Source organism: Sapajus apella, unplaced genomic scaffold (genome assembly GCF_009761245.1).
Source record: "Sapajus apella isolate SASKATOON/1434 unplaced genomic scaffold, GSC_monkey_1.0 scaffold20, whole genome shotgun sequence".
In the NCBI taxonomy this organism is placed as follows: Eukaryota; Metazoa; Chordata; class Mammalia; order Primates; family Cebidae; genus Sapajus; species Sapajus apella.
In genome coordinates, this window is record NW_022436960.1 from 7,351,656 (window position 1) to 7,421,619 (window position 69,964).

The following is a 69,964-nucleotide window of genomic DNA, read 5'->3' on the forward strand; positions in this document are numbered from 1 at the left end:
TTTACAGGCCCCACATTTCAGATGGACATTCTGCTCCAGGAAGTCTGTACCATACCCTTGCAATACCAGGGCTGACTGGGAACAGGCACACTGCATGAGAATGTATGTGTTTAGTATTTACAATCCTGATTGGTATAACCAAAAATTCAATTAAATGCTACAGGGAGGGTGGGGCAGGAAACGAGGGACATGCTGTGGCCTGGGCTGGATGGGCCGTGGCTTCCTGAGACATAAATTCAGCAGCATTGGACCAGAGATGCCTCCTTTTCTTGAAAAACCTTGCTGCTAGCCATTTTTGCTGTTTCAGAATGATGCGTATCAGTCTTAAGGACGCAGTCCATTGGGCCACGTGAAAGCCTCTGCCATCTTTGCAAGGCACACAACTGGGAGGGAAACCCCGGGTTATCAGCCATGCTGGTGCAGAGTGGAGGTGCCATCCAGTGAGCTAGGGAAGATGCCAGAGGGGCAGGTTCAAGGGGCAAAATCAAGAGCCTCTTGCCAGTTTTCTTGCTGCCTCCCCACTCCAGAAACTGCAGCTCTCTCTACTTGAGAACCAGCCCTGCTTCCCTGTGGCCAATGGAGGCCCATGGCCCACAATGGTGCCCACCCTGACATTCAAGGCCCGTTCCAGCTGCTGTATCCCCTCATCAGCCTCAGCTCCATTGCTGCCTTGACCTTCATCCAGCCTGTCCCTCTAGCCTGACCCCCACACCCCCTCTCCTGTGCACCTGCTTCTGCAGATTCCATACCAAGTTAAGCCTTGCCTTCTCCAGGCAGTCCTCAGTGTTCTCTTTAATTGCTGCCTGCAAAGTCCATGTAGCACTTGACGTTACGAAACACCTTCATTTTCTCGCTCCATTCCCTCCCTTGGCTCACTTATCGGTTGGGCTGTTGGCTGGCTGGGAACGGCCAGGCCCTGGTTTCTCCTCACCCAGCAGGCCAGCCTTGCTTGCATCCTCAGGGTTCCAAAGTCAGAACAAAAAAAGGCGTCTTGAGGCCTAAGCCCAGAACTGACCCAGAATCAGGTTTCCAGTCCTGGTTCACTCGTTACATGGCCTTGGGCAAGAAACCTCTGCGGGCGCCAAATCCTCATTTGTAAAATGAGGATTAAGTGAGTTAACATGTGTGTAAAGAGCTCAGACCTGCTTCAAACACCTAATAAGGGCTATGTGAATGTTTGTTATTATCCGTGAACTAATAAAGAAAATGGTACGGTCCATGTTCCCTATAGTGTTGAAATGCACTGGGCTGATCATTCAGGTGTCATTCACTCATTCACAGAATATTGGGGGTTTGCTATGAGCCAGACACTGTGCTGGGTGGTGGGCATAACGTGTGGAATAAGATACACTTTGCTCTTAGATGGCTCAGAGAGTTGGGCAAACTGAATATAGCTTCTGCAATTTGATTTGCTACAGGTGTGATGGAATGGGATCGGGAGGGGATAGGGAGGAGGGGTCCCGCTCTGCCTCGGTCGGGCAGGAAAAGCATCAGAATGGAGGTAATGCTGGGGCTGAGCCTTTTAAAGTTGAGTAGAACATCTGGTTTATATAAAGCACAGATGAGAACCACAGACAGAGGAGTTTATGTTTTCTTCTTTTCTCTTTTCAATTATCATAATAGAAAATGACAACAGCAACAGCGCTAACAAAGTGAGAAGATTTCACAGCTACATTTTTACATAAGGTTAGATATTTTTAATCAAAAGAGCGCATTGAAATCCTACATTAAGAAAGAGTCTTCGCTGTAGAAAAGTCAGTGATCACATGGTGAAACCAGGCGTTGGTAGCAAAGGACTCAAAGAATAGTTAAAATACCTTTTTTTGAAGTCAACTGCTTACATTTACAAGGTTGATCATGAAAACATCAGTAAGACACAGAAACATTTCTGATGCTCTCAGCATGAAGAACTGGTATCTGGAGAGTAGCAAGTTACAAGAATAAGGTTTCTTCAAAAGTTTAAATAGTATAAATAATGTTAGTATGCCTTCAACTGGTGGGAATAGGACCCGGCACATGGAAAAGGGTCGGGAATAAGAGAAGGAGCAGATTTGCTCAAAAGTCGCTACCCAGCATGCCCATGCCCACCCCAATCCTAAGCTTTTCCCTAAACGTGATCCTCAGATGCATTGGTGAGGGGCCAGGTCCCTGGAGGTCCCAGAGACACAAAGTTGAGGGTGGAGAAGTTTAGTCCCACACTCCCGTCTGCTTTGTTGGGTTTTCTCCCTCCAGTCTGGGGGTCCCCACAAATGCCTAAGATGGTGGAAACAGAGTCACATGGATTTCCAAAAGACTCATATGACATGCTGGGAGTTCCAGATCACTGCCCTCAGCTGGCATAATTTGAACTCAGGGCAGTGACCAGGATCTCTGATGTTGCTCAGAAGAGCTTTGATTTACTCGATGGCTCACAAAAGTGAAAAGCACGCATAGTTTTGAAATCAGAGATAGGATGGCTCAGCGCAAGGTCCCCCAACCTTGGCACTATTTGCATTGGGGGCTGGATGATTCTTATTTGTGGGGGGCTGCCTTGTGCATTGTAGGATGTTTGGTGGCATCCCTGGCCTCCACCCATGAGATGCTGGTAGCCATCCCCACCAAGCTGTGAGAATAAAAAATGTCTCCAGATGTTGCCGATGGCCCCCAGCCCTTCCTTGAGAACCACTGGCCTCATGGAAGCCACCACTAAGTCTCCCAGTGAAAACTCCATAGTTAGGTATCCTGAAAAGCTCTCTCTCCTGAAAGGCTCCACCTGGCAACACTCCCAAGCCTCTCACAGACTCAGTTTCTTCAAGGTAAAGGGTTGGAAGCTCCTTTCCTGCCAGCATTACTGAGCCCTTATCAGAACCATCTGCCTTGTTGGGACAATGTGTTGAACAGCAAACACGGTATGCTCTGGTTCTTAAAGAAACTGGCAGAAAGACACCAAGTGAGACAGATAGACACAGGGGATACAGGGGAGCTGCTTAGCCACGTGGACAGGGGCTCAGTGTGGAACGGGCTCTGGTTCCCCCAATAACCGGGGCCTGCAAATTCCCTGCAAATATGCTGTGCATATGTGTCAGGATTTATTTCCAAGGCAGAATGGAACTCAAACCTCCTCTTGGAGAGGCAGGAAACCAGCTTGAAAAAGGACCTAAAAGCAGTTGACTACCTTGCCAAACGTCTGCATGGAACCGTCTGAGCTGGCACAACGCTGCCGCCACGGTCAAAAGACCAGTGTCCAGACCCCCCGGGGACAGCACCGCCCGTGCAGCTTCTCCAAGGACCAGTGTCCATGTCATTCTCTGCTTTTATTTTCTATGTTGATAATAAATGTATGACTTCTACAGTGATTCAGGACACGCTATATATATTTCAGAATTTATGTAGTCAATTTTGTGTACATTTTGGCTCTTCCATTCTGCTTCTGGCAGCAACTGTTTTCTCGCTCCGGGGGAGTCTTTCCTCTCTTCAATCATGATGGTTTGCATTGCTTTGTCCTTTGTTACTTTCCCTCCTCCTCAAAAAGAAAAGCAGCAAATGCTCAAGGTTTGATCTCAGAAGGACGCACTGGGAGTATGTAGGCGCTGTGATAATTCCGGTTATCCAGATCTTTCAGACAGGCTGCTTTTCCTGCTTGGAAGCTGTGGACTCTGTTCCTCTGGGTTCTCAGTACTCAGTTCAACCACCTTCTCCTCCATCCTTCTCACTGAGCGACCAAGGTCAGGGGCCCATGGAGTGGGACAGGTTGGGAGGGGTTGGAGCAGGTGAACATAGAACATCCAGGCTCTGTCTGGTCCCTTCGGCCCCATGAGCGGAGCTCCCTGGACCTCCCTGTCACAGCAGCTCAGCTGAACCCTAGGACTTGCTCAGGGACAATCACTGGGCATCTGCCAGGAAGCAGCAAAGGGGGCTGGTGGCAGCTGCAGTGAGCACAACCCACCTCGGAACCGGGCAGGTAATCCCAGGAAAGCCCTTTGCTTCCCACCAAATGCACAACGCGCTGGACCACGGACTTCTGGGCCAGGCGCCCAGAAACGTGTCAGCTCTCCACTAATTTTCCACGTGGCCGCAGCTGCTCTCCCTGGAAAATTAAAGGTCCCGATTAGATGTTCTCTATAGCTTCTTATCAGTCTGAGGTTCTGAAACCGACAAATCCGTGTGCACTGCTGCCTGCCCCTTTCCTGGACTTACACTTGACTGTGGCAATCTGACTACAAGCTCTTGAGAACCAAACCAAACCTCAGCCCCAGCCTCTGAGGTCCCATATCCCGGGATGGTCCATCCCAGGGGGACCCTGGGGGGCATGGATGCAGGGTGCCTCTGGGGCTGAAGAACTGGGTCCAAATCACAGCTTCTTAGCTACAAGCAGTCAGCCCTGGCCTCAGTTTTTTCACAGAAAAATGCAACAATAATTAATGCGCATCTCTCTGCTTCCTCATTCCTGTCCCCAGGGGCAATTTGAAAAGTAAATGAGATAGAAACAGAGCAACAAAAAGAGGGGGCAGAACTGGTGGCAGGAAGAACAATAACTGGTAATAATACTACTGCCAGTAACGGGGGCGAGTCATGCTTCTGAAGAAGGAAAGTGACATTTGTCTTGCAGGGCTCGGGCAGCAGTGCTGACAACAGGCAGACTGACCGACATTCAGTCTCCAGGGACCCATCCGAGGATACGCCAGCGTGGTCTGGCAGGCCTCCAAGACTTCCAGCTCAGTCCGGGCTGGAAAAGCGTCTGCTGCCTTTCCAGCGAAGTGCTGCCGCCCCTCCTCCCATCCTTTCTGTCTCAGATCCTGGGGGATCGGAAAGAAGAGAGAATCATTTCTCTCGGGGGGGTTGAGTAGAGCTGGGAGTCTTATTTTCCTCTTGACCTTGGTTTCACGGGAAAGGGGAAGGACAGCGTTGGCTCGGAGTAGGAAGAGCTGCGCCATCATCATGCCTGGGTCCCTGGAGGCACAAGTCCTCTTAAGACAGGCCTGGCCACAGCGGCTTCTGGCCTCTTCTCAGAGACCTCCAGTGGCAGCCACTCACAACCTCACAAAGCAGCAAGTTGCTCTCTATTTTTTTTTTTTTTTTTGAGACAGAATCTCGTTCTATTGCCCAGGCTAGAGTGCAGTGGCGTGATCTAGGCTCACTGCAGCCCCTGCCTCCTGATTCAATCGATTCTCCTGCCTCAGCTTCCTGAGTAGCTGGGATTATAGGCACATGCCACCACGTCTGGCTAATTATTGTATTTATAGTAGAGACGGGGTTTCGTCATGTTGGCCAGGCTGGTCTCGAACTCCTGTTCCTGCTCACTTTGGCCTCCCATGAGCCGCTGCGTGCAGCCTAAGTTGTTCTTTTGAATCAAAAGTGTCCCACACACAAACACAGGTGAGGGACACCTAATTGCTTGCAGAAGAGCAATGGAGGGGCACACAGAGGGGTGATCACAGAGAACATTCCAGAAAATGTAGGACCCTTTCTCTGAGGCACAGCTATTTAACAGGCAAGCCTCTTCTCAGCACTGACTCATCAAATCTAGGTGGGTTCTAGGGTCAACCTCACCCAGGGAGAAGCCAGAACAGAGGTCCCAGCTAAAGTCTGAGTGAGGGGGACCCCTCTCCCCTGCCCTGGGGAGCCTGGGGTCACGTTGCAGAACGGGATGGTCCCAGGGCTCTGACTCTGCAGTTTCAGCTGCAGTGAGCCTCTTTCTATGTGTGAGTGCTTCTGTTGGGCTTCTGGGTGTTGGCCAGGTTGGGAGGGTCACCTTCTGTTTGCATCCCAAGAAAATTGGTCTCTGGGAACTTCACTGGGGCATTCCAAGGAGACTTGAGTTGAACCTTAAAGAAGGGGCAGGCCTTGGGGACCAGCACCCCTGAAGTCCAGGCAGAGAGAGCACTGGGCGGGACGTTGAGCGTGTTCTACTCTGCCGTTGGTCAGGAACCTGTGGAAGCCAGAGCTGGCCCAGGTCACACCATGATGTGGCATCCTGAGAAACAGACTCTGCAGATTCAAGGCCTGGTGTAAATGTGCCCTGGAGGTGCCACCCAGTCGCAGAAGGCAGTACAGTGTGGCAGAAGGAGCCTGGTTTTAGAGCCCAACTTCCCAGGTTCAAATCCTAGCTCGTCACTTTCATGCGTGTAAGCTCAGGAAGGTGACTTCACTCCTCTGAGCCTCTAGTTCCTTATCTGTGCACTGGGACAATGATGCTGTGTGGTGATGTTAATGTGCACGCAAGTCCAGTGGCACCTGGACACAATGCTTGAGCAGTGAGGACCGGCATCTTTTTCCCCTTTCCGAACTGCTAAGATGGACCCCCCTGAGGCAGGAGGGAGATCACAGCTCGCTCTGGCTGGAAATCCATCCTTTACTGCTTAATCAGACACTAATGGGCATATCTATCCCCACTGTTATTTGAGAGATGGTGGTAAGAAGTTGATAAAGAAACCATAGGAGACCAAGATGGAGTGACCCCGAGGAAGTCACTGTCATCTGTGCAACGCAGAGCGGACGAGTCTCCAAAACCCTGGATCATCTACTGCTCTGACACTGAAGAAGGAGAGAGGCTTGAATACTGAATGTAACTGACATTTAGGCCAGCGGGTGGAGGCTGAGGGGCCTCCACAGGGAAAACTCCTGCAGCCAGAAGCACCCAGTGCCTGGGATGCTGGAGTCATCTTCCGTGCTAGAAGACATTCTTTTCTCCTGCCTTCTCCTCCCTTCACTGGAGCAAACACAGAACCTTCTCTCCCAACTGCCATCTCCATGGGCCACTGGAGGCCAGAGAGCTGCCTCCTGCATCTTTACAAGGGCCAGGCCCTCCGAGGGATATGGGGTCAGAAGGGAAGATTTGAGATTTGAGCATGTGGGGAGGAGTGACTCCATGAAGCTGTCAAGCAACCCTGCCTTGGCTCTGGGCTTCTCTCCTTGGGCTTTTGCATGGAGACATCCATCTGTTAAAGACCTTGGTTAGGGGGCAGACCTGGGGTTTGATGGAGAGAGACTTGCTGGAAACACCCATGCACACCCTGGCTAGCTGCCCAGACCACCCTCTGCCCCGTCGGTGATTCCAGGAGTTCCAGGGAGATGGTCCATGTCCCTTCTCCCTCATTGCCAAGGTCAGTTTCTTTGCACTTGTGACCTCCTCTTAAGCTGAAGCTGGTGGATGATATACGGCGGCAGTGACGGATGTGACCAGTAAGAACTGGCGGCCATGAGCAGGCATTGTGTGGAGCCAGGTTTGTAATCCTATTATCATGGCGGCTTCCAGAGAAGAGTGCCACTTCTAGACAACTAAGATGTCCCTTTGCCTGTCATCAAGAACACTCAGTTCTCCTGAGGCCATAGTGGCAAGTCCAGCTTTTTTGCAATTGTCCCTAAATATACACAGGGCTTCCTAACCAGCTTTTTAAGTTTCTCTATCACAGAGGGGGTTACTGATGTGATTCTTCTGTTTTTGCAGTGTAGAAAGTGAGGAGAAAACCTCTCTGGGCCTAGGGGTGAGTAAGCCCCTTTCTGGGACCTTTCTGGATCCATCTGCGTGGGTGGGAAGGCTGCCTTGGGAAGGTGTTGGGGGTGGGAGTGAGTCCTGTGCAATGGGACTTCCTAAGGAAGAAGGAAAGTGGGCCCTTCTCTATGGTTTTTTACTTGGAAGCTTCCTTGTTTGCCAGGTCCCCCAGATGCTGATTTTTAAGAATTTAAGGAAGTGGCTTGGGCAGAAGCACTCATAGCTGGAGGAGAATGCACAGTATCCAAACTGAGCGTAAAAGATGGGTATCTGAGTGGCCTGCCAAGCCTGCACCCACTTTCTGGACATTCTCCTGAGGGCAGCTTCTCAGGAACCTCCTCAGGGAAGTGCTTAGTTGGGGCAGAGAGAGCAGTGAGCTGGGAGTGAAGACGCATCTTTCGGTTCTGACTCCTCCACAAACTACCACAGGTGAATTGCCCCCCTTTCTGACCCATCCATTGAATCATTCAGTGGACACAAACCTTGTTCATCTCTAAAATTCCATAATTCCTTGGAGAAGAAAGAGCATCTTCACATGGGTGGCCTGAAGAGTCCACGGCTTGGCAGATCTAGCTTTTAAAGACATCCTCTCCTCTTCTTAAAAAGAAGAAAAAGTCCGACCAGCAGGTAAAAACCACCACTGACACCCCTAGAAACCCCACCCTATTACCAGTAAACCCCCCATTCCTGGGTCTCCCGATGCACTTGGGTCTTGGAAAGGGCTGGGTGTCTCATGATAAAGGTGCCGTTTCAAAGTCAAATCAGGACCATCCAATGGCCCTATCAGATGGCCAGCTCTGAATGTGAAACCAGAATTGGATGGGGAATGCTGAAATTCTGAGGGCTGCTCTTGCCCCAGCACCCCATCAAGCCCTAGATTTGATAAGTTTGCATAAAAACAAGACACACAAGTGATTATTTACCACCAGCAAGCGACCATCAAACCATGTCTGTGTTTTAAACCTAACTAGCTGCTCCATCTGCTCTCCTGTTCTTGGAATGTAGTTTCAAGAATCCCCAATCTGCCTTCTGAAGGCCTTGCCCTGTCATGCCTCTAGGAACAGGAGGCCCATACTTCCATGTTTTCTGACTCAGTTTGACCGCAACGTTGGATATTTGAAATCAGGGCTGCCAAGGGGAAATTCCAGAAGGACGGCCGCTGCCCCTGGTCAGAACTCCTGGTTCTAGAACATGGGAGCAGCTAAAAGCCAACAGCAAGACAGAGCCATATGCCAAGCCTCACCCCATGGTGGTGCAGAGTGCGCCATCCTCAGAAGGTGAAGGCGTACACCACGCCTACCACCACGATGTTCCCCAGCGTGGCTATGATGGCAATCCATAGCAAGACGGCGTCGTTGGAGGATCGAGGAGGATCTTCCGGCTGGCCCTGGCCATTGGAGGCCGCGTGGACATTGGCAGAGGAATTAAACAGGGAGTACTCAGTGCTGAAGTCCTCATTGGGTGAGTCCATGAAAGCTCCTCCCATCATGGGCAGCTGTGAAGAAGGAGAGAGAGAATTATCCAGGGCCGCAGGGGCTTGGGCAGATGTACCTTCTGCAAGGAAAGTGGCCTGGTTAGACGGCCCCACATGAAGGGACCACTTCTACTGACCTGCAAAACAGGGCTTTGCTTTTGCGATTTTCTAATGGATGGTGCATATGGTAATCGATAAAAATTAGTGTGCACAGCATCCTTTTGAGGCAGACATTCTCATGCCCACGCTACTGTGAAGGCATCAAGGGACTCACCCAACAGCTAGCTGGTGACTCACCAGCACTCACCAGCCATTCCCCTCCCCCCATGCCAGGCTCCTCCAGCCATTCCCCTCCCCCCATGCCAGGCTCCTCCATGACAATATGAGTTGTAAAGTTGTAAAATGCCTTCATTCCTTGTGTGTGTGTGTGTATTTTATTTTTAGTAGAGAAGGGGCTTCACTATGTTGGCCAGGCTGGTCTCAAACTCCTGACCTCAGGTGATCCACCCTCCTCGGCCTCCCAAAGTGCTGGGAGTACAGGCATGAGCCACCACACCCAGCCCCTCTTCTAATTTTAAAAATAGTATATGCTTAGCATAGAACACTAAGAAAATATAAAATAGGATAAAACATGAGAATCATGATCCCACCACATAATCATTGCTAACATTTTGATGGTTTTTCTTTGCAACCTTTTTTCTTCTGTGTGTGTGTGTGTGTGTGTGTGTGAGAGAGAGAGAGAGAGAGAGAACACATTTAAATTTGTTTTTTAATCCCTCTATTAAAATGGCCATCAAAATTCCATTTTAACAGTTGTGTATTATTCTATCACGAACATAAACCAAAATTTAACCATTCTTCTTGAGTTGGAGATTTAGCAATTTCCACTTTTCCTATGAAAAATCATACACTGATGAACATCCTTGTACATCCATTAGCATGTACATGCGTCCTTGTACACACATTGTTATTTACAACAGAAGGGCTCCCAGACTAAGGTAAAGCCGCCAACATTTCTGAGTCAATGAGTATGAACAGTGTACACCTTCTGGTGGATAGGATCAAATATCCCAGAAGAGTGACCCTAATTCCCACTGCCCACACTGCACATCACTGCACACGGGATGCCAGAATGTTTGCATCCATGGATCAGAACTTCCTATTTCTGTTTCTAAAGGTTCTCTGCTGTGCAGACTTCAGGTGGGAGGTGGGGTGCTCCAAGGGAGGGGGTGATCCTGGACACAGCAGTGAAAAGGAGGCCCTTCCCTGCCCCAGCCCAGGAGGCCCATGTCCAGGCTTCCCAGCCTCCCCCAGGCCCTCTCCAGAGGCAGAATGTGCATGTGCATTCCCAGGCTGGCACAGACACCTATTTGACCCATAATCGATGTTTCTTTTGAAGGGAACCTGAGTGAATGAACACGACACAGTGATGCCTGCATTGGGTGCATGAGACAGTAGTCTCTGTGGAGCTCCGGCTATGGTCAGGGGTTGTGCTAGAGATTGTAAAATACTTTCAATCACTCAACTATCCTGGCGGAGGCTACTACTGTAACCCCATTTTACAGATGGATAAGCAGAGGTCAAGGCCATAGCATTAATGTGTGGTGGTGTCAGGGTTGAGAGCCAGGGGTGTCTGACTGTGAGCCCAGGCACTCCCTGCTCTGCATGCAGCCCCATGGGCTCCAGGGTCAGGCTCCTGGAACATGGGAGGCACACAGGTGCCTGGGCAGCTGCTGTTCAGAAGCTCCCTGGCCCACCTTGAGTCTCACAAGGCTCTTCTTAAAGGATGACCATTACCAGGCATCAGGTGGTCCCTGAGCATCTGCTTCCAATGGGCTTCTGCCAGAAGGCACTCGGCACCTGTATTCCTAACATGGTGCTGTCCCTCAGGGACGGGACAGGGCAGTCATTGACCTTGGGAGTGCAGTGACTGGGAGGGACTGCCGTGGGGCTCAGAGCAGGCCAAGTGCAGTTTCATCGGGGGGCTGCAGGTTACCATGCTGGGTTTACCCCTCGAGGGGTACATTTTTATATAAGTACTTCTTATATGTATAACATACTCCATTAATATATTTAAATATAACGACCAATGCAAACGAGAATATAACAACAGCTTTTTATGCTAAAAATATAATTTTAAGTGGAAATAAAAGAATTGCAGGTAGATGGGGTGCAGGAGAATCAGGCACATACCAGCTAATGGACAGCTTCCCATTGCCTAGGCGACATCATCACTGCCCTTGCCCGGCCTGTCCACAACAGACCACTCCCAGACCAAGGTAAAGCTGCCTGGTGGCCTCTTAGAAAGCAGGCTTAGGGTGGGAAGTAGTGCTTCCTTCCTCTTGGGCATGGTGAGGCTGCCGGGGCTTGTTCTGCTCCCACATTCCCCGGTAGCCCCTGGCAGACTCCCCAGAATTAACCCGTGTTCCCGTCCCTTCCCACTCATTGCATGTCGCTCCTTCCTTGCCAGGACCATGCCGCTGGGTGCTCAGATAGACGCCTCCCTGGACTCCGCTCGTGGGATCTGACCCACTCTCCCACCCTGTGGAGCTCTCTGGGCATACGTCCCGTCTGTCTCCTCTCTTTAGGGCACATGTAAATGTGATGAGCATTTTCATCCAAATCACTGGGGAAAGAGGAAGAGAATCTGGACAGAGCCTTTTGTGGGGCCCACATGGGCCCTCCCGCCAACCAGGTCAGGGCAGTGCCCTCCAGCCTCTCTGCACCCCTCATTTCTCTGACTCCCTTCAGATATTTATTTAATGCCTCAGTTTCCTCTTTCTGCTGTGACTAATTGCCACAAGACAAGCACAGTGGCTGAAAACAACACCAACTTATACAGTTTCAGAGATCTCACTAGACTAAAATTGAGGTGTTGGCAGAGCTGCACTTCTGGAGGCTCCAGGGGACAATCTGTTTTCTCGCCCTTCCCAGCTTCTAGAGGCCACCCACATTCCTGGGCTCATGGCTCCTTCCTCCATCTTCAAAACCAGCAGTGTGGCACCTTCCAATCTCTCTCTCATCTTCCAGCCTCGCTTTTAGAAGGGCACTTGTGATGACACTGGGCTCCCCTGGCTAATCCAGGCCACTCCGCCCGTCTCAAAATCCTTAATCACACCTGCAAAGTCCCTTTGGCCACGAATGGCAACCCATCCACAAGTTCTAGGAGTTAGGATGTGGACCCCTTGGAGAGGACATCATTCTGCTGACCATACCCCAGACTTCTGTTCCAGAAAGGAGGGAGGATGGTGTGCGTAACTGGATGTCCACCTCCCACTGGACAGAGAACTCTTGAAGGCAAGGATATGGTCTACTCATCACAAACTCCCTCAGCCCCATTCTTAACAAACAAATAAAAGCCACAGTAAAAGCATGTGTAATTAATGAATTTGAAATCAGCAGGAGGGTTTCCCACAGGCGGTACTTCATACACCCCAATCGTGGAACTCCCAGCTGTGGGACAGGCCTCATGGGGAGTCCCCTTTGCTGCACCTGTTGTCGGAGCTCAGAACTGCTAGAGCGAATGGTCAGTGTTGGGCAGATTCTGCTGTTTTGGAGCGTGGGAAATGAGGGTGGGTTCTGGTGTCAGAAAGTTCGGAGGTAAATCCTCCTTTGCCACATATGGTGACTCTTGGGTGAGTTACTTATCCACTTGCCTCAATTTCCCTTCTGTAAGTAATGAAGCCAGTGCAGTCCAACCAGTGAGACTGCTGCAAGCAGTGAATAAGATCATATATAATAAAGCATGGCCCAAGACAGTTACACAACAGTTACCAATATTCCTTCCCTCTGTTGTCCTTGTAGGAGAGTATTATATTCATCTCTTACCCAGCTGCTTAAGCCAAAGTGAGGAAATCAGGAACATGGCATTTCTGGTCATGTGCTTTTTGTGTGATAGATAACCAGATACTCATGTTCAGTTGTCAGCAGATGGCTGCCCGTGTCCCCCGTGTATGCTGAGACAGGTGGCTGAGAGGCGCTCCAAAGCTGGTCAGCCCTGTTGCTCCATCCGTCTATCTCAGGTTTCTTGGTTTTATTAACAAAATAAATTGATATTTTTTTTTCCTTTGTAAAATAGGTTCTAAATTGAAAGTGCTGAGTTAGACACAAAAATAACTTAAAACAGCAGGGTTCCATGACTTGAAAAAAAAAGTCAGTTTCAATTCCATCATTTGAAAGTTTCAAAAATTTGATCAGGAGCTGGCCTCTGGTCAGAATGAGGGGTACTGGCTGAGGTCATCTTGGAAGCAGGTGTCGAGAGAATGTCACTCTCAAAGCCCGCCCAACCAACTCCGGTCTATTTTAGCCATCTATTTTAAAGATGCCCATCTGGTGCAGCACACCACTGCTGGACACGAGCAACTCAGCTTCTTATACCAGCGGGCAGGGGTGGCCACCAGCCTTCAAGAGAACGGCATTCTTGGATGAGGTTTTGACTCAGAGCAGATTTGGGGCTGTGACCCTTAACCTTAAACCCTAGAAAAGCTACTGTGCAGAAGAGAGAGTGGCTTAAGGGGACAGAACAAGAAAACAGTCTCCTCTCGCCGAGTTAGACGCCAGCAAGCAGGACAACACAGGATGACCTGGGGGGTGATGGGGGGCTTCTTTCCTTATCAGAGGAGATATTCACATCAAGATTTTAAAAAAAAAAGTTGGCTGGGCGTGGTGGCTCATGCCTGTAATCCCAGTGCTTTGGGAGGCCATGGTGGGAGGGTTGTTTGAGGCTACGACCTCAAGATCAGTCTGGGTAACATAGTGAGACTCCATCTCTACAAAAAATTAAAAAAAAAAACCTATCTGGATGTGGGGGTGCACACTTGTGGTCCCAGCTACTAGGGAGGCTGACGTGGGAGGATGGCCTGAACCCAGGAAATGAAGGCTGCAGTGGGGTAGGATGGTGCCACTGCACTCCAGTCGGGGCATCAGAGACCCTGCCTCAAAAAAAGAAAAGAAAAAGCACTGTTGGCTTGTGGAAGAGAGAAAGCTGTATTTTCTGCCTACACCTTTCAGAAGGCAGGATCTTCCATGGCACCACAGTATCCCCAGTGCCTGAACTGGAGCGGCACTCAAAAAATATTTGGTGAATGAATGAATTCTAGGACCATCAGTCAAGAATCCTGAGGGCATGATGAGATTTGGCCCCAGGGCCAACATTGCCTTGTGGTGTCATCTAGGCCCATTTCTTAACCACCTCTGAAGCCGAGGTTTCTCAGTTAAAAGCGGAAAATATTAGCCAGGCATGGTGGTGTGTGCCTATAGTCCCAGTTACTTGGGAGGCTGAGGCAGGGGAATCGCTTGAAGCCTGAAGGTGGAAGTTGTAGTGAGCCGAGATAGCACCACTGCACTCCAGCCTGGTGACAGAGTGAGACTCTGTCTCCAAAAAAAAAAACCGGGGAAAATAATAAAGACAGCCTCATAGAAGGGAGCTGCTGGGAGGTTCTCAGCACTGGATGAAAAATGCTTTCTTGGGGAAAAAGGCAAGTCACAGAATAAACTCAGATAGCATTCCTGATCAAAAACATGCATGTGTAATATTATTATGTATTATGCATGGATTTATACATAAGTTAGTGAAAGTATCAACATGGATTGTGAAGCCAGATTCATGGTGGCGGCTACCTCTGGGAAAGGAGGAGATGGGACAAAGGAGACTGATTTCATCTGCAGTCATTTCTTATAAGGCAAGACAAGGCAAACATGATAAAATATTATAAATGGCCTATTCTGGTCAGTGGGTGTATGAGTGTCTGTTATTTTTTGGTACTTTGCCTTGAAATTAAGAGCAGTGCATTGAGCATTGGAGCACACCACACACGTGATGGTTACAATTGATCGCGGCCGTGGGACTAAGTGTTCTTTGAATTCAGGAGGGTGTCCCAGGCTCAGGGTTCCTGCCCCACAGTGTTGGGGCACCATGTGGCATGTGGTGGCTGAGTGCAGTGTGGGGGAGGTCCCAGGTGGTTGGGCCATCGTGGACAATGAGACAGCCTCTCCCAGAAGCCTCAGAGGGCCCTGCCTTCCAGACAGTCTCCACCTTGCTCCCAGAGCAGAGCTGCTCCAAGGAGTAAGGGGGCCTTTAGGTCTCCACCTGTTCCTGTAAGGAAGAGACAGTAATATAATTCTAAGCTGCACCTCTACAAAGAAAGGAACGGAAAACGCTTTCAGAAGGAAATCTTTAAAGTGTGGTTATCAGAGAGGACCCTGGCAGGCCTTTCAGAGGCCAGGTAAACCTGAACCAATGAAAGTGTGATTGTGATGGCTTCTGATGCAGGGGCCACCAGACCCTCCTCCCTTAAGTGAAATCTCAGTGCCCAGCTTGACCTCACCTGTCCTGCGGCACCCTGGCCCAGAACAGCTAAAATCTGATGTTCCTGGGCAGTGAATTTTAGAGTTAAATTTGTTTGGGGGTAAAGACAACTATGTCCCCGGTGGGCTGTGCTGCTCCCACGCTACTCTGGGTCTGGAGACCTGAGATCTGGCCCTGCTCCAGCCCCACCTCATCTTGGAGCCTTACATACTGGGAAGCGGCTTGGATGGGTGATAGCTAAGGTCAGAAGTCCCTGCCTAATACTAAGAAGGCTGAAGTCAGTTATAGACTATAGATGGGCCTAAAGTGAGTGCCTGTGTGGCAAATATTGCCCTATAAACCTTCAATAAAATTCTCAAACAAAATATAAGTTGCCCAGTTAAATCTGAATTTCAAATAAACACCACCAAAACTTTTACCATAAGTATATCCCACATATTAGCATAAGTATATCCCACACATGGCATGGGATATACTTATTCTAAATAATTATTTATTGTTTATCTGACAATGAAATTTAACTATGTGTCCTTTATTTGCTGCATCTGACAACTCTATGTGTGGCTAATCTAAAAAATAGCAGCAATTTCAGAATTTGCCCAAGGAAACACGCCTTCAGTTTTGTCTCTTCAGAACACACCATCTGTGGCCCAGGCTCTCTAGGGGACCTGGCACATTGGAAATCAGCAGGAACTGCTGGGAGGCTGGGCTCTGAAAGGTACAGTGGCCTCCTAATCTGGGACGGGCGGGACTGCAGGACCATGAACAGGCAGGCAGGTCTTACTGAAGGGATGGGCGGTGCCTGAAGAGGCCCCAAAAGGGGATGTGAGATCCTGGTGCCAGCCTAGTCTGCCTGCTGGACTGGGTCACTTCTGTTGCCGGGTCTGTTCCCTATCTCAACACGAGAACTCCAGTCTGGGACCCACAGGACCACTATGACAATAGGTGAATATGATAAAAGGCGCAGATAGAGTAAGCCCAATGCAGACTACAGCTCAGAACCCTAGGCAGGTGCCGACAAGCAACGGCAGAGGACCCCGACAAGAAGGCAGCAGCAGCTGGCTCGGGGAGAGAAGACAAATCTGGAGAAAGATGGGCTTCGTGAGCTCACTGGGGTTTGGCCTTCTTTATCTCCCAGGATTGAGCACAAAAGCTCTAGGAGAAACCCCCCCTCTCTAGACAGAAGACGAAGAAGCCAGGCTCTTGTGAGCTGACAGTTTGAGGGGAATCCCCAGTTTTTGCTTGTTTTCCCTTTTTTTTTCTCTCCTGGCCCTGCCTCTCAAGACAGTGTCAGTTGTTGAGCTGTGTTGCCATGCTCTTGACGGCAGCAGTGACAGTGACCTAAACACAAGAGAAAACCCTTCCCGCTGGCCAGAGGAAGCGGGGGAAGGGCCCCACGGTCTGAAGAGTGTGGGGGCTCCCTTGATCTCTTCCATTTTCTCCTACAGCCTTGCCCACAGGGTGCCCCGTGGTGAGACCTGTGCAGCAGGACAGGAAGATGCAGCAGGCAGAAACGCCGGCTTGGCAGCCGGAGGGTTAGGCAGGCAGTGTCAGGGAAATCCCAGAGGCTTTAGCTCATTAGCTATCCTTAGTGTATTTTATATGTGGCCCAAGGCAATTCTCCTTCTTCCAATGTGGCCCAGGGAAGCCGGAAGGTTATGTGAACCTGTACACATTTTGGGTCACCCCAAACTGCATGCACGGAAGAGATTCAAAGAAGCACTGTAAAAGCTCTGATAGCTGAACTATGGCACAAGCCCCTGCCATGTCAAGACTAACCCCTGAGAGGTGCACCTACAAGACAGACCCAAACGGCACGGCAAAGGCTTTACAGTCTGAACGACATGCAACCACTGCTTATAGCAGGCGACAGAGAATTTTCAGGCTAGACCCAACCTGCTAAAACAAAGCACTTCTCTAACATTTTTAACACGATGCAGTGTACTAGTTTGCTCTGGCTGCTGTAACAAAGTACCCCAGACTGGGTGGCTTAAACAACAGAGATTTAGTTCCCCACAGTCCTGGAGGGTGGACGTCCAAGATCAAGGTGTCGGCAGGGCTGGTTTCTTCTGAGGCCTCTCTCCTTGTCGTGCAGGTGCACTTTCTCCCCTTGTCTTCACATGGTCTTCCCTCTGTGCATGTCTGTGTCCCAACTTCCTATTCTGATAAGGACCTCAATCATACTGAACTAGGACATACTCTGGTGACCCCATTTGAACTTAACCACCACCTTTAAAGACACTATCTCCAAATACAGTCACATCTAAGGTATTGGGGGTTAGGGCTTCAACATAGGCATGGTGAGGGGGCAACAACTCAGCCCATAGCCCCCAGCATCTCCCAACATAATATCCCAAACTCCCAGAATCCAATCCAAAATTATCACACCTCAGCACTTCTCTCTTGGTATAGAAAGAAATAGGAAAACAAGGATACAGAAGACCTGTACACACCATCAACCAACAAGATCTAATTGACATATATTGAACCTTCCACCCGACAACAGAATACACATTCTTCTCAAGGGCACATGAAATTGTCACCAAGACAGACCATACCCTGGGCCATAAAGCAAACCTTCACAAGTTTAAAGGAATCAAAATCCTATGAAATGTGCTCTCTGATCATATTGGAATTAAACTAGGAGTCAATAACAGAAAGATATTGGGAAAATCTCCCAAAACTTGGAAGCTAAACCACATACTTCTAAATAATCCATGGGTCAAGAGGGAGGTCTCGAGGGCAACTGCCAAATACTCTGAACTGAATAAAATTGAAAATACAAGTTATTAGCATGCATTGATGCAACTAAAGCAGTGCTTAGAGAAAAATTTATAGTCCTAATTGTTTATATGAGAAAAGAAGAAAGGTCTCAATTCAATAATCTAAACCAAGCTTGTCCAAACCACGGCCCACGGGCTGCATGTAGCCCAGGATGGCTTTGAATGGGACCCAACACAAATCCATCAACTTAAAACATTACGAGATTTTCTTCTGTTTTCTTTTTTTTTTTTTTTCTCATCAGCTATCGTTAGTGTATTTTATGTGTGGCCCAAGGCAATTCTTATTCTTCCAATGTTTCCAGTGTGGCCCAAGGATGCCTTTAAAAGGTTGGACATCCCCGATCTAAACTATACCTTAAGAGCTTAGAAAGAGGAGAAGATTAAATTAAACCAAAAGCATACAGAAGGAAAAAAATAATAGAGATAAGAACAAAACTCAATAAAATTAAAAACAGAAACAAAAGAGAAAAATCAATGACGCTACAAATTGGTTCTTTTAAAAGATAAATAACATCGATAAACCTCTCACCAGACTGAGCAAGAAGAGAGAAAACACAAATTACCAATGTCAGAAATGGAAAAGGGATATTGCTACAGACTTCACTGACATCAAAAGGCAGACAATAAGGAATTACCGAGATGATTAAAAACAACTACATACCCGTAGGTTTGACAATGTAGGTGAAATGAATCAGTTCCTTTAAAAACACAAACTACCAAATCTTACTCAAGAAAAAAAGATAAGCCACACAGTCCTTATAGCTATTAAATAAATTAAAATTTTCGTTAAAAATCCCTGGGAAAAAATCACCAAATGATTTTGTTGAAGAATTTATCAAAAATATAAGGAAGAAAAATACCAATTGTAGACATTCTGTTCTAAAAAATAAGAGGAAGGAACACCTCCAACTCATTTTATGGAACCCTTCCCAAATCATCTTAATGAGGCAGCATTACTCTGCTAACAAAATCAAAGACATTATAGGAGCAGAAAACTGTGGATCAATATCTCAAATGAACACAGACCAAAAGCAGTCAACGAGATATTGGCAAATTGAATCCAGCAATATATAAACAAGATAATGCAAAGCATTCAAACATTCAACATTAAAAAAAAATCAATCCATATAATTCACACCACACTGATAGAACTATGAAGAAACAAAACAACCATATCAATAGATGCAGAAAAAGCATTTGACAAAAATAAACATTCACTCATGATTAAAAACTCTTAGTCAACTAGAAATAGAAAGGAACTTCCTGGATCTGATAAAGAACATCTAGAAAACAAAACCAAAAAACCTATAGCTAACATCATACCTAATGGTGAAAGAGTGAATGCTTCTCCCTACGATCTAGGGAATGTGGGAAGATATCTAATCTCACCACTCCCATTCAAAATCACACTGAAAATTTGTGCCAGTACAATAAAGCAGGAAAAAGAAATAAAAGTCATATCTACATAGATGCCTTATATATAAAGAAGACATAAAACTACCTCTAACTGTAGAAGTTGTGATTGTCTATATAGAAAATCTCAAGGAATTTCAAAAAAATCATATGACTAATAACTGAATTTTGAAAGATCATAGAACACAAGGTAAATATTAAAAGATCAGTTGTATTTCTACACTCAAGCCACAAATAATATGAACATAAGCCAAAAAGCACCATTTACAACAACACCAAAAAATAAAACATCTAGTGTAGATCTAACAAAATATGTGTAGGATCCAAATGCCAAAAACAACATACTGATGAGATAACGAAGAAGATGTATAAATGGAAATAAATGGAAATAAATGGAAGAAAATAAATGGAGAGAAATACTATGGTCATGAACTCAAAGACTCTATATTGCTAAGATGTGAATTCTCCCCAGATTGAGGTAGAACCTCAGTGCCATCACAGCAAGAATATTTGTCGATGCCAACAAGCTGATTCAAACATTTATTTGCAAAGGCAAAGGACTAAGCATAGTTAAAACACTTTTGAAAAAGAAAACAAATTTGGTGAACTCATGCTACTGTATTTCGAGACTTATTATAAAGCTGCAGTTATCAAGACAGTGTAGTGTTAGCAAAAGGATGGATACATACATTAAATGGAGGGTCCAGAAATTAGATGTGCATAATATGTCAAATTAATTTTTGAAAAAATTGCAGAGGCAATTCAATGGAGAAAGGATAATCTTTTCAATAAATGATGCTGGGACAAGTGAACATCAATATGCAATGATGCAGAGAGAGATAGATATGTGAACTTGGAACACAATCTCTTACACAAAAATTATAAAACAGCAGCAGCAACGAAAACAAAACTCATGCCTTATACGAACAATTCAAAATGGATCTTAGACCTAAAAGAAATCATAAAACTATAATACCTTTACAAAAATGCATAAGAGAAAAATGCCTTTAACCTTGTGTTAGGCAGAGTTATTAGATCCAACATCAAAAGCATAACCCATACAAGAAAACACTGCAAACCGGATTTTATTAAAATTAAAAATGTTTTCTCCATGAAAAACACCATCAAGAGAATGAAAAGACAAGCCACAGGCTCGAAGAAAATATTTACAAAACATCTATCTGACAAAGAATTTATAAGTAGAATATATAAAGAACACTGAAAACTCAGCAACAAGAAAACAACCCACTTTTTGTTACTTCAACTTCTATTTTAAGTTCTGGGGTCCATGTGCAGGATGTGCAGGTTTGTTACATAGGTTAACACGTGCCATGTGGTTTGCTGCACAGATCAACCCATTACCTAGGTATTATGCCTAGCCTCCATTAGCTATTCTTCCTGATGCTCTCCCTTCTCCCACCCTTCCTAACAGGACCCAGTGTTTTGTTCCGCCCATGTGTCCATGTGTTGTCATTGTTCAGCTCCCACTTATAAGCGAGAACATTCAATATCTGGTTTTCTGTTTCTGTTAGGTTGCTGAGGATTAACAACTTCCAGCTCCATCCATGTCCCTGCAGAGGACATGCTCTCATTCCTTTTTATGCCTGTGTAGTATTCCATGGTGTATATGTACCACATTTTCTTTATCCAGTCTGTCATCAATGGGCATTTGGGTTGATTCCATGTCTTTGCTATTGTGAATAGGGCTGCAATGAACATACGCATGCAGGTATCTTTATAATAGAATAATTTATTATATATTCCTTTGGGTATAGGCCCAATAATGGGATTGCTGGGTCAAATGGTATTTCTGCTTCTAGATCTTTGAGGAACTGCCACACTGTCTTCCACAATGGCTGAGCTAATTTACACTCCCAGCAACAGTGTAAAAGCATTCTTTTTCTTTACAACATGTCAGCATCTGTTGTTTCTTAACTTTTTAATAATCACCATTCTGACTGACATGAGATGATATCTCACTGTGGTTTTGATTTGCATTTCTCTAATGATCAGTGATGTTGAACTTTTTTTCATGTTTTTTGGCCATGCAATGTCTTCTTTTGAGAAGTGTCTGCTCATGTCTTTTGCCCACTTTTTAATGGTATTGGAAAACAATCCGCTTTTAAAAATTGGTAAAATATCTGAACAGCTAAATAGGAGATATGTCACTGAACAAGAAATATATACAGAGGGCAAATAAACACTTGAAAAGGTGTTCATCATCATTAATTAAGGAAATGTAAATTGAAACCACCATGAGATAACTCTACACATCTATCACAATGGCTAAACTTTTTTTTTAATTAACAAAGTTGTTTTTACTAAGTTTTGGTGAGAAAGTGGAGGAACCGGAACTCTTCCCACCTTGCTGTGGGAAGCAATGATGCAGCCATTTAAAGAAAACAGTTTAGCCAGTTCTTACAAAATTAAACATATGTTTGTCATATGACCCAGAAATCCCACTTCTACATATTTACCCAAGAGGAATAAAGACTTATGTTCACCAAAAACCTGTGTGCAAATGTTTACAATAGCTTTATTCCTAAGTGCCCACACTGGTAACAATGAAAATGTCTTTCAACTGGTGAATGGGTGAACTACCATCCATTCACACAATAGAATACCACTCGGCGATAAAAATGAACAAGTTACTGACGTCCACAACGACATGGGTGAATCTCAAATGCATTTGGTTACACTGAATGAAGCCGTATGGGAAAGGCCATTTAGATGGTATTCTGGATGAGGCAAAAAACAATGGGGTGGACAACAGCAGACAGGGGTGTGTAGGGTAGGGGGTTGTTGACTGTAAGGGACAGCAGGAGGAGATATTTTGGGGTGATGGAAAGTTCTACATTTTTATTGTGCTCATGGTCACAGGGTTCTGTGCATCTGTTAAAAGTTAGAGAAACATATCATCCCCCTCCCAAAAAATTAATTTTCTGGTATGCATATTAGCAAGTAAATCAAAAGTGCACCTGGGAAAGAGACTCTGGCATTTGCTCTGAGCCAGGCACTGTGGCAAGCCCAGCATTCATCATTCCATGCAGTTCTCAGGGCCCCTGGGATGTAGTGGTAGCTTTCCCACTGCACAGACTCAGCTGAGGCCCAAGCGCCCAGAGCCAGGCTGGACCTCAACCCATGTCTGCCTCCACATCACAAGCTCTTTCTACAGTGCTGAGATGTTACTGCCTATATGACAAAGATGCTTGGCAAATAGAGACTCAGTGGACCTCAGCCCATGGCAGAGGTTACTGTGGCATTTCGACAGGCCTACAGAGGACCTGCAGAACGTGTGACAACTTTCCTGAGGATGCACTCAGAAGGATTCTCCAACAGCATGGGCATGGTTCCCGGAGTCCCTGGCCTTTCCATTCACATCCCCACCTTAAACCTAATGGCGTTCCAACCTAGGGGCTCTCTTGAGCCCTGCATGCCCAGTGTGGAGTCTGAGTCAGAGCTTCCAGAAAGAGCTTCTCCCTCCACACCAGGCCTCCCTCCGCTTCTCTGTGAGGCTACATTCACATGGCTCTCCCATGCATGCCCTGGAGCTTTGCTGAGGCTCGAGCTGGTTGATTTTAGCAAAAGTCCTTTGTGACGAAGGTCCAGGGCTGGAAAGGCACAAGGCAGGGTGGACGTCCACCAGCCCTGGCAGGGCGGACATCCACCAGCCCTGGCAGGGCAGCCTGTGTGTCCCACCTCCCTGCAGCTGTCCACACTCCCCCTGGGGCCAGTCTCTTGCTGAGACACCTGGGGCTCTCATCACCACAGAGCAGGGCTCAGCTTCCCAAGGTTGAGTGGCACCATCCCTCAGGGTGGCAACAGGCTGGGTCCACAGGCTGCCACCTGGAACCCTATCAGGAGAGAGGCTGGGACTGTGGCAAGCTGGTCAAAGACTGGGGATCCCCGCTGGGCAGTGTGTGTGTTTATGGCTTAATTGGGGCAACCGCAGCAGTGATTATGGCAATCAGAATGCTTGAGTTTATGCCACTAAATCCGGGGAAGGCAGAGAAGAGAAGGGGCTTGCTCAGGGCATTTCACTATAGGAGAAAAACCCCTGGTGATGAAGGCTTGGAGGGAGGCATGGGCAACAGAGGGAGAGTGATATGGTTTGGCTGTGTTCCCACCCAAATCTCATCTGGAATCGTAGCTCCCCAAATCCCCATGTGTTGTGGGAGGGATCTGGTGGGAGGTAATTGGATCAGAAGGGCAGTTAACCCCCTGCTGCTGTTCTCGTGATGTGAGTGAGTTCTCACCCCATCTGATGGCTTTATAAAGTGGCTTTCCCCTCTTTTTCTCAGCACTTCTCCTTCCTGCCATCATGTGAAGAAAAACATGTTTGCTTCCCCCTCCGCCATGATTGTAAGTTTACTGAGGCCTCCCCAGCTATGTGGAATTGTGAGTCAATTAAACCTCTTTCCCTTATAAATTACCCAATCTCAGGTATGTCTTTATTATCATTATGATAATAGGCTGATTCAAACCTCACTGGATGTTGCTTCCCCATCTCAGTACATCACCAAAGGCTCAGAGTGAGCTCAGCTGTCTCTGCAAACCGCAGACAATGATCAATGACCGTCACAGCACAGCAGTCATTAACTCACAGTGGCTTAGCTGCCTTCCAGAGATCCTACCACCCTAGGGATGAAGAAACTAAGGTGATTCAGGTGCACCCCACAAAGATGCAGGGCATGCAGCTACATCCCTGCACACCTTCCATCTGAATCTTCAGAACTGCCAGTGACTCTGGTGGGGTAATTTCTATCCATCCCTTTAACAAAAGGGGATGCAGAAACTGCCTCTAGAAAAGGTTAAGTGATGTGCCTAAGGTTAGTCCCTCAGCTAACAAGGAGTACAAGGGGTCAGCGTGTGTGTGTGTGTGTGTGTGTGTGCACATGCACGTGCATGCACATGCATGCACGCATAAATGTGTGTGTGAGAGAGAGATAGAGAGAGAGAGAGAGAGACAGAGAGAGACTTCATGTACACAGGCGAATGAACCTTTGCAATCCACACACCAGTTCAAATCAGAATCTGGGTTTCCTGGTACATGCTTCAAGTGTCTCCTCCTCCTGAGGACTTGTGTTTCTACAAACATGGCTGCAGTTTTATCTCCACAGGCTTCTTCAAGGAGAGAGAAAAGGAGAGACCTTTAGTTGGTGCAGAAGGAGAAGAATGAGGTGGCAATAGGTAACTGGCTCCAGAGAGGGAAGGCTGGGCTGAGGTCAGCTCCAGCGATCCAAGGGAAGGATGGCTACCTGGCTATGATACACGGAGATGGGCAATCGATTATTTAAAAAGTAAACAACCAGATAAGGACCGTAGGACTCTAGGCACCTAGACTTAGTCACCAAGGAAAATGGACAATTCCAAGGGCACAACCCAAGTGCCCTCCACAGTGGAAAACCCTCCTTTGTCCACAGGGTTCCTACCTCATACTCCTGGTTTAGCCCCAGCTACAAGTGGAGGTGAGGTCTGGGGGTGCATTTCAGCGAATCTGCCTGGCTTAGTACAAAAGCCGACCCATGTTCCTGGGGAAGGGCTCTCAGGTGTGGAATATTAAGCGGAAGCAGGATGATGGAATGCGCTGTGCATTTCCTCCCCGGGGTCTTTGGAAGGCCCTGGAAGAAATGCTAACAAGCACAAGGTTGAAGACTTCTCCTCAATGAGAAGTCTGTGCCAAGAGCATCAAAATAAACTTCCAGCCTTAAAAAATAAAGGTTGGTTGGCGTTTGCTGGGAAGAAGGGATCTCACAGTAGAAAGCCATCCTCTCTAAAACAATACACATTGAGGTTCTTTAAAACTTAACCCCATGTCATCAAGGCCTTCAACTCCATTACACAAGCAACTCATGAAAGGCCACGGGCATATATCAGTCTCTGAGCCCTGGGCTTTTGAGGCCAGTGGAGGAGGCTGAAGCCTTCGAAAGCCACTTGCCTGCCCAGGCTGACTGCCCCAGCTCCAAACTGGGCTGCCAGCTTCGTGCACATCACATGCATGCCCTGGCTAATCATGGTGTGCTTCACAGGGAGGTGGAGGTGGTGTCTTCCCACCACACAGGTATTAGAAATGAGGCTTTGATGGTTTAAATATTTCCAAAGAACCAGAACTTGAATTCAAACTGCCTGAGTATCACGGTATATTTTGCAAGATTCCAGGATTATAAAAATCAATAGTCTCTACCAAACCTGTATTAGTCGATTAGTCTGGATTCTCCAGAGAAACAGAACCAATAACCTATATTAAGAGATTATACACACACACACACACACACACACACACACACACAAAGAGATTTATTATGAAGAATTGGCTTATGCAATTATGAAGGCTGAGAAATTCCACCATGTGCCACCGGCAAGCTGGAGACCCAGGGAAGCTGGTGGCAAAATTCATTCTTAATTCCAAAGGCCTGAGAACCAGAGGAGCTGAGCAGGTAAAACCCAATCCAAGAGTGGAAGACAATGTCCCAGATGAAGCAGATAGGCAGGGGATAAAAGGGACGAATTCTGCTTTCCTTCTCCCTCAGTGGGCTGATTGATGCCACCCACATTGGGGAGGGCCATCTACTCTGCTTGGTCCGTGGATTCAAATGCTAACCTCATCCAGAAACACCATCATGGACACACCCAATCTGGGCACCCCAGGGCGCAGCCAAGTTGACACCTTAAATGAACCATCACAGTCCCCTGGTGCTCGGCACGGCGCCTGGAGCACAGCATGTGCTCCAGGTGACAGCTAATGGGCAGAACTTGGCAGAGAAACCAGGTGCATAGGCTTTTGCTGATGAATGCGGCCATGCTGTTCTCCCAGGGGTATTAAGCAGCTGCTGCTCCCTACATGGTCCGTGTGCTCCTCCTGATAGAGGTGGAAATAGAGAGTTCCAAAGAGTCCGTCCCTGCTTTGGTCTCATCTGGAAGTAAGAAATCCTTTTCTACTCCCTGTAGAGGGTATCAGCGGGTTGGGTCTGCCTCTTTCTACAGACAGGGAGGTTGAAGGCTGGAACCAGCTCCCATGCATCTGCAGTGAGTGCCCGCCAGATGGGGCATGGAGCACCCTGCCTAAAAGCACTCACATCACACACCTGGGAATGGCTCCCAGGCCTCCTCTGATCCCCAAACCCCAAAGCCTTTCTCATTAAACTCGTCCAGCCCTGCAACATGTTGGGGTGACATCCTGCAGAGAATTGTTCTCCAAATCTGGCTGTTTTGCAAAGAAAAAGAAAACAAAACATAATTTTGCCCTTTCATTCAGGTTTCCAACGCACAGGGAGCTGCCAACCCTTTTTGGGCTGTTCGCTCATTCAGGCTGCAGTTAAGGGCAAGATTTGCTACTGGATATCAGTACTTGCCACTCTCCTTGGCTAATGTTTCTGTGCTGCAGAGTCTTCAATTTACAGCGAGGTAGATGAAATAAAAATGAAAGCTAATATTTATTGAGAGCCTGCTCTATACCAGGTATGACCTGAGCACTTTATAGGCATGATTGGGTTTTATTATTGCAACCCTATGAGGTGGGTGCTATCATCACCCTTGTTTGACAGGCAAGGACACAGGCACACATGGTAAAGAAGACACAACCCTCTGGAACCCCTATGTGGCCACTTCCAGGTGCTAACATTGTGCAGGAAAAGGAGGGCTGCTTTCTTCCCTCAAAGGGCACCTAAGCTGGCATGGAAGGTAGAGGGCATGCCTACAACATTCCAAATGTGACCAGGCACAATGACACTGGGACCTGCACCGAGCGCACGCTAATTTTTAGAGCAATGTTCATGTTTGTTGTGTGCCTCCCCTGTGAGCACTTTACCACTGTGCTATCTTTCTGGTTCAGCGGAAGCTCTCAAAAGGGATCCCACCCAGAGCCCAGGGATGGCAATGGTTTCAGATCCAGTCCCCATGCATTGGCCACACTGGCTTTCCTATCTCCCCATGAACTGACATGCCAGGTGAGCTCAGGCGGCCGCCTTGCTGCTGGCACGACTGCCTTTGACGGAAATGCTGGCCTGCCCCTCCACTGCCTGCAGGTCCCTCCGTCTGTGCTCAATTTTTCTCCTGAGCCCCTCTGGGCACCCCAGCATCTAGGCAGGGAGACACAGTATCTTTGGAGTAACAGCTGCTCTAACTGGGACTGGCTGGTGTCCCCCAATTTTTACAACAGCTCAGCAAGAGATGGCTCAGAGAGGGATGTTCACTTCCTTGAACTGGCACAGCTCATATGTAATTGATCAGGAATCAAAATCTAGATCTACCGACTCCACTCTCCTCACTCTGGGCTGAATTAACAGCTTTCTCTGCTGGGGTCCTACACTAATTTATTCCTAGAACTGACAAAATATTCATTACATTACATGTATTATAGTACATTGTATTAAAATTATGTTACAATATATTATGTTATGTCACATTACCTTATAGATACATGTGTACTTATTTTACATTATAGTTAGCTGTATATTTGTCTATTTTTCTTAGGGATTGTGAGCTCTTTAAGGATATGAGCTGAGTCTAAGTTCTCTTTGAATCCCAGTGCCTAGCACATCTACTGACATAGAGCACATGCTAAAAACATTTTTTTATTTAAAAAAAGTTTACTCAGTCAATTGCTGTGTGTTGAGCTACTCGATGTGGTATATACATGGTGGAGGAGATGGACCAATTTTCTGTGTGTTCGACAAGCCTAGACCCACAGTAGGACTCAGGGAAATAAAGATATTTTTGGAAAGTCTGAGAGCATTACAGAATTTAGAGGAAAAAGCAAATTCACCTCTTCTGAAAGCGTTGCCATAGTAACTGAGCACAACGCATGGGGAGAAAACGCAGTCTCATCAGAGCACATCATCGTAGATTAGCAATAATCGAGGGAGCACTTGCCCTGTGGGGACAGCAAGGCTCAGATGATGTGGTCCAGGGCCCTGGGGACCTTGTCCTCCACACGCATCCCACAATCCATGGTAAGAAGTCAGGGGACCAGGACAAGCCCCAGAGAGGCACAGAGCAGGATGGCTAAGAACCTCAAAGAGAAAGAGCCAAGGCCAATTTGAGACGCCCCACCTCCCTGGCTGTACCTGCGGAGCTCCTCCACCTGGCTATGGCTTCCTGAGGTAGGATAAGGGGGAGAAGGCTGTGCCTCTGTTGGTTCAGCTATGAGAAGTTCGGGTCAGTCTCACTGAATCTCAGCAGTCAAGCAAAGCAAAGAGGATGGGAAATTTAAAAATTTTCCCTTAGGGAACAGCTGGCAAAGGTTGTCATAAATTAGTATTTATTCTACCCCAATTAACTTGATAGCATCTTTGAAGTGATTCAGCAGTGTTATTGGAACCAAATGGGTGTCCCCGATGTGGGCCAGCAGCCTCCTAATCAGATTAAATTCCTTTCCACTGCGCAGAGAAAGTCTCTGGGCCTTAGGAGGATGGATGGGGAATTTGTTTGTTCAATTGTTATCTCATTCATTGGCTAAACAGACATTTTACTGAGCACCTACTACATGCCAGGGGGTCAGGTTGGAAGCTAGAGGTAACAAGAGAAAAACTATGTAATCCTTATTTTGGAGGAAGAGAGAGAGAAAGGCAAAGGCAGGTGTGGGGGGTTGAGGCGGGTGTGGTGACGAAGGCTAAGAGGACAGGACAAAAGGAATAAAAGTGAAATTGAACATCATTCTCCCTCAGTGAGCACACACATCCTGGAGTGACGTGGGGAGCCAGGGCAATGGCAAGCCCAGTTTGTTCACCTCCCTAAGTGGGTCCTTTTGGTTTATTTTTAAACTTCCTCTCCTCTATATGGCAAAATTGCCTTTAGTAGTAATCATGGCATGAAACAACAGCAACAGAAGGCCAAATTGTCCACTAGAGGTGCACATCGGAGTCTCCAAGGGAACGTTATAAGACGCTAGAGTATCCTCCAGCCAGTGTAGCTCTCAGGGGAACGCACTGCACCCTCTTCCCAGGGGCTCCTGTATGAGCAGAAGAGGAAGGCCCAGAGGTGGCTGTCCTGTGCCAACACAATCCGGCTCAGGACCCTGCAGCCTCAGCCAGTACACCCAGCTGGGTCAGAAGCAAGAGAAAGACTCCCCCCATGCTACACATCACGTCCAGGAAGTCATATCAGAATGCTCTACCTGTGTAAGGGAGGAAGAAAGCACACCGGGTAAGGAGGAAGACAGGGCCAGAGGAGCTAAGGGAGGTGGCGCCATGTGTGTGTACAATCCCTGCCAACCAGCGAGCCCGTTCAACAGAGCTGGCCTGAACGGAATCCCAGCACAGAAAATGCAAAATGCCAGGAAAGCAAATAAAGACCAGGGTGTGACTTTTTAAATTTTATTTATTTATTTTATTTTTCCATAAGTTATTGGGGTACAGGAGACATTTGGTTACATGAGTAAGTTCTTTAGTGGTGATTTGCGGGATTTTGGTGCACCCACCACCCAAGCCGTATACACTGCACCATATTTGTAGTCTTTCACGTACCCCTTCCACTCTTCCCCCCAAGTCCCCAAAGTACACTGTATCATTCTTATGCCTTTGCGTCCTCACAGCTTAGCTCCCACGTATCAGTAAGAACACACTATGTTGGTTTTCCATTCCTGAGTTACTTCACTTAGAATAATAGTCTCCAATCTCATCTAGGTTGCTGCAAATGCTGTTAATTCATTCCTTTTTATGGCCGTCTAGTATTCCATCATATATATCTATATATCTCTATCTATCTATCTATCTATCTATCTATCTATCTATATGCACCACAGTTTGTTTATCCACTCATTGATTGATGGGCATTTGGGTTGGTTCCATGATTTTGCAATTGTGAATTGTGCTGCTATAAACATTCATATACGTATCTTTTTTGTATAATGACTTCTTTTCCTCTGGGTAGATACCCAGCAGTGGAATTGCTGGACCAAAAGGTAGTTCTACTTTTAGTTCTTTAAGGAATCTCCACACTGTTTTCTGTAATGGTTGTACTCATTTACATTCCCACCAGCAGCGTAGAAATGTTCCCTGTTCACTGCAGCCATGCCAACAACTACTGTTTTTTGATTATATGATTATGGCCATTCTTGCAGGAATAAGGTGGTATCGCATTGTGGTTTTGATTTGCATTTCCCTGATGATTAGTGATGTTGAGCGTTTTTCATGTACTTGTTGGCCATTTCTATATCTTCTTTTGAGAATTGTCTATTCATATCCTTAGCCCAATTTTGATGGGATTGCTTGCTTGTTTCTTGCTGATTTGTTTGAGTTCATTGTAGATTCTGGATATTAGTCCTTTGTCAGATGTATAGATTGTGAAGATTTTCTCCCACTCTGTGGCTTGTCTGTATACTCTGCTGTTCCTTTTGCCATGCGAAAGCTCTTTAGTTTAATTAGGTCCCAGCTCTTTATCTTTGTTTTTATTGCATTTCCTTTTGGGTTGCTGGTCATGAAATCCTTGCCTAAGTCAATGTAGGGATGTGTCTTTTGTTGTTCCTCGAAAGAATGCCATATGGCCAGGCATGGTGGCTCATGCATGTAATCCCAGCATTTTGAGAGGCTGAGGCAGATGGATCACCTGAGGTCAGGAGTTTGAGACCAGCCTGGCCAACATAGTGAAACCCGTCTCCACTAAAAATACAAAAATTAGACAGGTGTGGTGGCGTTTGCCTGTTGTCCCAGCTACTAGGGAGGCTGAGGCAGGAGAACTGCTTGAACCCAGAAGGTGGAGGTTGCAGTGAGCCAAGACTGTGCCACTGCACTCCAGCCTCTGGAGTCACAGAGAGACTCTGTCTTAAATTAAAAAAAAAAAAAGGATGCCACAGTCCTATTCCTCAGGTGGACAGCACTTTTTGAGAGGTCACTTCTTATAAGGAACGTCCATTCTATTCACCCTCTGTTCCTGAGGGCGGCCAGCCACCATGGGGGCCATGGGGATGGGGCTTGGACAGTAGTAAGGAGACCTGAGGCCTGCCCCAGCTGCTAGTCAATGCTGCTTCACAGCTCCCTGGCCTCTGCTTACCCAGCTTTCAAACAGACAAGACGATCCCAATCTCATCCACCTCCCAAACTCTTTACAAGCACCAGATGAAAAAATTTTTTCTGTGATAAAGGTACTAACACCCACTCTTTTTGTGATTCTGGGCAAAGAGGGTCTGTGGTGTCTCTTTGATCCTCAGTGTTTTGCACACAGCAGGCACTCAATAAATGCTCAGTGGCTTGTCTGGGCAAAATCAAGTCTATATTATGCTCCATAGGTAACCTGTCTGTTGGAGAAAAAAGCCATCTCAGAAACAAGATTAGATTCATCCTGAGAGTATGTAAGGGCATTCCGAAGGCCAAGAAAGAACGTACCTGCCAGCCCAGCAGTGAAGACAGTACTTTAATCCTCTGTTGGAAAACCTGGGTCTAGTTGCCAAAATGTTTGGCAAAAGCATCTGGACTATTCCCTAGGGGATCTGACACGGATGCAGCTCAGAGCGGTAGAATTGTGAGGATGTGAGTGTTAGCAGCCACGAGCCGGGAGCTGGGCAGCAGGACTTTTCGTTAAGAGGCAGAAAATGCCTTCTTTCCAATTGAAACAGACAGTGCTGGTGTTTCAAATTATTAACATAAAGACACAAGTGGAGGGCTGCAATCTCCATGTCAGCTTTTGCAAGAGGCAGGGGAAATAGAGGTAGGTTAACGAAAGGAAAACACAAAGATCCATTGGTCCTTTCTGCTTTCTTTCTTGATTAAAGGGGAACATTTAGAGATGGTGATGCTCATCTTGCGGTTGAGGTTGGGGTTCAGGGTGGGGTGCAAAGTCAGTCTTTCTCTCCAACTGGTAGCATGGCCACAGATCCACTCCTTCACTCCAAGCCCGTTTTCTTTACCTGACCTGTGATTCAACACCCCGATGGGCAGACTACGGAAGGTTCAGAAATGACATAGGCACATGGCGGGGACGCAATCTATGGAACGACTTGCTGGAGAAAAGCCATGGGCAGACAGGAAAAGCTGCCTGCAAGGACTTTTGACTTCAAAATGTGCCAAAAACTGGACCAGCCGAGTTTATCCTGAGGAAGTTTGATTAGCTCCTCAATAAGGGGGAACGTGGTGACTGAGATAGAAGACAAAGTGTTAGAATAATTTTTCTGTTGAGGGTTTGTAAGAAAGCTGTGGAATTATGCTGAGATGTTTATGTACTTATTTATTTATTTTTAGAGACAGGGTCTTACTCTGCCACCCAAGTTGAATGCAGTTGTGTGATCTTGGCTTACTGTAACCTTGAACTCCTGGGCTCAAGCAATCCTCCCACCTCAGCCTCTGAAGTAGCTAAAACCATAGGCGTGCACCACCATACCCAGCTAACTTTTTATGTTTTATAAAGACACAGTTCTCACTATGTTGCCCTGGCTGATCTCCAACTCCTGGCCTCAAGCCATCCTCCTGCCTGAGCCTCCCAAACTGTTGGGATTACAGGTGTGAGCCACTGCACCCATCCTGAGATGTTTATTTCTTTAAATGTTGCCCACTCAAAGGCATCATCTGTTACATGCTGCTTACATGGTGGCTAATTCGTGCTACTTAAAAGAAAATACAGTAAGTTAAACACATACAATCAGACCCCAGTGAATCATATTTGCTACTGCAGACATTCATCACACACAGCTCTAGCTCTGGCAGTGGGCTCTCCAGGCAGCCACATTTGCTGTTTGTCACACACACAGGTAGCTCCTTAAATAAACCTATGAACTAAAATAAGGGGTGTGAATACACATGCCCAATGGCAACAGATAACACCAACCCCAGCTACTCCAACAGACAGCAGGTGCAGGAACAAAGAGCTGGGCCATCTGTACCCCATGTCTGACTTGGCTACCAAGGAGCTATGTGACTGTGGACTAATCCCTCATCTCTCTGGGTCTTATCTTTCTTATCTCTAAATGTGAGTAATAAAATATTTCCCTCCTTGAGGTGCTGTGGGGACTTCTTGAGCTGACAGAAAAAAGCCCTGAGGACGAGGCCCAGTGCATGGTATTGGGCACAGAACCTGGCATCAGGTAAGTCGTAAGTTAATAAGCTGCTGTTGCTTTTAGTTTTAATAGCATTAGTAGTAGCAGGTGATGGTGGTGGCACTGTCCTTGTTTTTACTATTTTAAGATGGTGCATGTTCTGGAAAGAATTTTTGCAGACTTGAGACTTATGAGCTTACTGTTTTCCTTCCAATTCAAAGGTCTACAGCAAATACACAATGGAAATGGGCAGGGTGTGTCTGGGGGCTCAGGGAACCCTTTACCCAGACCCTTCCCGTCTCAGCTCCTTGGACGTTCAGCACAGGAGACGTTGGACTTACTCCTCCTTAGACAGATGTGTTTGCTGGATCTGCTCATGCTGGGCTGAGTCCCTGGCATGGGCAGGATGGGTAGGAAGAGGCCTCTGGCCAAAGGATAGAGGTGAAGTTCCTGCCTCTTTCAGGCATGCAGCATGGGAATTAGGGGTGGCCGAGGAGGACATCAAGTGAATGGGTGAGGAGAGGGAGAAAGGCAGTGAGGAAGGACACTGCTCTGTTAGGGAGCTGAGCCCTGAGTCCCCAGCCGGTAGCATGAGAATGAGGGTGCAGTGGATGAAAAATGTGCTGAATCAACTCAACATTGTCTTTAGCCACTCAAGCAACAAACGCACAGGGCGCTGGAACTCTCTACACATCACAAAGCACGTTCCAGCTCCCTTGGCTGGTCAGTGTTTGTTGTGCCAATAGAATGGCTGTCACCCCAATTTTACTGTTGCAGAGATGGTGGCTGTAGGGGGCCACCTTTGCAGAGGTCCCACAGCCAGTGTGGGGGCCAGTAGAGACCTGGGCCTGCGACCCCAATCTCACCTCCTTCTGCCAGTCTATTTGTGCACAATCGACTTCATACCAGCCCTATGTCCTGTGCTGTGGGAGCCACACAAGAACCAGCCAATCACCTGCACAAATGACTATCTAGCAGATAGGGAGGGAGAAGTCCCCAGGAATGCTACAGAAGAGCTCTGGCCACTTGGAAGAAAGGACAGCCTCTTAGTGTGTGGGACCTAGACACCTGGGATGGTGAGAAGGGGGTTCTGAATCCAATGAAGGTGGGGAGGGGGGCATCCCAGGGAAAAGGCACTGAGAGTCTGAGGCGGCACCATCGGGAGCTGTGTGTGTCTCAGCCTGGCTTGTGTGGGGGCCAGGAAGGTGCATTTGGGGCCCAGGCCTAGAGATGGGGTCTGCTCATGGGAACAAGGGTTGGCCCAAGGACCTGGCACTGTATCCCATGGATGGAGGAAGCCACAGAAGACCCTCAGCAGGAGAAACCTCCCTCTGGCAAAGGTAGAGAAAGGAAACAGACCAGGAAGCAACTGGAGACAGACCCCCAGGTGAGAAGCACCTGCAGTGGTCCAGGGAGGAGGGGAGGCGGGCTCGAGGGCTGCAGCTGTGACATGGGAATTTGGACGGATGTTACCAGGTCAAGAAATACCCAAACCAACTGGGGCTCCCTCATCAGAGACTGCCGCCAGGTTAAAGAATATCCTGTGAGCTATCCTGCTGTGTGAAAGGCGAGCACAGCAAGTGGCTGAGAGTAAGGATGCCCAAACATGACCTGCAAATCCCCCTCTGCCATTTGCTCCCTGTGTAGCTTGATGACATAACCCTGGGGCCTCAGTTTCCTCATCTGTAGACTGGGAATGATGATAAGTGTTGAGAGCAGTGCCTGGCCCTTCATGAGAGCTCAATATGTGTCCAGCTGTGTCATTACTATCTGTTATATTTGCAAAGCTGTTTGCACAAATTACCACATCAAACGTCCAAAATAAACCCATGGGCCAAGTTTTGTTTGTTTGTTTTTTGAGAGCGTCTTATTCTGTTGCCTAGGCTGGAGTGCAGTGTTGCCCAGGTTGGTCTTGAACTCCTGAGCTCAAGCAATCGGCCTGCCTCAGCCTCCCAAAGTGCTGGGATTATAGATGTGAGCCACTGCGCCCAGCCTGGGAAAGGTAATCTTGAGCCCTTCTTCAAATATGCAAACAGGCTTAGTCGTGACTTTCTCGGGACATGCAACCAGATTTTGGCAGAACCAGGACTGGGGAATTGAAGCCACTGGGGCAATCTGTGGGTGCCCTGCACAGGTTCCCAGCCTTGCCAGTGGCAGCCCTACTGCTGCCATGCCAGAGGAGGCACCTGGGAGGGCCGGGCCAGGCAGTGGAATCTGTGGAGGCCCATCCTTCCAACTCCCTGTTTGAGATCCCTCCTGTCTGATCCATGAGCCCAGGTGGCTGCTGCTTTCTGCTTGAGGGCACAGATTCATGGACACATTTTCCAACATCACTTCCAATCGCCCCAAACATGCCTGAGTGTCTGGCTGTGTGGGAAAAACCACAGTGTTAACTTCAATTAAAGACTGTTCTCACGCATCTTGCTTTGTTTGAAATGTTCTTAGCATGGGTGAGGGATTGGAGCCTTTCAAGATGTCTCCAGCAAGACGGTAGACGATTACCCACCCCACCCCCCCTCCGCCCCGGCCACGGGAGGCCTGAGATGGTGCGTACGTTTAAATAAGCCAGTGTTCATAAGATTTTTTTTTTCTTAGACAGAGTCTCGTTCTGTTGCCAGGCACCAGGCTGGAGTGCAGTGGCTCGATCTCGGCTCACTGCAACCTCCGTCTCCCAGGTTCAAGCAATTCTCCTGCCTCAGCCTCCCAAATATCTGGGACTACAGGCACGCGCCACCATCCCAGCTAATTTTTCTATTTTTTTAGTAGAGATGAGGTTTCACCATGTTGGCCAGGATGGTCTCGATCTCTTGACCTCAGGATCCGCCCGCCTTGGCCTCCCAAAGTGCTGGGATTATAGGCGTGAGCCACCGCGCCCGGCCCACAAGATTCTTAAAAGAAGAGAGAGATGAATTGGGAGTGAGAGTCAGGGAAGAGGGGGGGTAGAAATGGTACCATTAAGGACCTTTCTTCCGATGGAATGAAATAGTATTGGGTCACAGTGGGCAGTTATTTCCAGGAGCCACAAGATGTGTTTGTGGGTAAGCAGCACACTGACAGAGGGGGATGTGCCCCATGAAGTGCAGGCAGCAAGGAGAGTGGAGACCCTGAGCTAAGGAAGGGAGAGAGCCATGAGAAACAGCATGTGGGAGCCAGGTGACTGGTTCAAATCTGAGCCTCAGTTGCTGCATCTAAAAACTGGGCTGAATTGTAACCCTACTTCAGAGCGTGGTGGTGAGGCTTAGCTGTGCTGCCCCATGTAATGCATTCAGCAGAGAGCCTGGCATACAGCGAGGCAGGCATTAGCATGGTGGGCATGGCTAGTTATGGTTATGGTGACTCCAGGGACCAATGGCACCTGGAGGTTAACTTCTCCAACCTCGGTGATAGGAACCAACAGACAGAAGGAGCTTCAGTGCCCTCACATTGTTCTCCACAAAGGGTCCAGGGATGGAGGCAAGCTTCCTTCCAGGTAGAACACAGGAGGCCTGCAGGATCTTACCCCAGGACATCTGCTAGCACCACGTGATTTTCCTGACCAAAGGTATAAGAAATGGACTCTACTTCCAAGGGCCAGTAGACATCATTCATCAGCAGGATGCCAAACGGATTCCTTTTTGCAGAAGACATCACTCCTGCAATGTTTGGCAAAAAGGAATCTGCTGCTGGGCCGGTTCACCCCGCATGCTGCCAGGGCTCGATGAGGTCCTTCAGCCTCAACCATTCCAGCAGATGTCCTGAGGTCTAATCCTCAGCATCAGAACAGAGCAACAGGCAGCTCCAGCCACTGGAACCAGTCTTAGTTTAGCTCATTGGTACTGCTATAACAAAATCCCACAGACTGGGCAATTTATACACAATAGAATTGTATTTCTTACTGTTCTGGAGGCTGGGAAGTCCAAGATCAAGGTGCTGGCAGGTCTGGTATCTGCTGAGGGCTTCTCTGCTCTTGGCTTTCGTGCCTTGCTGCTGCATCCTCTGGAGTGAGCAATGCTGTGTCCTCACAAAGTGAAAGGCAAAGAAGGGGTGCATTCACTCCCTCAAGCCCTTTTAGAAGGCATTAATCCATTCATGAGGGTTAAGCCTTCATGGCTTAATCACTTCCTAAAAGCACGTTTGCTTCCTGACCAGTATAATATCATTGCATTGAGGATTAAGTTTCAACATGAGTTTTGCAGGAGACATAAACAGTCAAACCACAGCAGAATCCTGCAGGTGTGTGTTGCGGGCCCCATCAAGTGTCTGTTGTTTGAGTTACCTTCATACTAGCTATAGCCCTGATTAGATGGAGCATACTCTGAGGCCAGTGACCCTGGTGATTGACAACCTTGGAGCTGGGAGGGACCTTGAGCACTTACCAAAGTCCTGTGTCAGGTATGGCGACTAGTGTTTTTGCCATATATCACAGAAGGAGGTGTGGGGAGCTGGCACCATTGACAGGTGAGGTATAGATAAATTGTGTGACGCTGTAAAGAATTTGGACCGGGGCTCTCTGACTGCAGTTTCAGGAGTTTTTCCATCTCTCTATGAAGTAAGAGATCTTATGGTCCACCCACTCAACCTGCATTTTGCAGACCAAAAGACAGAAAATAGTGCAATGTCATTGTAGGCACCATTTCCTGGCCAGCCTCTGCACACACAGGCCTCACCTAATCCTCACACCTCCATGAAACAGGAGAGGCCATTTTCCCCACTTTACAAAGAGGAGGCTGAGCTCAGGAAGATGGGTGATGTGCTTGTGTCGCCCAGTTGGTTTCAAACTCAGGATTCGAACCTAGGTCTGTCTGGCTGCATCTCAAACCCTTGACCACCACGCTGTGTTGAGTCCCTCAGTGGAGCCCAGAAAGAGGAGGGAGGTTCCTCACCACTATCCTCTTCCTGGGGTCACACGATATGTGAGCAGCATTGTCAAGACCAAAAAGGCACAGCTGACTACCCAACCCCTTTGCAGGGCACCTTGGGCAATTCTATATTCCCTAAGCAGGAAGCTCACAGAGGGCCCCATCATGTGAATGCCAAATGTACAGCCCATTGCTGCTGCATGCCACCAGCATGCTGAGCCAGCGGCAAGAGCCTTGCAAATGGTTTTGCTTTTCCTAATTGGTTCCCTCAGAGGGACAGCTAGAATGGCCTACCCCATATTTCAGAGGGTCAAGCTACCCAAATGGCACCATAACGGCTCTACTGAGCACTGCCCCTTGCAGGAACATTCCAAACACTTCATGTTTATTATCTCCATTAATTCTTTCTTAAATCCCAGGGGGTGGATTCCTTGTAACAGAGGGGGACACTGAGGCTTAGCTTAGAAAGTAACACCCAGTCCCAGAGCCCCGGTGTGCCGCAGGTTCTGAGATCTCTGCTCCAGGCCTTGCAACGCCAGCTACTCAGGTGATTCTTCCCCATGTGGCAGGGAAGAAACAGGAGCCAGAGGACTAGGCCAGGGAGGGATAGTGAAGGAAAGATTTAAGCGGTGAGAAGGATGGGCTCCAAATCACAGCGACCTCAGTCCCGCTGCCTCCTCTCCAGGGTCTCTTCCATACCAGGCATGGTGAGAAGGCTTCACAAACACTACCTCAGAGACTCCCTTACAGCACGTCTGGAAGACGGGAATTATACCTCCTCTTACAGGCTGCAGAAAACAGAGGATCAGAGAGGTTAAGGAATTTGCTCAAGGTGACACAGTTCAGCAGTGGCCAAGCTGAGATGCAGGCCCAGATGTACGCAGCTGCATTTGTGAGGGATACAGATATATGTATTGCTGGAAGGCAATTCTCCAGGTTTCTCCTCTTCTGCATGCCTTTTGAGTGGAGGAGTTGATAGTCTCTGTTCTGGACTATCTTTTCAAGATATGTATAAAGTGAACAGCCCTGAAAAAAGACAGTGTCCCCTCTGGGGCAGAGGGCACATCTGTTTCCTGACCGGGATAGTTATGTCTCTCCCTCTGAGGCAGAGGCTGGGCAGGTGTGCTCGCAGTCTCCCTTTAAGGGAGAGTGGAGTTTCCTAAGCTTGAGGTTCCTCAGCTGTCACACAAACCCACAGCATGCACAGAACCCACCCGCGCTGCTCCACGTCGCCCCACAGGACTTGCAGAGAGAGAAGCACTGATGTGAACAGGAAGCCCAAGCTGCTTGCTGCGGTGCGTTAATGTCCTCTGACTCCGGGAGTCTCATGTCTTCTCTCTGCATCTTTGAAATTTTGGAAAGGTAACTTGAAGGCAAGGTAAAATTGCAAACCCCTCTCAGTTCTTGACATATCTGTGCTAAGCTTCAAAAACATCAGTTGTAAAATTCCAGGAGGAGAGCTGTGGCTGAACAGCAGTATTCAGGGAGAGATCTCCGATCAGGATGAGTCAAAGCGTTTGCATTAGACAAGGCAAGATTTGGCTCTCACTGGCTGTATTAATAATGAATGCATCAGGGCTAGATCCAAGGAGGTAATAGGTTTTCCTGGAGTTTCATGCCTCATTTTGGGAAAACTGCTCTATAAGGACACTGACAGGCTGGAGTTTGACCTAGTGAAGATTTTTAGAGAGAATATGCATTTGGGAAAACAGTTGAGGAAAACGGCTATGTTTAGTCCAAAAAGGGGATGATACAAAGGGAGGATACCGAGTTTAGGCTCAAAGATAACAATTGCTGGTGTCTGTGCTGCCCTGCACAATTGTTCTTTCTCATTCACCATCTCCTGTGATTTTCCCGCCCACACTATGAGCTATTACTAGCGTTCCCATTTAAGAGAAAGGCAAACTGAGGCTCCAAGAAATTGAGCATCTTGTTCCAAGTCACACAGCCCGAAGTCATGAGTGGCAGAGCCAGGCCGGGGACTCAGGCCTCCTGCTTCCCCATCTCAGGGATCTTCATGGCCCTGGCGCCATCACTACACAGGTGATCATGTGCAAGCAGGATCCGACTCGCTTCCTACGACCAGCAGGCAGAGTTAAAGGAAGAAGGTTTTTGGCTCAAGAGAGGAGATCATCATGAATAATTAAACTTTATTGACCACTTAGTAGGTGCCACATTAACACGTTTAATAGGCCAAGTCCCGAGACTTGTGGCAACTTATCATGACTACCATCAGGGCACTGCACAACTGCGAATGCCATGGCTGGGGACCATGATGTGATTTCCCCGGCAGCGCTGTGGCAGGGCCTTGCTGTAGCCCTAGAGACCTGGCTCGGATGGCAGTCACTGTTTGGCGAGGTGGTGAGCCTCCCGTTGCTAAAGGTACAGACACATTGGGTGGCTCCCACTGCGTAAAGGATGCTGGGAAGGGATTCTGGCACATTCTGGTCTGTGGTTCTACATGCGCAGTTTGGCCAGGGTCTCAGAACAGCGCAAACAGACAAGTCAGAACTCCCACCAGGTTCCCCAACTCACTGTGGGCATTTATTAAGGTCTTCCACGGGCCAGGCCCTGGGGCTACAAGAGAGGCACAGCTTACTCCATTAGCCCTGAGGGTCTCCTGTGCAGAGGCGAGGCAGATAGATGGGTAAAGAGAGTGATGCGATAGAGACCCTCATGCTCTGCAGGGGGCTATGGCTCTACTCTGTGGAGTGGTCCTTCACCAAGGCTTCATGACTGTGGGTGGAGCCACATCCCTCCTTTCTTGGCACCTCTCCCAGTGGGCTGCTGGGGACTGACAGGGTGAGCCGTGTGACCTGGCTAACACTGTTCTGTAACACTGGGAGGCTTCTGGGTGACAGGTGGCCACTGGAGACTGCACAGGCCAGGGCCGTCATGAAAGTGGGGCTCTGCTCCTCCTACAAGACCACCAGCTACTGTCAGGGCTCAGCCTGGGATTTCTAGGACCACAGAAGAGGAGGGGGCCTGCCTGCTCCATGCTGGGCCCGGCCAGCCCATGGAGAGTCCCCTTCCCGGGGCCAGGGTCTGTTCAGGCTCTGCTCATCCTCTGCTGCTTTCCTGATGGATTCATCAAAGTCAACATTTACTGGGCACCTCTCTGCGTGGCTGCTGGGACATAGAGGTGAGCGGCCAGCAGGGGCTTTGTGCTGTCTTTGCTTCTTGGTCATCTTTCATAGGAGGTGACCAGCTGTCGGGACAAGGTGCCATCAGCAAGAGCAGGGACTTTGGTGCTTGTTCCCCAGTGCTTAGAACAGTGTCTGGCCCATCCTCAGTGCTTGTTAATACTTGAGAATTAAATAGGCCGGGGAAAGATGTGGATTCTGGAAACAGTTTCAACCATCCCCATTCATTTTCTTGTTATTATACTCTAAGTACATGTGCAGAATGTGCAGGTTTGTTACACAGGTATACGCGTGCCATGGTGGTTTGCTGCATCCATCACCCTGTCATCTACATTAGGTATTTCTTCTAATGCTATCCCTTCCTTACCCCCACCCCCTGCTATCCCCCCCCTACCCCCCCCCCCCTGCTATCCCTCCCTAACCCCCCCCCCCCACCTGACAGGTCCTGGTGTGTGATATTCCCTTCCCTAAAGAATATTAGTAAAATACAGTGAGGCCCACAAAACTCTGAAACATTTCAGTCCTCCCCAAAGGATCCAAAAAGCCCCTCTAAATCCCAGGTGGTGCTGGGTAGGGTGACCAGCCATCTCAGTTGGCCTGGGGCAGGTTTCAGCACTGGAAGTCTCATCTTGAAAGCCCCTCAGCCCTGCAAAAACCGGGGTGCTTGGTCACCTTACCTCAGAGAAGTCCACGGGTTTAGAGGAGTCAGCCCTCTCCAGATGCAAGCCCCGTGGTCTGTGTGCTACAAGACCTTGAGCCAGTGTCTTACCCTGTCCGGCCCCCACTCTCCTCCTGAGTGAACTGAATGATCACAGGTTCACAGCATGGGACTGTTCAGAGGAAGAAGTGGAGTGCTTCAGGGAATGCCTGTAGCGCTGGGTCCAGCATGCTGCAGACACTTTGCAGGGGGACAAGGGAGGGGCGCTGGGGACGGGAGAGTTTGAGGATGTGGGCGAGAGTCGGGGGCTTAGTGCTGTCGGGATCGCTGGCCTTGGGGAAAGTTATAATCCAGACTCAAAGATGAGGTGCCTGGCAAGGTGATGCATTTCCTGTCAAGTTTTTTTCTTGTTCCTTTATTGATTCCCTGCTCTTCCTTGATTTGTTTATGAAATATTTACTGGGTATAGCCCTGGGCTGGGCAACAATCGTGACATAAATGAGATGAGAACCTTGGCCCTCAAGGGAATCTTGGAGGGGAGGGATGCTCTGATGGTGAGCTGCTCGGAGCTGCAGGGGCAGAGAAGAAGGGATGGCTCCTCAGAGAAAGTAAGCTTCCCATCCTCCAATGCCTCTCTCAGTCCTTTCGGCCTCCTGTGGGCTCCCCACACCCTACCTCTGGCACCAGCCTGTCTTAGCCGTGGGACACCTGGCTTCAGCCACAATCCACTCTGCCCATACAAGCTGCAGAGACAACCAGGCTGGAAGGGGTTGTGACACAGAACCACACTCTCTGGGGCTCAGATCTGCCTCCACCTCACCCCAACACCCTACAATCCACCAGCTGTGACTCAGATCTAGCCTTGATCCCAGTTTAGCCTCTTCTCACCTGGATGACTTTGGGCAAGGCCCTAAGGCTCTCTGAGCCTCAGTATCCTCTTCTCTAAAATGGGCTTGCTGAATGTGTTGCCTTCCTGGGCTGGCCGTGCAGCACAGAGCCTGGCTCTTAGCAGGTGTTCAAGATTCACCTACACCATCTGTCTTCTTTCACCAGAGGGCGGGCTCCTGCCTCACAGGTCTTCGTGCTAAGAATGACGTTCTGTAGGCAACAAGTGCTCTCAGGCTGTTGGCAAGGATGACAAAGATGATGAAGGCTGGCAATAAATTCTTTCTGGCTTCCCACACTCCTCAACACAGCCCGCCTGCACGGCTGGCCCTGCCTGATTGATTTGATTATTAGGATATGCAGGAGTGCCCAGGTGGAACCTCCACAGTGGGGAAGAAGGATTGGCAGGAAGTCAGAGAGAAGGCAGGGGATGCAGGAAGGGCTGCTAAGACTCAGTGCAGAGAGACAGGGGTGCAGGGTGCCTGGGAGAGAACATTAGTCAGCCCCCCTCAAGTGTTCCCCAAAGCTACTGGAAACCAAGCCTTAATAAATTTCTAATCAACTTCCACAGCTTCATGCTGAGGAGATGGATGAGGGATCCTCACGAGGTCTGGAGGAAATAAACAGTGTTCCAGCTCTTGGCTAAACAGGAGGCTGCCAGACTGGGTGGGTCTCAGGCTGGAGCAACTTGCTCCCACCATTTCCCCTCGCCTTCATCCTTCAGGGGAACAAGGCTCCCCAGGGTCCAGGCATCTGGGATGGAGGCCCAAAGAACCCATCCTTGCTCAGTGAATGGCCCAACTCCGGCTCCTAGTATGCAGACCCCACGCCTGAATCACAGACTGGCTTCCTCAGTGTCTCATGGAACATCCTGTCAGAGGACACCTGGAAGAACTCCAAGTGGCCACGGCAGACGGGAAAGGAGCTAGGCTGGTCCATGCATGATTTGGCTTCCTCACTTGTTCCCCAGGCCCACTTGACCTGTAGAGTACGTACGTATATCACTCACATTTTGCAGCATTTGGGAGACAGGGAGAGGGAGAAGTGCTGGCTGGACCAGAGGTCTGTAGCTGGGAGGTGGGGGTAGTGGTCCAGATTTAGATTCAAGTGTTAACATTCCTTTTTCCACAATGGGAGAAAAGGAGGAAGGGTAGAAATATAGATGTTAAAAACACAGGCTTAAGAAAATTCCACTTCCAGACAAAATGGAGTAATGGGGACTAGGTCTACCCTCCCAGCTGAAACAACTGAAAAACCAGGTAAGATACATGAAAATGGTTTTCAAGATGCCAGACATCAGACAAATGAAGGACAGTGAGCTTTGAGAGATGGGAAATTAGCAAGGTGAGCCACACAGGTGCTCCAGTTTACTGCCAGTAGAAAGTTTCCAGGCCACGGAGCAGGAAACTCAGGCAGGACTCAATGGACTCCCTAAGTTGAAGAACAGAAATGAGAGTCTTGGGAGAGTGAGGCAGCTGGAGACCACAGGGCAGGGTATGGAGAGAAGACAGCTGCCCAGAGAGAGCCTGGGCTTTCAGAGCGGGACCGCTCAAACATTCAACAGAGGACAGAGGGAGTGCATGTTTGTGCAGAAACTGCCCAAGGCAGGGAAAGAATCACCCCAAAATTACAGGAAACAGTGTCTGGCACCTATACAGGACCAGAAATAGTGCCTGTTCCCATCAGCCATTTTGAAAATCTCATCATTCATGGGACACTGAGTAGAATACTCAGAAGAGCATTGCCTTAGTGATGGGGAATAATTCCTCTTAGATGAAATATGGCTTGATCCAACTGTTCTCAAGTTTCTGAACTGCATCCCAGAACAAAGCACAAGACTATTTATGGGAATACAAAATATCTAGCATACACCACGGTAAATTCACCACAGTAAAAGTCACAATGTTTGGCATCCAACCAGGTATCATCAGACATGTAAAGCAGCAGGAAAATATGAACCATATGAGGAGAAAAGGCAATCAATTAAACCAATCCAGAATTGACGTATTTAGAATTAGTAAGTGAGGACTTTAAAATAGTTGTTATAACTGTATTCCGTATGTTCAAAAAGCTATGGGAAACAATGAACATGTTAAGAAGAGAATGGAAGACATATATTTTTAAAAGATCCAAATCAGCTTCTAGAGATGAAAACTATAACATCTAGTATCAAATATATACTGGGTGGGGCCTTTATTAATAGCAGATTAGATATTGCAGAAGAAAACCTTGTGAACTTGAATACATACCAGTAACTATCCAAATGAAACACAAACAGAAACAAAGACTGAAAAAAAAGAAGAGAGCATCAGTGAGCCGCGAGACAACTTTAGGTGCCCTAATATATCTGTATTAGTCTCAAAGGAGAGGAGAGAGAAGAGAGACATATATATATGTATATAAACTATATATATACTCCGCTATTATTTATTTGAATATATATAATATATATACATATATATCATTGCTATTATTTCTTTGAATATACATAATACATATACATACATATCATTGCTATTATTTCTTTGAATATACATAATACATATACATACATATATACTATATATACATATGCATATATAATATATACATTCAAATAAACTTTAAAAAACAATGCCTTTCTCCCACTAGCCATACAAGAGATGAAAGAATGAATTACCAGCACTTCTGCATTACTAAAAGTGTTGAATCACCAGCACTTCTGCATTACTAAAACAGTCTTTCAGACAGAAGGGAAATGATACCATATAGAAACGTGGATCTGCACCAAAAAAAATGAAGGTTACTGGATATAGTAATGACATGGGTCTTATTATTTGTCAGTTTTTTAAAATGGTTTAAATAGTCAGAAAAATTAAAGCAAGTGTATGGCTTTTCCCATGTCATTATTATATCCAGTGCCCTTTATTTTTTTGTGTGCAGATCCATGTTTCTATGTGGTATCATTTCCCTTCTGTCTGAAAGACTTTTAGTAATGCAGAAGTGGGAAAAGCCATACAGCTGCTTTCATTTTTCGTACTATTTAAACCATTTTAAAAAACTGACTTTCAACAAATAATAACAATGAGATCATACCACTGCACTCCAGACTGGATGACAGAGTGAGACTCCATCTCAAAAAAACAAACAAACAAAAAAAAACAGCCAAAACTCGGAAGCAACCAAGATGTTCTTCAATAGGCAAATGGATAAACAAACTGTGGTACATCCAGACAATAGAATATTATTCAGCACTAAAATAGAAAAAGCAGGCTGGGCATGGTGGCTCACACCTGTAATCCCAGCATTTTGGGATGCCAAGGCAGGCAGATCAGGAGTTGAAGACCAGCCCGGCCAACATGGTGAAGCCTGAAACCCCGTCTCCACTAAAAACACAGAAATTAGCCAGGAGTGGTGGCGGGTGTCTGTAATCCCAGCTACTCGGAAGGCTGGAGCAGAATCTCTTGAACCCAGAGGCAGAGGTTGCAGTGAGCAGAGATCATGCCACTGCACTCCAGTCTGGGTGACAGAGTGAAACTCCATCTCAAAAAAATAAAATAAAATAAAAATAAATAAAACACAAAATGGAAAAAGCTATCAAGCCTTAAGTGCATATTACTAAGTGAAAGGAGCCAATCTGAAAAGGCTACATACTGAATGATTCCAACTGTATGATATCCTAGGAAAGGTAAAACTGTGGAGATAGTAAAAAGATCAGTGATTGCTAAGGATTGAGGAGAGGGAGAGGTGAAAAACTGCAGCACGGAGGACTTTTAGGGCAGTGGAAATACTGTATATGACACTGTAACGTGGGTCCACATCATTAGATGTTTGTCCAACCCCACAGAATGTACAACACAGAGAGTGAACACTAAAGTAAACTATGGACTTTGGAAGATTCTGATGTGTCAATGTAGGTTCATCAATTGTGGCAAATGCACCACTCTGGTGGGGATGCTGATGGTGGAAGAGGCTGTGCATGAATAGGGGCAGAGGGGCATATGAGAAATCTCTGTACCCTCCTCTTGATTTTTCTGTGAATCTAAAACTTCTCTTTAAAAAAAGGTCTTAAAAATAATAGGCTGGGCTGGGCACAGTGGCTCACACCCGTAATCCCAACACTTTGGGAGGCCGAGGCGAGCAGAGGTCAGGAGTTCAAGAGCAGCCTGACCAACTCAGTGAAACCCCATCTCTATTAAAAATACAAAAATTAACCTGGCATGGTGGCACACACCTGTAATCTCAGCTACTCAGGAGGCTGAGACAGGAGAATTGCTTGAACCGGGGAGGCGGAGGTTGCAGTGAGCTGAGATCGCACCATTGCACTCCAGCCTGGGCAACAGAGCCAGACTCCGTCTCAAAAAAATAATAATAGTAATAATAGGCTGATGTGATGCAGAGACCTGTGTTTGATCCCCAGCTGTGTGCCCTCCAAGCCTCAGTTTCCTCGCCTATAAAATGGATCTGAACATGCGTATTCCATGGAACCATTGTAAGGATTCAGTGAGATTCTGTGTAGTGTTCAGCACAGTGCTTGTCTGGTACCTCAAAGCCATCTGTTGAATGGTGGCTGTGATGGAAGATACAAGGATGTCCTGAGAGGACACAGTGAGGAAGGAGTGAACACAGATGGGTCTCCATCACTCAATGTAGAAAGAGCTGGGGTGCAGGACCTGAGCAGGACAGGACACACAGCAAGTGCTCCCTGAACATGCAAGCATTTCACCGGAGACCTGCCATCCACCTGCAGATGTCTGAGTTCTCTTAGCTTTGTGAGATTCCACTGTTTCAAGCCAAATGTCTGAAATCTTAAAACACTAGAAATTTGGTCTACAAAAATCACTGGAATGTTTACTTCTTCTTTAGCTGCTCATTACACCCCTGCATAAAATGTAGCCCTATAGCCTCTCCTGAAGCAGGTCTAATTAGAAGGATAAAATATTTAAATCTTTGCATTGGAAACCTGAAGTACCACCAAACAGGCCCCTCGGATAAAAACACTGATGATAATAGACAGTTTGTATTTTAACGATAGTTCTTGCTTGAAGAAAAAGAAGCACTCACTGACTGCTAAGAAGCAGACTGCCAAACTCCCTGGAATTCTATTTTTCTGGGCTGTGATATGTTCCTCTGGAGACAGACAACTTCTGCTAGTTTCTTCCGTATCTGTCAGAATGAGACCTTTCCCCATAGCTAAGAGTTTCAAGAGATAACAAAACCACCTCTCCAATCCGAAGAGGTGTCTTTTGTGTCTTTTTCCCCTCCGTGAAAAATGATTAAAATGCAAATTAACTGTGCATCTCTCAAGGTCCTGGGGGCGAAGAGAAGAGGAATTAGCAGGGGACCAGCATCTCAGCTGTCATTAGATACACGTGTGTTGCCTCCCAGAAGGACAGGCCCAGTGTTAACATGATGTTAATATGCAGGTGAGACTGAATCCTCCCAACTAGCAAGGGCCAGATTCCGAGAGACAGGGGAAAGACAGAGAGGTGAGGGTATTCCCAGCTCCTCAAACACAGGAAGCTTACTCGGATCTCCCCGAGTAGACTTTTTAATCATTTTTTACAGAGGGGGAAAAAAACCACAAAAGACATCTCTTCATATTGGAGAGGTGATTTTGTTATCTCTTAAAACTGTCTTAGCTATGGGGAAGGGCATCATATGAAGTTGAACCAAATAAAATGATCATTTAGTAGGTCAAAAATGGTCAAATGTCAGCAATTTCACATGGTTCAGCCTAATAAAGTCATGGCCTACCTCCTTAGTAATAACTAACTTTTCTACTGGGCTTGGCAGTATTTTAAGGTTTTGCCAAGGTCCACACAGCCCTGTTTAGTCTAGAGATAATACACTAGCAGCCCTGAGATGAATCCAGATCACACACCTGTTCTGTTTGGTCCAGGTAGTAGACAGTCTCCAAGCACAATGACCATCCATTCTGTCCCTCCCTCCTAGACACACGCTACATCAAGAGCTGGAATCTGACTCCCTCCCTTTAAATCTGGGCTGGCCTGGAGACTATCTTGACTAAAAAATGTAGTGTTAATGACATTCTGGGACTTCTAGGCTAGGTTCTAAGAAGCCTGCAGCTTAACCTGGAGCTGCCGGAACACTCTTTTTTGGGGGAGCCAGCACCATGCAAGAAAAGCAACAACCCTGAGACCTCCATACTGGGAGGAAGCCCAAGTCGCCTGAAGAAGCCCTTGCAGGATGAAATCCCAAGAGGAGAGAGTGGTCAAGTTGCCTGGAGCCACCAGACAAGTTCTGAGGAAGCTACATGCTGGAAGCCTAGACTCCAGCCCCTGCTGTACCAGCTGACGCCACCGGAGCATAAACAAAGGTTCTAGCCAAGCCCTTCCTCAGTTGTGGTTCCACAAAATCATGAGCACAGTAAGTGATTGTGTCAAGCCATTAAGTGAATGAAGTCATAAGCAGTAACAGAAACAGTCCACACCATGATTGGTAGGTCTGTTAAAAATTTCTAATTAGTTGTTAACATGAAAAACCCAGAGTGCATGAGAAAATCAGAATTTCAGCTTTCTTTTAAACACAGAAGCACCTGCGGCCCTATGCCTGTGTTTCTGCATGGCATGGGCAAGGGGCTAGGGCTCCAGAGCCTCTTCCAGGCCAGGCTGGCCGAGCTTTCCAGGGCATCGCAGCCCCCACTCCATCCCATTCCACGCCATGAAGTCATCTGGCTAGTCCCAGGCTTCCTGGCCTCAGATGCCCACCCCTCACCACCTGACGCCTCTGTTCCAAATGGCCACTTGGAACTCCCACTCCCAACGGGAGACACTGTTTCAAGCTCTCTCGCCTTTGTGCACAAAGCTCCCTCTGCCCAAATCACCCTCACTCCTATGTCTGCATAACAGCCATGCGTCTCTCAAACTCAGTTCAAGTCAAAACTCCTAGAAGGTTTCCCTGGCCTCTGGGCTCCTGGGGCCCCTGTGTTACCCCATCTTATTATCTATCACTTGGAAGGCTCTGAGGCACACCCCTTCCCCCCAGCACTCCATGCAGGGAAGGCCTGACACACAGGAAACATTTTCTAAGAGACTAAATGAATAGTTCCACGAGGACACAATTTTGTCCCCATTTCACAGATGATGAAACTGAGGTTTAAATAAGTGATCTGTTCACTGCTGCTCTAAGATCAACAGCTGCTAATATGAGGGCCAAGATGCTTATGCTTTATAGGCCTTCAGAACCTCTTATGGGTTGAATTGTGTCCCCTCAATAGGTAGAATGAAGTTGTAACCCCTGGGTCCTTTGAACATGTCAAAATCTTAACTTGACTACCAAATTTTGGAAGCAGAGTCTCTGCAGATGTAATCAAGTTAAGGTCATTAGTTAGGCCCTGAGCCAGTATGGCTGGTGTCTTCATAAGAAGAGACTCAGAGAGACACACGGGGAGAATGCTGAGTGACGATGGAGGAAACCACAGCAATGTGTCTACAAGCCAAGGAATGCCTAGGGCTGCAGGTAACACTGTGATGCTAAGAGAGAGGCCTGGAACAGATTCCAGCCACCCAGCACCTTCAGAGAGACCACTTTGGCCCTGCTGACACTTGGATTGTGGACTTTCAGCCTCCAGAATTGTGAGAGAATGAATTTCTGTTGTTTTGAACTACCCAGTTTGCAGTAATTTGCTATCACAGCCCTAGAAAACTGATAGAGCCTGCTTCAAGAATTTGTTTAAAAATGTACATGTTTGGGCACAATGGCTCACACCTGTCATCCCAGCACTTTGGGAGGCCAAGGCAGGAGGATCGCTTGAGCCCGGGAGCTCTCGACCAGCCTGGGCAACACAGTGAGACCTCATTTCTACTAAAAATAATTTTTAAAAAACTAGCCAGCCGTGGTGGCATGCATCTGTAGCCCCAGAGACTCAGGCAGTTGAGGCGGGCAGATTGCTTGAGCCTGGGAGGTCAAGGCTGCAGTGAACCATGATCGCACCACTGTACTCCATCCTGGGCAACAGAGCAAGGCGCTGCCTCAAAATAAAAAAAGAGTAATGATAATAAAATAAAAATGTATACAAACACAACTGCCTGGTGGATCAGAGGATGGGTGATTCCCTGAGGCTGATCCATGGAGGGTCCCTGGTCCCTCCAGCTCTTGCAGGGCTGTTCGAGGTGCTGCGATGACATGGAAGGCTGGCTCTGCATCGGCGGATGTGGCTCCACTCCTGGTCCTCAGTTTGCCAGCTGAGCCTCGCTGGCTATCCATCCAAATCTCCCTTTCTCGATGATGTGCATAATAAAGTCACCCCCCTCAACTGCAGGCTTCCCATCTCTGGCAGGTGTGGTCTTGAGAGAGGGAGAAGCTTAGTGTTGAAGCAAATTCCAAGGCCATGTCATTCTGGGTCCAAACATTTTAAGTTGCTGAATCCATACTGTGTTAGATGACTTCCAGGGACCACATGAGTTTTTAATGACCTGAGGGTGACCAGAGAGCCAGGGATCTGTTTCATCTAGGGAGGGGGCAGTGGGGGGGTGAATGTATCCTATAGGGTGGGCTTACACTCAGAGTTTCACCCTTAATGGAACACTGGGATCAGCTGCGAAATGCTAGGACAGGGCTGGTGCCTGGACCCCGCCCCTAGAACCTATGGGAGTATTGGAGGTACAACCTGGGCAGCAGGACTCTTGAAAGGTCCCAGGTGATTCTGATGGCAACAACACTTGAGACCCACTGGGTTGAAACCACTCACTATTGGGATGGGACAGTGCAAGACAAAAATAAGGTTGAGCTCTTACGCCCGAGGCATGCTTTCACAGGAGAGTTTACAGTAAGAACAAGTGAAGGAGCCCTCCTGTCCCTGTCGTCCATCCCATTTCCCTGTAATGAGTGTCAGCCCAGCACACAGAAGTTTCCTGAAATGTTCACTCCCTTCCCCCAGCATGATGGCCTGAGTGCCACTGTATTTCTTGGATGATGTGGGCTTCCCCTGGAACAAGTGAGCATCCCAACAGGCCCAAGTGGAGGCTAAGGCTTTTTAGGACCTAGCCACAGAATGTCACCAATAATGCATTCTCTTTACCAAGAAAGCCACTAGACTTTCTCTTCACCAAGACCAGTCCCAGATTTAAGGGGAGAAGAACGAGATTCCCACACTTGAAGCGGTGGGCAGCAAGTGTGTCCAAGAGGGAGTGAAGGAATGCATGAACACTGTCTTTAAGCCTGGGTGACCCCACCAACGACACAGGGATTTTGGACTCAGTCCTGAAAGGCTGTGATTCTCACCTTGTCCCCAGCCCACTGGGCGTCTAGGTGGTCCTGTCCTCTTGACCACCCCTGGCCATAGAGAGATGAATGCCCTTATTCACTGCTCACATCCTCCAGAGTCTCCTGGGACTCAGGGACTGTGTGGAGTGGCCTGGGGTGTTTCCAGGGTTGGGGAGAGGGCAGCCGGGAGCCTCCAGGGCTTAGAGGTAAGGTGGGGCCCGCAAACACACCCTCAGTGCCTGCAGCCTCTCTTACACCCTCAGACAGTCACGTGTACCTCACCAAGGAGGGCACCTCTGCGTCAGAGGATTTGCCAGATAACTGGTGTGTATTCTATACATCCAAGGAGGATATCTATTTAATGCTTAGCCTCTGAGTGGAAAATCTTTCTAATATGGCTTATGCATTCTGGATCTTCTTAAGCCAAAAACAGGAATCACATTTAACAACATGGGGAAGAAAAATCGTGGGCTTGGAGTCATGTGGATCTGGTTTCACTGATTTGGTTAACCACAAAAGTGTGCACTCCCAGCCCCAGGCATCCCTCCAGCTTCTATTCCCTGCATGGATTGGGGTTTTCCCAAGGGATTGCTTCAACTATATCCCGTTCCCTTGCTCAATAACGTGCAATGGCTCCCAATGCCTACTGATTCTCACCCCAGCAAACTTCTCACACCAGCAATCAACACCTTCTATAATGTGGCCCTGGCCTGTCTCTCCCAGCCCTGCTGCATCCCTATCCCCCAGCTTTCTGAAGGACTCTGTGAATATTTCCTGGGCTTTTCTACCTCAATACCTCTCCACCTAGAACAGTCTTAACTCCCAGGCCCACCAGGAGTTATCTGCCTATAGCTCTAATCCATCTACAGCCCCCATTCCCCAAGTGCTGATGATGACAGCTGTTCAGTGGCACTGGCGTTTGACATTTCCAACTCACTGTCTTTTCCTGTTCATGTCTTTTCGTGAACATACATCTTGTCCTCATCCAATCCTCTAACAAATACTTGAGAAGCTACTATTTGCCGGGCACCTTCTTCAACTCAGCACTTAAGCCATTCCCCTTTTTGGGTTCTTGGCCAGGCGCATCATTTCTCCAAGATTCTATAAACACACAGAAAGAAAATCTACGTCCCATTCAAGTTTGCCCCACAGCATCCCTGTCCCAGTGCCCGTCATGGAGCTTGTCGCAAGGCAGGTACTAGACATTTGCTGAGCAAGTAAATGGATGGATGCACCAACATTTCTCTGCAAACTGCCCACTGCTTAGGGATAGACTGCACAGGGAGACAGTGACTGTCACACACACCTGGTGGCCACAGGACACACCTGGAGCAGGGGCTGAGCACTTGCTCCAGCCAAGCACCACCAAGTGCTGCAGGTAGGGAAGTAACAGTTTCCATCCTTACGGGAATAAATGGGAAGAATCAACAGCAGAAAGCAATCTACTAGAAAGGCATAGTGGTAAGACTGCTTTCTGGAGGGAGGAGAAGAGATAAATCCTTCTGAAATAGATTTGTCCTGTATCTTACATCATATCTTTCTCAGCATGAAGCAATACAGTGGAAAACCTGGCGGCTTTGCAGATACTCAGGCCCAGATCTGAAAACCAGTTCTCCTCCTTACAAATGGCATATCCTTGGGCGAATTATTTAATCTCATTTAGTGTCCTGACCTGTAAAACGGGCCTCTGCCAAGGACTTGTAAGGATTTGCTGTGATAAAATATGCAAAGCGCCAAGTGTCTGGCATGTAGTAGGTGCCCAACAAACCTTAGCATCTGTTCTCATGTGTGTGATATTTCATGTTTCTGTTCCTTACAGCCAGCACAGTTCTGTGCATGTAACCAGCATCAAATATGTGTCAAGGAGAATACATTGACCAAGCGGAATGTGAATTGTAAACAAAAAAAAGAATAACAGGAACCTGTTCTCTGGGCAGGTTCTGCCTGTAGATGTTAAAAAGCTTCATGTTTATTTTGTCTAGTTACCATGGCAGCCACTGATGCTCCAGTCAGCTCCAGGGTTACCGAGGATCAATTTATCTTGTAACCATGGAAATTCCGGAGGTGCAGTGGGATCCAGAAGGGAAGGCAGACACAGCTCCTCTCCCCTCTAGAAATAAATCCTTGAAAGCCTCCTTAGTTTTCGTGTAGCTAAAACCATCATTATCTAAAACGATGTTTACATGACAATATTTATAAGCATGGATTTAGGCACAGTAGACGCAAAATCAGGCAAAAAAAAAAAAAAAAAAAAAGAGGGTAGGCAGCGATGATCAGAAGGGCAACTAGCAACATGGAGAACTTAAGAGTCTGTGGGGGGGCCAGGATCCAGACCACCAGAGCTAACTTGGGGCTTCTGCATCTTTTATGCCTCCATTTGCAGACTCGCAGGCCACACACAGTCTGGATTTTGCTGTCACTTTTTAATCAGGCTTCCACCACAGGTGAAGCTTGGGGAAAAAGAAAGTGTCCCCTCAAACTTCATTCCCTGTAAAAGAACACAGCAGCAGATGGGGTCCCTGCCACACACCCTGGAGACAGAAAGGAACCTCAGTGGTCCCGTGACCTCTCTGCTCCCACCATAACCAACCAACACAACCAGAGAAGGTGCAAGATGCGGCTTTGGTAGATTGGGACTTAGTCTCCCAAGCCAAACGCAGCCCCTCCCTGGAGCCAGCTCTGGGTCTTCTCTAGGGCCACAGACTGATGGGGAAATCCGGGGTTTGTCTTTGTTCTGGCTCAAGAGAGTGAAGGCACAGAAACAGAATCGACACCCAGGCCCAGAACTCCAGGGGATTCTGCTGGAGCAAAATTCAAGCGGTGAGGGGTCATTTGTTTTTCCGGCCATTGGGAACCTGTTTGTGTCGGGGGAGGGTTCTGGCCGCGCTGGGCACTGGTGGCTCCTCAGACTCTACACAAAGCAAAACAGGACAAACGGCCGCGGCGCCTCGACGCTTGGCCGATCACGGTCACAAAGCGGGTCTCAGCGCCTTCCTCAGGCGGCGTCAGAGGGGGCGCCCGAGGTCACCGGCAAGAGACAGATTACCCGCGCCTTGGGAAAACGCTGGGGAAGAGAGAGACTGTCCTCCAGTCTGCGCTCGCGCGGGTCTGAGCTGCCCCGGCCTCGGAGGGCTCCGGGCCCCAGAAGGGGACAGCAGTGGGGGATGGGCAGGGAGGGGGTGACTCGGGCTGCCCAGGCTCCTCTCACCTCCCTGCCGGCCAGAGGGGCCCCGGTGGGAACAGCTCGAGCCGCGGGGGTGCGGGGCGCCCCTCCCGCCCCACCCTGGAAAGCCGCGATCGCCTCCCCCGACGCGCTCACCAGGTGAGGGTGCCCTGCTCGGGACAAAGGACCGGGACGCAGATAGCGGGCGGGCGCCACGGTCCAGCCCCGGCGTCGAGGACGACACCGTGGCCCCGAACCTCCCCAAACTTGGCGGCCTGCGGCGCGTGGAGGGGGCGCCCCGTTACCTGCGCGGCCATAAAGGAGAGATCCATGGTGTCGCTGCCGCCGCCGCTGCTGTCGCCTGCGCTCGAGTCTTAGCTGCTGCCGCTACCGCGGAGCGTCCGCCTCCTGCCCGGCTGGCGGGGATCCGGCCGAGCCGTGAGCGTCCTGAGCCCCCCACGGCGCCCTCGGCTGTCTCTGGGCTTCTGGCTCCGGACGAAGACTGGGCGGAGGACCCCGAGCGCTGGGGCGGGCGTGGCGGGGCGGGGCTCGGGGGACTGGGCGCCCCTCCACGTGACCACTCCCGGCCCCACCCCCGGGGCGGGGCCCGTGAGAAACCCCTGGCGCTCACAAAGGCCTCCCTGCGTGGGCGGATGGGGAAACTGAGGCCCGAGGCCTCCCCGCTGGTTGGTGCAAGAACCAGCCTGGGACCCAAGTCCTGCGCTGTGGGCGCCCCGCCCCTTGCAGTTGAGCCCAGCCGCCCGGGGCTGTAGGCAGCGCTGTCTTGAGGCTGGCATGTCACCAGTGCCTGAGGACCAAGATCGGAGGGACCTGGCTTTCCACACCCGCGCTCCCTCCAGAGTCCGGTGTGCTCTCGGTAGGCAACTGGGCACCACGAGGTTTCATCCTAGCTCTGCTTCGTTGCGCATCTTGGGCTAGTGTCTTCGAGCCTAAGTTTCCTCATCTGTGAAATGAGAGTACAGAACTGAATAATTAAACGAGATAGGGAATATAGCACGCGGTTTCCCCAGTAAACGAGAGGCCTAACATCGCTCATCATCCCATGGAGACGAGGCTGTGAGTGGCGTCTGCGAGGACTGCATGGCGGGTACTCCCTGGCCCTGTCCTCAAACGAGTATCCGAAACCATGCAGATGCCACAGTGCAAGAGAGGGGAACCACAGAGATGCCCACAGGGGCCCATTGCTCTGTTGGGGGGGTGGGAGGCGGGTGATGTGTGAGCACCCTAGACTTGGTGACACGTGGACACTTTGTCCTCCAAGGGCTCACTGGGAGGGAACCAGTTGTGGTCTAAGGGTTCTCAGTGAGTATGACTGGTCCCTTTGGGTGTTGTCTCTCCCAGGTACTTCTCACTCATGGTCAACATGAGCCTCTGTGCCGGGGGCAGTCTGGGACTCCTAGACTTTGTCTCAGGCAAGGAAGCTGTGGCACAGGGAGGTAGAGGGGTTTGTTCAAAGACCCCTGCAGCTGGGGGCCCAGTAGGGTCTGTGGCTGTGGGAATGGGACCAGAACCTCACTGACCCAAAGAAGGCTCTCAGTAAGTCTTTATATCTTTCCTTTCTTTTCCTTCCCTTCCATTCTCCCTCCTTTTCTTCCTCCTCTTCCTTCTCTCCTTTCTCCTCCCCCTTTTTTTTCCTTTCTTCTCTCTTTTCACCTTTCCCATCATGCTTGCCTCCTCCCTTCCTCCTCTGGTCTCTAAACCTCCCAGTTCCCTGGCCCTCCCTCCCCTCCCTGTTTTTAGCCAGTACTGCGCTGGCCACCTCCCAGCCTAGTCGGGCCATCTACCTCCTCTCACGCTTCCTGTGGGCAATGGCGGAGCAGCCTGCCCAGGATTGTCCGGGGCTCCACGTCTGCTGCAAGAAATATTATGTACTCTTATTGTAAAGTCTCAAGCTTCACAATAAAAGGGCGTATATGTTGTGTGTGTGTGCAGTTTGAAAAATAATATAGTTCTGCATGAGTTAAAAAATGTAACAATAAAAAACAGTCTTCAGGTCCTGGGGTGTAGCTCTCCAAAGGCATCTCCTACCTACCCCCTTTCCAGGGTTACCTCCATCCCATTTAGTATTCATTCATGTCAGTTCTCTTGCTTTACTGTATAGTTTCACCTTTATAGTTTACCTGCTTTAACCCTTTATAGAAAAATTAAATTGCTCTTTGATTTGCTCTTCCATGTCTTCTTTGTTCTTTTTTTTTTTTTTGCTCAGCATTGTTTGTGTAGCCAATGTCTATTGTTTTTCAGTGCCACACAATGTCCCATTTGTATGACTTTATCACAGTTTTTACTGATGCACTAGCCTTTTGATGGATACATTGGTCATCTCCAGGTTTTCTGATATGCAAAAAACAAAATGCTGCTATGAACATTCTTGATCTTGTCTTCAGATGCACAGGTGCAAGGGGTCCTCAGGGAATATGCTAGAAATGGAGCAGTTGGGTCTTGTGGTCAGCTCATCTGTACTTTTATTGACTGATGCCCATTGCTTTCCAATTTCTGATTTCCAAGGAGGTTCGGCCCAGTTTATTATCCTACCTATAGTAGGCATGGGTTCTTAGTGCTCCACAATTCACCAACGCTTTGGACTGTTAGGATTTTTTTTAAGTTTTGCAAGTATGATGTGATGAAGATGAAGTAGTGTTTCATTCGGATTTGATCCTCATTTCCCTGATTACTAATGATACTAAGCATCTTGTTTACATCTATTGACCAGTTTCATTTCCTTTGATGAGAAATGCCTTTCACCAGGTCTTCTTGTGCTTCTTTCAAAGATTTGCTTGATTTTTAAATTGATTCTGTAAAAGTATATGTTTTAGACACTCGTCTTGCCAGTTATAGGTTTTAAAATATCATCTTTCATGTTTACATTTCTTTTTACTCTATTATATATTTTCATGAACAGAAGTAAATAATTTTAATTTGGTCAAAATTTATTAATATTTTCTTTTATAGTTAGCACTTGTTTAATAAATCCTTTCCCAGCTTGAGACCATAAAGATATTCTTCTGTAGTATTTTAGTAAACATTTAAATACTTTTTTTCACAGTTTAGTTTTGTATAACTGATATTTTGTGTGCGAGGTGGGGGTAAGGAAGCAATTTTATTTTTCTCATATTAACATTCAATTATCCCAGCCCATATTGACTAGATCAGCTCTTTCCCATTGATATGCAAAACAAGATTTGTCAGGCATCCATCTAGGCACAAGTCTGTTTCTAGGTTGTTCTGTTCCATTGTTCATCTGCCTAACACTAAGGTTATTCTGATCTAGATACTCAGTTTCATGCTAATTCATGTATGAGAGAGCAAGTTTCCTCACTGTGTTCTTTTTAAAGAGTTTCCTTAATATCTTTGGTTCTTTGCTCTCTGGATACATTTTAGGGTGACCTTGTCAGCTCCCCCAAATAACCTGGACTTGAACACAATTCTATTAACTCTTTTTGGGGATAATTGACATCTTACGCATAACAAATATTTCTCTTCAAGAACATGGCACATCTCATTATATGCTTAACTTTTCTTTGATATTTCTATATAAAGATCTCGCAAATCTTTTGCTGAAATCATTTCATGGTTCCTTTCTTAAAGATTTTATTTTGAGATGGTTATAGGTTCATATGCAGTTGTAGGAAATAATACAGGGATCTATGTACCCTTTACCCAGTTTCTCTTAATGGTAACATCTTGCAAAATTAGAGTACAACAGCCCAAAGCTGTTGACATCGATATGAAGATACAGAACATTTCCATTACCACAAGCATCCCTCACTTTGCTCTTTTACGAGACCTACTTCCTCCCTGCCCTATCCACTCTTTAACCGGGGGCAACCACTCACCTGCCCTCCCTTTCTATAATTTTGTAATCGTAAGAATGTTATGAAAGAATCATACAGTAGGCCAGGTACAGTGGCTCACACCTGTAATCCCAGCACTTTGGGAGGCTGAGGTGGGTGGATCATCTAAGGTCAGGAGTTCAAAACCAGCCTGGCCAACATGGTAAAATCCTATCTCTACTAAAAATACAAAAAATTAGCCTGGTGTGGCGGCGGGTGCCTCTGAGCTACTTGGCCGGCTGAGGCAGGAGAATCGCTTGAAACCAGGAGGTGGAGGTTGCAGTGAGCTGAGATTGAGCCATTGCACTCCAGCTTGGGCAACAAGAGCATAACTCTGTCTCAAAAAAAAAGAAAACCATACAGTTTATACTCTTTTGAAATTAGCAGCTTTCACAAAGCATAGTTTCCTGGAGGTCCATCCACATTGCTACCTGCATCGATAATAGTTTGTTCCTTTTCATTGCTGGGTGTTATTCTATGTTATGATGTATCATTGTCATAGTTTGTTTATTCACCTGTCCAAGGACATTCTCGCTGTTTCTAGCTTTTGGCTTTTGTGAATAAAGCTGCTACACGCATGGTGTATGGCTTTTTGTATAAACATGTCTTCACTTCTCTGGGATAAAGGCCCAGGATCATATGGTAGTTACAGTTTTCATTTCAAAGAAAGTGCCAAACTGTTTTTCACAGTGGCTGTAACATTTTACATTTCTACCAGCAACGTAGGAGTGGTTTTTCCATATTCTTGCCAGTATTTGGTGTTGTGATAGTTAATTTTATGAATCAGTTTCTCTCGGGTGCCCAGATAAAGCATTATTTATGGGTGTGTCCCTGAAGGTGCTTCTGAATAAGGTAAGCATTTGAATCAGTGGACTCAGCACAGTAAATTGGCCTCCCCAAGATGGGTGGGCGTCTGTATTAGTCTGTTCTCATGCTGCTAATAAAGACATACTTGAGACTGGGTAATTTATAAAGGAAAGAGGTTTAATGGACTCACAGTTCCACAAGACTGCGGAGGCTTCACAACCATGGAAGAAGGCAAAAGAGAAGCAAAGTTTCATCTTACAAGGCGGCAGGCAGGAAAGCGTGTGCAGGGGAACTCTCATTTGCAAAATCATCAGAACTCATGAGACTTACTGACTACCATGAGAACAACATGGGGGAACCACCCCCATGATTCAATTATCTTCACCTGGCCCTGTCCTTGACACATGGGTGTTATTACGATTCAAGGTGAGATTTGGGTGGGGACACAGCCAAGCCATATTAGTGTCATTCAGTTGAGGATCTGCTTAGAACAAAAAGGTGGAAGAAGAAGGCATTTGCCTTTTTTTTTTCCCCCTATCTCACTGCCGGAGCTGGGACATCTCACATCATCTTGTCCTGCTCTCAGACTGGGATTTAGATATGCAGCATGGGCTCCTCTGATTGTCAGGCCTTCAGGTTTGGACTGAATTACCCCGCTGGCTCTCCTGGGTCTCCAGCTTGCAGATGGTAGATTCTGAGACTTCTCGGCCAACTCTTCCTAATAAACCTCCTCTTATATACCTCTAGGAATATATAAGAACATTTCTGTTCTGTTTCTCTGGAGAACTTTGATTAATATGGGCATTGTCCTTATTTTTTAATTTTAGCCATTATGATAGATGTGACACGATATCTCATTGTGTTTTACTTTGTATTTTCCTAAGGAAAGGCTAGCAATGTTGAACATCTCTTCAGATGCTTATTTGCCATCAGTGTATCCTTTTTTGGAGAATGTCTATAGATGGAATGATACAACTGTACTCTCTCCTTCGACTTTTTTTGTTCAGGATGATGATTTTGAGACTCACCCATGTTGTTGCCCGTATCAGTAGTTCCATTTTTACTGCTGAATACTTTTCTGATGTGTGGATATAGCACAGCTTGTCTATCAATTCTGCAGATGGGCATTTGGGTTGTTTCCAAGTCTTTGACTATTATCAACAAAGCACCAATGAACATTTGGGTGTCAGGATTTGTATAGATATTTTGTTCGCTTAGTTGTTTGTGTATAAGAAACTCCCAAACTGTTTCACAAAGTGTTTGTACATTTTACATTCCCCCAACCGTATATGAGAACTACAATTGCCTCACATTCTCTGCTACGCTTGGTATTTTCATTGCTTTTAATTCAGCCATTCTAATGGGTGTAAACCAGTATTTTATTATGGCTGAAATTTGCATTTATCTGAAGACAGATGATGCTGAGCATCGAATCATGTGTTTATTGACCATTCCTTTTATTTTCTTATCTTTCACCCATTTTTTTTAAAAAATTTGATTACTTGTCTTTTTATTATTGAGTTTTAAGAGTTCTTTATGTGTTTTGGATTCGAGTTCTATGTCAAATACACATGCTGCAATATTTTCTCTCAGTCCATGGCATTTCTTCATTTAAAAATTTTTATTTATGAATTTCATTGTTTCTGACCTTTTAACTGCATACATTTAAGTGTACAGCATGACGTTTTGCTATATTTATCTTCACCTACACATATGTAGTGAAATGATTACTGCAGTCAAGCAAATTAACAATCGTCATTGCATGGAGTTACCTTTTCTTTTCTTTCTGTTGATCTTTCTTTCTTTGTGGTAAAGTAACTAAAATCTACTCTTTTGGCAAGTGTCCAGTATACAATATGATCTGAGGAGCCACAATCCTGTTTCTGTACATCAGCTCTCTAGACTTCCTCATGCTGCCTAAGTACAATTTTGTCTTCTTCAACCTACAGCTTCCCGTTTCCCCACTCCGTGCCTGGTAACCATTGCTGTGCTCTGTTTCTATGTGCTCAGTTAAAAGTTTGTGTATGTAAGAGAGATCATACAGTATTATTCTTTTTGTGTCTGGCTTATTTCACTTAGCATAATGTCTTTTAGTTTCATCCATGCTGTCGCAAATAGTAGGGTTTCTTTCTTAAAGTGGAATAATATTTCATTATATATGCACACACGCACACACAATGTCTTTATCCATTTATTTGTAGTTTGTTTTCATATCTTGGCTATATAAATAGTGCTGTAATAAATGTGGGCATGAAGGTATCTTTGTGATGTGATTTTATTTCCTTTCTGTATATACCTAGAAGAGAGATTGCTGGGTTATGTGGCAGTTCCATTTTTAATTTTTAAAAGAATTTTTTTCATAATGGCTGCACCAATCAACATTCCTACCAACAGTGTGCAAGGGTTTCATTTCCAACTTCCTCATTAACACTTAGGTATGTCAGTCAGTGGCTTTTTTCTTCATTTTCTTAGCAGTGATTTTCAAATTTCTTAGTTTTGATAAAATCCTATTGATTTTTTTTTTTATCTTTCATGGTCCATGCTTTTTGTGTCCTATTTAAGAAATCTTTGCCTGCCTCAAGGTCATGAAGATCTTTCTTCTTTTTTCCCTGAACATTTCATATAAGTTATAGCCTTTACGCTTAGAGCTCTAATCTATTTTTGTTTCTATATATGATGTGAATGAAAGATTAAGGTTCTTTTTCTCCCTAAAGGGATGTGCAATTGTACCAGCACCATTTGTTGTAAGGACCATCCTATCTGCTCAATTACCCAGGACTGGGGCTAGACTTAAGGAGACACAGAATTTAAGGCGGCACTCCCTCTCAGGCACCAACCCTACATTTGCAGGAGCCTGGCAGTGAATGCCTCCTTAAACTTTGATTCCTTGGCTCCTGGCTGGCATCACCCACTGTCTGGTAAGCACCTACCAGGCAGATACACATTAAAAAGATCACCCTACATGCTCTGCATGAGTGTCCTCATCCAGGCGTGTAAAATGACCCATCGAGGACACCCAGACCTCTGCTGTGAGCTTCAGGGGCACACTCCAGTCTCCTCAGTGCAGTCTCCTGGGTAGCTGATGGCGTCTCACATTTAGCCTGGCCAGCACTGAGCTGATTTCCTGTTCCCCTGGCTCCACCACAGGCAGGTAATGAATGGAAATACCTAAGTCTTCCATGTTTGATTCTGAAGGTTGTGCACTGCACAAGGGCACCTGGCAGAGAGGCAGGGAGAGCCTAAAATTCAGCCATTCTGCCCTCATGGAGCCCTATTCCCAGGTAAGGGGTTGTGTCTGCCCAGAGGAAGGGTCTTTGCGGGAATTAGCAAAGTCATCCTTAGTCTCCTGTCTTCCTTATATCCACTCTCAGCCCACCTACCCTCGAGTTCACTGTGCACCAGCACAGGGGGCTTCTTTCTGTCCCTGGAGCACACCATGCAGTGTGTTTCCCTCTAAGGAATTAGTCTTTGCTATTCCTTCTGCTTGGGACTCCTAGATTTTTCTTCTGATGGTTCAGAGTTTATTTCAAAAGCCACCTCCTCCAGGAGGCCCTCCCTGATCATCCTAGCTGAAGTAACTGACCACTCTATATCACAACACATTGTTTTGTGTTTTCCATAGCAATTCTTCGCTTTATTTACTTGTTGGGAGAAGCAGCCTGCCATGGGCCCTGAGCACAGTCTTGCCATCCCCCATAAGACTTCTGCAGAGCCTCACAAGGGATGGAAAGAAGGCAACGTTCTAGTGACTCTTTTCCTGGGCTACTTTTCAGGATTGTGATTTTTCTTTTTTTTTTTTCTTGAATTTTTATTTAGATACAGTGGGTACATATGCAGGTTTGTTACATGGGATCATTGCACAATGCTGAGGCAACCACCGCCTCCCAGGTTCAAGTGATTCTCCTGCCTCAGCCTCCCGAGTAGCTGGTGTTACAGGTGTGCACCACCATGCCTGGCTAGTTTTTGTATTTTTAGTAGAGACAGGGTTTTGCCACGTTGGCCAGGCTGGTCTTGAACACCTGACCTCAGGTGATCTGCCTGCCTTGGCCTCCCAAAGTGTTGGGATGACAGGCGTGAGCCACCACGCCTGGTCTGGAGAGGTGGTTTTCTGAACCACCTCCACTCAACTGTCTAGTAGGTCTGTTGTTGCCATATTTATGTCTATGTGTACTCAATGTTTAGCTTCCACTCACAAGTGGGGATTGTGTTTTCAGTGAGTAACCTGGAGAGAGTGGGGTCATGTCTCCCTGTGGACACAGAACAGACTCTCTCACTGCTCACCCACAAAGTGCTGAAACCCCGAGGCTCTGTGTGACCCTCCTGTAACACAGCCCACTGCATGAGAGACATGCATCAGGAGCCAAGTGTCACCTCTCTGGGGACACGGAGGCATGGGGAGAACTGTCAAGAGAAACAGGGAAAGCAGCCCCAGCTTCTGGGTTGCCAGCCCTGGCCTGCAGGAGGAGCTGAACCGGCTGCCTCCTCCATGTTCTCTCCCCACATGCTCACAGCAGTCAGGCGAGGACACCTAATTATCCCCTCTGAGGCCAGGAGCAGCAAGGGGACGTAAGCCAGCCACACAGAGCTGGCAGGGGCTGGAGGTGAGAGGAAGGGGACCTGGAGCCAGGTCTTGGGCTGGGCCACCTGCATACTCCCGGGCAGTGTGGTGCAGTGATGGAGTCAGGGACTGCGTCTTTGGGATCCTGGCACAGTCTCCAGAGTGCTGTTATGCCAAGTGCTAGATACATAATTCATGTGTGCAGAGAACTTGGGATTTGTGAGAAGGAACATTGTGTTCCTTAAAAGGCTTTTGGCCTTAAGGCCGTAGCAGGGGGGCGTGACCTTGTGACTATGCTTCATCTGGAACCCAGATGGAGAAGGCAGGGGGCCGCAGAGGCCTTGGGGTAGATGACTGGCCTCCCTGGGAAGCCCTTAAACGGGTTTAAGAATTCATGAGCTTCTTGCTGAGTGACCTCAGACATTGTTCAAGGCACATCACAGGGGGCAGATGTGGCCCATGACCCATGCTTTTTGAACAGGCAGAAGCAGTTGAGGACAGCAGGGACAGCATCATGCACAGGAAATCCTGCTGGCCTCTGAGGTCTGGTCCCAACACTCCCCCCTGCATTCGCTCACTCAGTAAGACATACTTCTTCCTGACCACTCACCACAGGGTCCCCCTCCCACCTACACTTTGGAAAAGGTGAGCCCTGGACCCCTAGTATCTGGATATATGGGTCACCAGGGGACCTGGTTAAAACACAGATTTCTCCTGAACCAGGTTCTCCAGAAAGGGGACTGTGTAATGTGGATCATACAGGTTTCTCAGGTGAGTCTGATGCCCACTCATTTTTCTCCCAATCCAAATTAAGCCTTCTCTTTCCTAGGGCTCCCTAGGACTCTGCTATGAAATTGCAATTCAACTCAATTTGATTCAATTCAATTCAATTCAAATTTAACAAGAATTTACTGAGCATGTCACATTATGCCACACACGAGATGAAGTAAACTACAAAAAACAGAGGCTCAGAAAGGTTAACTTGCTCGGGTCACTGAGCAAATATGGGCAAACCCAGGATTTGCATCCAGACCCAGATGAGTCTGAAGTCCCAATGTCTTCTATGCTATTGTGTGCATATTTTAGTCAGACCAAGGCAAAAACAGAATTAATGATAAAATGAGGAAGAATTAACCAATTCCTTCACTTATTCACTCTTTTATTCAGCAGGTACTCCATTTATCTATCCAAAACGTGTTTCCTGAGCACCTACCATGTGATGAGCACTGTGTGCCTGGAAGGGGTGGCCAGAGTGGCAGAATTTCAACAGCAGTGACAAGGAGCTGAAGTATAGCCCAAAGTTGCCTATTTCGGAGGCTGAAGAATCAGATTTGCATCTTGGCTTTAACTCTGCTAGCTAATGACATCAGGCAAGCGACTTAGCTTTTCTGAACGGAGCTTTTTCATCTGTAAAAGTGAAGGATTGAATGAAATGGTGGTGAGGGTGCCTAGTGCCAGACCTGGCACATAGTATGTACTCCGTCAGTGGAAGTATAGGAGGAAGGTTACAGACCAGAGTGGCAGGGGGAAGGGAGGGGCCCGTTGTGTACAGACGTTGCCCAGGTGCTGATGTTTGTTCTAGTTTTAACAAATCTCCTGCTAGATTACAGAGAAAGAGGCAGGGCGGTTTCTTCTTTATCCACAAAACATGCCAGCACCTAGCAGACGTTGGGCTTAAATGGAGTGCTCTGGGAATGCTTCATGAATGAACAAACAAATGAGCTCTTAAGCATCCATGGCTGGGTAAGTGGACGGATGAAAGTACGCAGGAGAATGAGGAAAGTAAAAATCTCTCTCTGTCCACCTTGACGGCCACTGAGATGTAAGTGAGATGTAAGTTAGTGTAAAATACACGACTTCCAAGACCGAGTCTAAAAAACTTTATGATTTTTAATATCAATTACATGTTGAAATGACAATACTTTGGATATACTGAGCTAAAGGGAATACTGTTAAAATTAATTTTACTGGTTTCTCTGTAATGTTTCTAAAGTGGCTTCTAGAACATTTTACACCGTACACATGGCTTGCATCCTGTTTCTGTTGACAAGCACTGGCACAGTCCATTAGGAGCACAGCTCATCTGTGAGGCTGGGCTGGGGCTCAGGAGGGCTGGAGGGGCTAGGCTGGCTTCATGGTCCTTGAGGCTGACTGGTTTGGGAATGCAAGCAAAGGGAACAGAAAAAGTGCTCCAGCAAGGGAGCCAGCACGGGCAATGCTAATCCGAATAAAGCCCCCATTTCCCAAGCAGACACAGCAGAGCCATTTCAAATGCAGCCACGCTGGTTTTGCTCTCTAGGGAAGATGACAGCCTCTTCTGCCCTGGCATCCCAGGCCTGGATCCAACGCCTTAACTGGGAGCTGGGATGTGAACGCTCACCCTCAGGAATCCCAATCCCAATCCATGCTGCATGTCTGCCAGCAACTCCCACATACCAAAAGGAAAGTGACCCCTCCCCAAAGCCCCAGCTAAATCCTTCCATGCCACCTACACTTGCTTTTCTTCACAGGAAACTTCCAGATCTCCAGGCACCGTCCCCAGGAGGTGATTGCTGTGTTCGCTTCCTTTGTTGGCTGTCCCTCCAAAGAGTCTGATGAACTCGTTTTAATTAAAGTACTGATTGCATTGGGAGGAAATGGTGGGGAACATGCAGCTCTGCTGGAAAGGGTGGCAGGGTGGTGATGCAGGAAGCTAATTGGAAGATGCTTCTTCCTGCAGCTCTGCCTACCCGGGGCAGCCATATCCCATCATCTCACAGAACAGCAACAATAACGATGATAGTGATCACGTGGTCTCCAGCCTGCTCCTGTCTCCCTGCATGTCAGTTTTCCCAGCCCCTTAGCATACATCACATAGTTATTCCCCAGGGCAGCCTTGCAAGGCAGCCCAGGCCAGGGCAAGGTGTCTGCATTTGGAGAGGAGGAGCCACTTTCCTGATGTCACCGGTTCAGAGTGGAAGGGCAGGCCTTGAGCTCAGCATCTGGGCTGGAGATTGCCACTGTCTCATATCCCACTGCTTTCTGGAATAAGATGAGTCCCTTGGGAACCTTGCAGGGTAAGAGCTTGGCTTAGATTCTGCCTCTGTCCAGACCTAGCGACTTAATCTCGGGAGCCTCTGTTTCTTTCTACATTGTATAAAACAGAGCCAATACCACTGAACTCACAGGACAGCCGGGATTGGATTGCAATCTCAGTACCTCTGTTTGAGCCCTTCACTTGCCCTTCGATGCCCCTCACATCATCCAGGACATAAAGTTCTGACATTTTGATGCCTGAGCTCCTCAGCATGGCTGCCCCAACCTTCCAGTTCTGTCCCCTCCCCCCCCCACCAACCTCTTAACTCTTCTTTTTCATTTCCCTGTTTGCCATGAGGGAAACTGATTTGTCCTCCCCAAACAAGCCGTGTTACTGCTGTACCCTCAGCCTTAGCCCACGATGTCCCTTCCTCCTAGGGCACACTCTTCCCTTCTCCTTCACCTTCTGCTGCATCTTCCTCATCCTTCACGGCTCCGTGAAGATATCCCCTCCTTCAGAACCTGCTGGGGCTCAGTGGGCACTCGGTTTCTGCACCCACCCTCCTTGAATCACTCATTGCTTCTCACCATGCCAAATACATCTCCCTACACTCTAAAAGTCCCTGGAAGATACGCTCCTGGCTTCCTCGCCACTGGGACCCAGTGGCTGTCTCTTAGACTGGAGTTAGAGGTGTGAGGATTCTGGACCCAGGCTGGCCTGGATGCTGTTATGGATGTCCCAAAAAGATATGTTGAAGTCCAAAGCCCCAGAACCTATGAATGTGACCTTACTGGGAAGCAGGATCTTGGAGAGGTTACCAAGTCATCATAAGATCATTAAGGCGGGCCTTAATCTCATGTGATTAGTGTCTTTATAGGAAGAAGAGAAGAGACCCAGAGACTCACCGGAAGAGCAATGCATGACGACGAAAGCAGAGACGGCACTGATGTCGCTGTAAGTCGAGGAATACCAAGGCCTCAGCCACCACCGAAAGCAGGGAAGAGGCAAGGAAGGATTCCACCCGGATTCTTGGGGAAGCAAGGCCCTGCTGACGCCGTGATTGTGAACGTCAGGCCTTCCGAAGTGTGGAGAACAAGTGTCTATTGCTTTCAGCCACCCAGTTTGTGATTCTTGGTCACAGTAGGCCCAGGAAATGAAAAGAGATGCTAAACTCTACAACTCAATGGTGTCTAATCTTGAACAACTTGTTTATGCTCTGTGCTCTAGTTTCCTGTAAAATGAGGATAATTATGGCCCTTACTTTGTGGATTTGTGAGGATTAAATGAATTAATAGTGTAAAGCCAAGTAAACAAAAAGGCTAAATATGAATTAGCTCTTCTCATTATTTGTAATCATAGGTGCTAAAAATTTTATCTTGAAAAAATAGGCAGAAGAAAGACACATGGTAGATGTTCCAAAAGTGTTCATTGCCTCTGTTTTTGTGCTCGCCACGTACAGCTGCCATTTAATCCTGGCACCCTAGAGTGGACACGTGTCGTTTGTGTCTGTCCAGTTTTCATTCTCCCTCCTCTGGTTACTGTGCTCCAGTTCTCTCTCTCAACAACTCTCTGTCCAAGGGGTTCAGCCAGGGCTGATGCTTTCCTCTATCACCACGGGCTATTTTATTCAGGGAGGACACATGATCCCAAGGTGGTCCAATGAGAGGGAGCCTTGGAGTTTTGACTGGAAAAAGAAACTCTCTGTCTGAGAAGTTGCTAACCCGTTAGGAAGTTGGGAACTGCTAGCAGCCATCTTCCTACCAAAGCCAACTTATAGGGAAGCAGAGCTGGGAGACAAAGAGACAAAGTTTCCAGTAACAGCATTTGAGCATCTGGATCCTTTGGGGCCTGAAGGCTTATCTACCTCTGAACTTCTCAGTTACCAGAAAAAATAGAGCTTTGTCTCCTGAAAGCAGAAGTGGGGTGTTGCAAGTGATAGAACCTGGAATGAACAATCAGCTGAATGGTGACTAGTGTGAGAGTGACAAGGATTTCTCTAACTGCAGGTGGGAAGTTGGCCTTCCCTGTTATGCAGAAGCAACTCAGCTGGCTACAAGTCGTTTGCTTGTCCTGGGACCAGGACCCTGTGCCGACATGGCAGAGAAAGGATTTTGGAGCGTGCTGGCTGCTTCTTACAGACTTCAGTAAATCCCTACAAGAAAGAGATGAGCTTTGATGGAAACTGGCACATCCAAGTGGTGACAGAGAATAAAATCTGGCTTTCCTACAGGAGGCTTTTTTATTTGGTCTCTGACTATTAATCCACGTTCACTGAGAGTCAGATAATCTTCCTCCTTACAGAATTAGAAAAACCAGTTCTGTTCCTTAATCAGGTAAATTTGGGGGAAAGAAACAGAGCAAGACATGTAGGATCCTGGAAAAGTATGACATCGGCCTCACACTCCAACCCCGCCCAAGTATCACTCT

The 69,964-nt window shown here is 47.5% G+C and overlaps 1 protein-coding gene across 3 annotated transcripts; it reads right to left on the reverse strand.

Annotated features, from left to right (window-relative positions):
• Positions 1-8,383: 8,383 nt before the first annotated feature.
• On the reverse strand, positions 8,384-55,868 carry CUNH14orf132 (chromosome unknown C14orf132 homolog). 3 transcript variants are annotated; one of them, XM_032287495.1, is made up of 2 exons: positions 55,611-55,868; positions 8,384-8,966 (listed from the first exon to the last, which is right to left on the reverse strand). In XM_032287495.1, the coding sequence occupies exons 1-2, from the start codon at positions 55,635-55,637 to the stop codon at positions 8,742-8,744; spliced, it is 252 nt and encodes an 83-aa protein (XP_032143386.1). In that variant the 5' UTR covers positions 55,638-55,868; the 3' UTR covers positions 8,384-8,741. The 3 variants fall into 3 exon arrangements, with proteins under 3 accessions (XP_032143386.1, XP_032143388.1, XP_032143387.1); XM_032287497.1 differs by lacking the exon at positions 55,611-55,868 and adding an exon at positions 43,821-45,291; XM_032287496.1 differs by lacking the exon at positions 55,611-55,868 and adding an exon at positions 23,933-24,300.
• Between the last annotated feature and the right edge of the window lie 14,096 nt (positions 55,869-69,964).

Coding starts and splice junctions, on each gene's coding strand:
- CUNH14orf132 (XM_032287497.1), bottom strand. CDS start 43,874: ATGGACCAGCCTAGCTCCTTTCCCGTCTGCCGTGGCCACTTGGAGTTC. Junction 8,967..43,820: donor GCCACTTGGAGTTCTTCCAG/GTGTCCTCTGAC, acceptor CCTTCTTCACAG/CTGCCCATGATGGGAGGAGC.